Source organism: Eleutherodactylus coqui, chromosome 8, assembly GCF_035609145.1.
Source record: "Eleutherodactylus coqui strain aEleCoq1 chromosome 8, aEleCoq1.hap1, whole genome shotgun sequence".
NCBI lineage: Eukaryota > Metazoa > Chordata > Amphibia > Anura > Eleutherodactylidae > Eleutherodactylus > Eleutherodactylus coqui.
Window position 1 is genome coordinate 200,837,425 of NC_089844.1, and position 72,089 is coordinate 200,909,513.

Consider the following 72,089-nt stretch of genomic DNA (forward strand, 5'->3'; position numbering starts at 1 on the left):
ACTGAGACTACTTTTGCGAGTAACGGCTTGGGTACCCCGCAGCGAAGACCAAATGCCCCTTTGAGGTGCAAGAGGTGAAAACCGGGGTATCCCAAGTGCAGCCTCCAGATTTAGCCCAAAGCCAAATCAGTTTGTGGCAAAGCGGGTCCACATCCGCTTGCTGACCTAACGGTGCCCAGTTGTAGGTTTTAGGCACCGACCACAATAATGTGAGCCATTACCTGTGAACGGTGAGGAACTTGCTGTTTTGTTTGAAAATGTAATATTAGTTTAAGGATTAGGGTAAAAGTTGTCAACTTGGCCGGTCTGCATATGTGATATTGAGGAGCTCTACTAGATGGTCCTTCTATTTCTCCTAGATAGTCAGCAGATTGAAAGAACATTTTTTTCTACCTACCTTTAATGGTAGAAAGCACACCACGTTTGGAGATGGAAAGGTGGGCTAGAGGGGATATGGAGGAGGCCTATGCGTTTTAGTATAAATTTTTTGCTAGGTGTGCATTCATCTGTTTGCTGGCAATCTAGGAAAAATAGCTACAAAGTGTCGGGCCAAAGGTGTAATTGTAGTGGGTGGAAAGTTTGTGTTTTACTTGGGCCTTTGGACCTTAGGGATCCCTTCATAATAATAATAAAATAATAAACCTTATTTGTGTAGCGCCATGGGTGGCTTGCTCTTCAGCACTGAGATGCGTCACGGTGGCCTGTTCTTTGGGGCTGAGGAGGGAGTGGACTGTATCGAAAAGTCGTTTGGGGTGTGGGATAGTGAGGAGACTTATGAGCAGATCAGCAGTATAGATCATTTTAATTGAAGGCCTTGTCAGAAACTTTGTATAGTTGTCCAATAGATAAAAGTTAGAACTTTACGTAAATGTATTGCACGTTGCTCTTAGGAAGCATAGTAATGGCTCACAATGTAATCCTTTTTTTTGCAACAGGCTTCATCTGAGGTGAGTATAGCATTAATAGGTTTTGCACCTTGGTCTTATGTTAGTGTCAGCTGCCACATAACTGAGACTACTTTTGCGAGTAACGGCTTGGGTACCCCGCAGCGATGACCAAATGCCCCTTTGAGGTGCAAGAGGTGAAAACCGGGGTATCCCAAGTGCAGCCTCCAGATTTAGCCCAAAGCCAAATCAGTTTGTGGCAAAGCGGGTCCACATCCGCTTGCTGACCTAACGGTGCCCAGTTGTAGGTTTTAGGCACCGACCACAATAATGTGAGCCATTACCTGTGAACGGTGAGGAACTTGCTGTTTTGTTTGAAAATGTAATATTAGTTTAAGGATTAGGGTAAAAGTTGTAAACTTGGCCGGTCTGCATATGTGATATTGAGGAGCTCTACTAGATGGTCGTCTATTTCTCCTAGATAGTCAGCAGATTGAAAGAACATTTTTTTCTACCTACCTTTAATGGTAGAAAGCACACCACGTTTGGAGATGGAAAGGTGGGCTAGAGGGGATATGGAGGAGGCCTATGCGTTTTAGTTTAAATTTTTTGCTAGGTGTGCATTCATCTGTTTGCTGGCAATCTAGGAAAAATAGCTACAAAGTGTCGGGCCAAAGGTGTAATTGTAGTGGGTGGAAAGTTTGTGTTTTACTTGGGCCTTTGGACCTTAGGGATCCCTTCATAATAATAATAAAATAATAAACCTTATTTGTGTAGCGCCATGGGTGGCTTGCTCTTCAGCACTGAGATGCGTCACGGTGGCCTGTTCTTTGGGGCTGAGGAGGGAGTGGACTGTATCGAAAAGTCGTTTGGGGTGTGGGATAGTGAGGAGACTTATGAGCAGATCAGCAGTATAGATCATTTTAATTGAAGGCCTTGTCAGAAACTTTGTATAGTTGGCCAATAGATAAAAGTTAGAACTTTACGTAAATGTATTGCACGTTGCTCTTAGGAAGCATAGTAATGGCTCACAATGTAATCCTTTTTTTTGCAACAGGCTTCATCTGAGGTGAGTATAGCATTAATAGGTTTTGCACCTTGGTCTTATGTTAGTGTCAGCTGCCACATAACTGAGACTACTTTTGCGAGTAACGGCTTGGGTACCCCGCAGCGAAGACCAAATGCCCCTTTGAGGTGCAAGAGGTGAAAACCGGGGTATCCCAAGTGCAGCCTCCAGATTTAGCCCAAAGCCAAATCAGTTTGTGGCAAAGCGGGTCCACATCCGCTTGCTGACCTAACGGTGCCCAGTTGTAGGTTTTAGGCACCGACCACAATAATGTGAGCCATTACCTGTGAACGGTGAGGAACTTGCTGTTTTGTTTGAAAATGTAATATTAGTTTAAGGATTAGGGTAAAAGTTGTAAACTTGTCCGGTCTGCATATGTGATATTGATGAGCTCTACTAGATGGTCCTTCTATTTCTCCTAGATAGTCAGCAGATTGAAAGAACATTTTTTTCTACCTACCTTTAATGGTAGAAAGCACACCACGTTTGGAGATGGAAAGGTGGGCTAGAGGGGATATGGAGGAGGCCTATGCGTTTTAGTTTAAATTTTTTGCTAGGTGTGCATTCATCTGTTTGCTGGCAATCTAGGAAAAATAGCTACAAAGTGTCGGGCCAAAGGTGTAATTGTAGTGGGTGGAAAGTTTGTGTTTTACTTGGGCCTTTGGACCTTAGGGATACCTTCATAATAATAATAAAATAATAATAATCCTTATTTGTGTAGCGCCATGGGTGGCTTGCTCTTCAGCATTGCGATGCGTCACGGTGGCATGTTCTTTGGGGCTGAGGAGGGAGTGGACTGTATCGAAAAGTGGTTTGGGGTGTGGGATAGTGAGGAGACTTATGAGCAGATCAGCAGTATAGATCATTTTAATTGAAGGCCTTGTCAGAAACTTTGTATAGTTGGCCAATAGATAAAAGTTAGAACTTTACGTAATTGTAATGCACGTTGCTCTTAGGAAGCATAGTAATGGCTCACAATGTAATCCTTTTTTTTGCAACAGGCTTCGTCTGAGGTGAGTATAGCATTAATAGGTTTTGCACCTTGGTCTTATGTTAGTGTCAGCTGCCACATAACTGAGACTACTTTTGCGAGGACCGGCTTGGGTACCCCGCAGCGAAGACCAAATGCCCCTTTGAGGTGCAGGAGGTGAAAACCGGGGTATCCCAAGTGCAGCCTCCAGATTTAGCCCAAAGCCAAATCAGTTTGTGGCAAAGCGGGTCCACATCCGCTTGCTGACCTAACGGTGCCCAGTTGTAGGTTTTAGGCACCGACCACAATAATGTGAGCCATTACCTGTGAACGGTGAGGAACTTGCTGTTTTGTTTGAAAATGTAATATTAGTTTAAGGATTAGGGTAAAAGTTGTAAACTTGGCCGGTCTGCTTATGTGATATTGAGGAGCTCTTCTAGATGGTCCTTCTATTTCTCCTAGATAGTCAGCAGATTGAAAGAACATTTTTTTCTACCTACCTTTAATGGTAGAAAGCACACCACGTTTGGAGATGGAAAGGTGGGCTAGAGGGGATATGGAGGAGGCCTATGCGTTTTAGTTTACATTTTTTGCTAGGTGTGCATTCATCTGTTTGCTGGCAATCTAGGAAAAATAGCTACAAAGTGTCGGGCCAAAGGTGTAATTGTAGTGGGTGGAAAGTTTGTGTTTTACTTGGGCCTTTGGACCTTAGGGATCCCTTCATAATAATAATAAAATAATAGTAATCCTTATTTGTGTAGCGCCATGGGTGGCTTGCTCTTCAGCACTGAGATGCGTCACGGTGGCATGTTCTTTGGGGCTGAGGAGGGAGTGGACTGTATCGAAAAGTGGTTTGGGGTGTGGGATAGTGAGGAGACTTATGAGCAGATCAGCAGTATAGATCATTTTAATTGAAGGCCTTGTCAGAAACTTTGTATAGTTGGCCAATAGATAAAAGTTAGAACTTTACGTAAATGTATTGCACGTTGCTCTTAGGAAGCATAGTAATGGCTCACAATGTAATCCTTTTTTTTGCAACAGGCTTCATCTGAGGTGAGTATAGCATTAATAGGTTTTGCACCTTGGTCTTATGTTAGTGTCAGCTGCCACATAACTGAGACTACTTTTGCGAGTAACGGCTTGGGTACCCCGCAGCGATGACCAAATGCCCCTTTGAGGTGCAAGAGGTGAAAACCGGGGTATCCCAAGTGCAGCCTCCAGATTTAGCCCAAAGCCAAATCAGTTTGTGGCAAAGCGGGTCCACATCCGCTTGCTGACCTAACGGTGCCCAGTTGTAGGTTTTAGGCACCGACCACAATAATGTGAGCCATTACCTGTGAACGGTGAGGAACTTGCTGTTTTGTTTGAAAATGTAATATTAGTTTAAGGATTAGGGTAAAAGTTGTAAACTTGTCCGGTCTGCATATGTGATATTGATGAGCTCTACTAGATGGTCCTTCTATTTCTCCTAGATAGTCAGCAGATTGAAAGAACATTTTTTTCTACCTACCTTTAATGGTAGAAAGCACACCACGTTTGGAGATGGAAAGGTGGGCTAGAGGGGATATGGAGGAGGCCTATGCGTTTTCGTTTAAATTTTTTGCTAGGTGTGCATTCATCTGTTTGCTGGCAATCTAGGAAAAATAGCTACAAAGTGTCGGGCCAAAGGTGTAATTGTAGTGGGTGGAAAGTTTGTGTTTTACTTGGGCCTTTGGACCTTAGGGATACCTTCATAATAATAATAAAATAATAAACCTTATTTGTGTAGCGCCATGGGTGGCTTGCTCTTCAGCACTGAGATGCGTCACAGTGGCATGTTCTTTGGGGCTGAGGAGGGAGTGGACTGTATCGAAAAGTGGTTTGGGGTGTGGGATAGTGAGGAGACTTATGAGCAGATCAGCAGTATAGATCACTTTAATTGAAGGCCTTGTCAGAAACTTTGTATAGTTGTCCAATAGATAAAAGTTAGAACTTTACGTAAATGTATTGCACGTTGCTCTTAGGAAGCATAGTAATGGCTCACAATGTAATCCTTTTTTTTGCAACAGGCTTCATCTGAGGTGAGTATAGCATTAATAGGTTTTGCACCTTGGTCTTATGTTAGTGTCAGCTGCCACATAACTGAGACTACTTTTGCGAGTAACGGCTTGGGTACCCCGCAGCGAAGACCAAATGCCCCTTTGAGGTGCAAGAGGTGAAAACCGGGGTATCCCAAGTGCAGCCTCCAGATTTAGCCCAAAGCCAAATCAGTTTGTGGCAAAGCGGGTCCACATCCGCTTGCTGACCTAACGGTGCCCAGTTGTAGGTTTTAGGCACCGACCACAATAATGTGAGCCATTACCTGTGAACGGTGAGGAACTTGCTGTTTTGTTTGAAAATGTAATATTAGTTTAAGGATTAGGGTAAAAGTTGTAAACTTGTCCGGTCTGCATATGTGATATTGATGAGCTCTACTAGATGGTCCTTCTATTTCTCCTAGATAGTCAGCAGATTGAAAGAACATTTTTTTCTACCTACCTTTAATGGTAGAAAGCACACCACGTTTGGAGATGGAAAGGTGGGCTAGAGGGGATATGGAGGAGGCCTATGCGTTTTAGTATAAATTTTTTGCTAGGTGTGCATTCATCTGTTTGCTGGCAATCTAGGAAAAATAGCTACAAAGTGTCGGGCCAAAGGTGTAATTGTAGTGGGTGGAAAGTTTGTGTTTTACTTGGGCCTTTGGACCTTAGGGATCCCTTCATAATAATAATAAAATAATAAACCTTATTTGTGTAGCGCCATGGGTGGCTTGCTCTTCAGCACTGAGATGCGTCACGGTGGCCTGTTCTTTGGGGCTGAGGAGGGAGTGGACTGTATCGAAAAGTCGTTTGGGGTGTGGGATAGTGAGGAGACTTATGAGCAGATCAGCAGTATAGATCATTTTAATTGAAGGCCTTGTCAGAAACTTTGTATAGTTGTCCAATAGATAAAAGTTAGAACTTTACGTAAATGTATTGCACGTTGCTCTTAGGAAGCATAGTAATGGCTCACAATGTAATCCTTTTTTTTGCAACAGGCTTCATCTGAGGTGAGTATAGCATTAATAGGTTTTGCACCTTGGTCTTATGTTAGTGTCAGCTGCCACATAACTGAGACTACTTTTGCGAGTAACGGCTTGGGTACCCCGCAGCGATGACCAAATGCCCCTTTGAGGTGCAAGAGGTGAAAACCGGGGTATCCCAAGTGCAGCCTCCAGATTTAGCCCAAAGCCAAATCAGTTTGTGGCAAAGCGGGTCCACATCCGCTTGCTGACCTAACGGTGCCCAGTTGTAGGTTTTAGGCACCGACCACAATAATGTGAGCCATTACCTGTGAACGGTGAGGAACTTGCTGTTTTGTTTGAAAATGTAATATTAGTTTAAGGATTAGGGTAAAAGTTGTAAACTTGTCCGGTCTGCATATGTGATATTGATGAGCTCTACTAGATGGTCCTTCTATTTCTCCTAGATAGTCAGCAGATTGAAAGAACATTTTTTTCTACCTACCTTTAATGGTAGAAAGCACACCACGTTTGGAGATGGAAAGGTGGGCTAGAGGGGATATGGAGGAGGCCTATGCGTTTTCGTTTAAATTTTTTGCTAGGTGTGCATTCATCTGTTTGCTAGCAATCTAGGAAAAATAGCTACAAAGTGTCGGGCCAAAGGTGTAATTGTAGTGGGTGGAAAGTTTGTGTTTTACTTGGGCCTTTGGACCTTAGGGATACCTTCATAATAATAATAAAATAATAAACCTTATTTGTGTAGCGCCATGGGTGGCTTGCTCTTCAGCACTGAGATGCGTCACGGTGGCCTGTTCTTTGGGGCTGAGGAGGGAGTGGACTGTATCGAAAAGTGGTTTGGGGTGTGGGATAGTGAGGAGACTTATGAGCAGATCAGCAGTATAGATCACTTTAATTGAAGGCCTTGTCAGAAACTTTGTATAGTTGTCCAATAGATAAAAGTTAGAACTTTACGTAAATGTATTGCACGTTGCTCTTAGGAAGCATAGTAATGGCTCACAATGTAATCCTTTTTTTTGCAACAGGCTTCATCTGAGGTGAGTATAGCATTAATAGGTTTTGCACCTTGGTCTTATGTTAGTGTCAGCTGCCACATAACTGAGACTACTTTTGCGAGTAACGGCTTGGGTACCCCGCAGCGAAGACCAAATGCCCCTTTGAGGTGCAAGAGGTGAAAACCGGGGTATCCCAAGTGCAGCCTCCAGATTTAGCCCAAAGCCAAATCAGTTTGTGGCAAAGCGGGTCCACATCCGCTTGCTGACCTAACGGTGCCCAGTTGTAGGTTTTAGGCACCGACCACAATAATGTGAGCCATTACCTGTGAACGGTGAGGAACTTGCTGTTTTGTTTGAAAATGTAATATTAGTTTAAGGATTAGGGTAAAAGTTGTAAACTTGTCCGGTCTGCATATGTGATATTGATGAGCTCTACTAGATGGTCCTTCTATTTCTCCTAGATAGTCAGCAGATTGAAAGAACATTTTTTTCTACCTACCTTTAATGGTAGAAAGCACACCACGTTTGGAGATGGAAAGGTGGGCTAGAGGGGATATGGAGGAGGCCTATGCGTTTTAGTATAAATTTTTTGCTAGGTGTGCATTCATCTGTTTGCTGGCAATCTAGGAAAAATAGCTACAAAGTGTCGGGCCAAAGGTGTAATTGTAGTGGGTGGAAAGTTTGTGTTTTACTTGGGCCTTTGGACCTTAGGGATCCCTTCATAATAATAATAAAATAATAAACCTTATTTGTGTAGCGCCATGGGTGGCTTGCTCTTCAGCACTGAGATGCGTCACGGTGGCCTGTTCTTTGGGGCTGAGGAGGGAGTGGACTGTATCGAAAAGTCGTTTGGGGTGTGGGATAGTGAGGAGACTTATGAGCAGATCAGCAGTATAGATCATTTTAATTGAAGGCCTTGTCAGAAACTTTGTATAGTTGTCCAATAGATAAAAGTTAGAACTTTACGTAAATGTATTGCACGTTGCTCTTAGGAAGCATAGTAATGGCTCACAATGTAATCCTTTTTTTTGCAACAGGCTTCATCTGAGGTGAGTATAGCATTAATAGGTTTTGCACCTTGGTCTTATGTTAGTGTCAGCTGCCACATAACTGAGACTACTTTTGCGAGTAACGGCTTGGGTACCCCGCAGCGAAGACCAAATGCCCCTTTGAGGTGCAGGAGGTGAAAACCGGGGTATCCCAAGTGCAGCCTCCAGATTTAGCCCAAAGCCAAATCAGTTTGTGGCAAAGCGGGTCCACATCCGCTTGCTGACCTAACGGTGCCCAGTTGTAGGTTTTAGGCACCGACCACAATAATGTGAGCCATTACCTGTGAACGGTGAGGAACTTGCTGTTTTGTTTGAAAATGTAATATTAGTTTAAGGATTAGGGTAAAAGTTGTAAACTTGGCCGGTCTGCATATGTGATATTGAGGAGCTCTACTAGATGGTCCTTCTATTTCTCCTAGATAGTCAGCAGATTGAAAGAACATTTTTTTCTACCTACCTTTAATGGTAGAAAGCACACCACGTTTGGAGATGGAAAGGTGGGCTAGAGGGGATATGGAGGAGGCCTATGCGTTTTAGTTTAAATTTTTTGCTAGGTGTGCATTCATCTGTTTGCTGGCAATCTAGGAAAAATAGCTACAAAGTGTCGGGCCAAAGGTCTAATTGTAGTGGGTGGAAAGTTTGTGTTTTACTTGGGCCTTTGGACCTTAGGGATCCCTTCATAATAATAATAAAATAATAAACCTTATTTGTGTAGCGCCATGGGTGGCTTGCTCTTCAGCACTGAGATGCGTCACGGTGGCATGTTCTTTGGGGCTGAGGAGGGAGTGGACTGTATCGAAAAGTGGTTAGGGGTGTGGGATAGTGAGGAGACTTATGAGCAGATCAGCAGTATAGATCATTTTAATTGAAGGCCTTGTCAGAAACTTTGTATAGTTGTCCAATAGATAAAAGTTAGAACTTTACGTAAATGTATTGCACGTTGCTCTTAGGAAGCATAGTAATGGCTCACAATGTAATCCTTTTTTTTTGCAACAGGCTTCATCTGAGGTGAGTATAGCATTAATAGGTTTTGCACCTTGGTCTTATTTTAGTGTCAGCTGCCACATAACTGAGACTACTTTTGCGAGTAACGGCTTGGGTACCCCGCAGCGAAGACCAAATGCCCCTTTGAGGTGCAAGAGGTGAAAACCGGGGTATCCCAAGTGCAGCCTCCAGATTTAGCCCAAAGCCAAATCAGTTTGTGGCAAAGCGGGTCCACATCCGCTTGCTGACCTAACGGTGCCCAGTTGTAGGTTTTAGGCACCGACCACAATAATGTGAGCCATTACCTGTGAACGGTGAGGAACTTGCTGTTTTCTTTGAAAATGTAATATTAGTTTAAGGATTAGGGTAAAAGTTGTCAACTTGGCCGGTCTGCATATGTGATATTGAGGAGCTCTACTAGATGGTCCTTCTATTTCTCCTAGATAGTCAGCAAATTGAAAGAACATTTTTTTCTACCTACGTTTAATGGTAGAAAGCACACCACGTTTGGAGATGGAAAGGTGGGCTAGAGGGGATATGGAGGAGGCCTATGCGTTTTAATTTAAATTTTTTGCTAGGTGTGCATTCCTCTGTTTGCTGGCAATCTAGGAAAAATAGCTACAAAGTGTCGGGCCAAAGGTGTAATTGTAGTGGGTGGAAAGTTTGTGTTTTACTTGGGCCTTTGGGCCTTAGGGATCCCTTCATAATAATAATAAAATAATAGTAATCCTTATTTGTGTAGCGCCATGGGCGGCTTGCTCTTCAGCACTGCGATCTGTCACGGGGGCCAGTTCTTTGGGGCTTAGGAGGGAGTGGACTGTATCGAAAAGTGGTTTGGGGTGTGGGATAGTGAGGAGACTTATGAGCAGATCAGCAGTATAGATCATTTTAATTGAAGGCCTTGTCAGAAACTTTGTATAGTTGTCCAATAGATAAAAGTTAGAACTTTACGTAAATGTATTGCACGTTGCTCTTAGGAAGCATAGTAATGGCTCACAATGTAATCCTTTTTTTTGCAACAGGCTTCATCTGAGGTGAGTATAGCATTAATAGGTTTTGCACCTTGGTCTTATTTTAGTGTCAGCTGCCACATAACTGAGACTACTTTTGCGAGTAACGGCTTGGGTACCCCGCAGCGAAGACCAAATGCCCCTTTGAGGTGCAAGAGGTGAAAACCGGGGTATCCCAAGTGCAGCCTCCAGATTTAGCCCAAAGCCAAATCAGTTTGTGGCAAAGCGGGTCCACATCCGCTTGCTGACCTAACGGTGCCCAGTTGTAGGTTTTAGGCACCGACCACAATAATGTGAGCCATTACCTGTGAACGGTGAGGAACTTGCTGTTTTCTTTGAAAATGTAATATTAGTTTAAGGATTAGGGTAAAAGTTGTCAACTTGGCCGGTCTGCATATGTGATATTGAGGAGCTCTACTAGATGGCCCTTCTATTTCTCCTAGATAGTCAGCAAATTGAAAGAACATTTTTTTCTACCTACCTTTAATGGTAGAAAGCACACCACGTTTGGAGATGGAAAGGTGGGCTAGAGGGGATATGGAGGAGGCCTATGCGTTTTAATTTAAATTTTTTGCTAGTTGTGCATTCCTCTGTTTGCTGGCAATCTAGGAAAAATAGCTACAAAGTGTCGGGCCAAAGGTGTAATTGTAGTGGGTGGAAAGTTTGTGTTTTACTTGGGCCTTTGGACCTTAGGGATCCCTTCATAATAATAATAAAATAATAGTAATCCTTATTTGTGTAGCGCCATGGGTGGCTTGCTCTTCAGCACTGAGATGCGTCACGGTGGCATGTTCTTTGGGGCTGAGGAGGGAGTGGACTGTATCGAAAAGTGGTTTGGGGTGTGGGATAGTGAGGAGACTTATGAGCAGATCAGCAGTATAGATCATTTTAATTGAAGGCCTTGTCAGAAGCTTTGTATAGTTGGCCAATAGATAAAAGTTAGAACTTTACGTAAATGTATTGCACGTTGCTCTTAGGAAGCATAGTAATGGCTCACAATGTAATCCTTTTTTTTGCAACAGGCTTCATCTGAGGTGAGTATAGCATTAATAGGTTTTGCACCTTGGTCTTATGTTAGTGTCAGCTGCCACATAACTGAGACTACTTTTGCGAGTAACGGCTTGGGTACCCCGCAGCGAAGACCAAATGCCCCTTTAAGGTGCAAGAGGTGAAAACCGGGGTATCCCAAGTGCAGCCTCCAGATTTAGCCCAAAGCCAAATCAGTTTGTGGCAAAGCGGGTCCACATCCGCTTGCTGACCTAACGGTGCCCAGTTGTAGGTTTTAGGCACCGACCACAATAATGTGAGCCATTACCTGTGAACGGTGAGGAACTTGCTGTTTTGTTTGAAAATGTAATATTAGTTTAAGGATTAGGGTAAAAGTTGTAAACTTGTCCGGTCTGCATATGTGATATTGATGAGCTCTACTAGATGGTCCTTCTATTTCTCCTAGATAGTCAGCAGATTGAAAGAACATTTTTTTCCACCTACCTTTAATGGTAGAAAGCACACCACATTTGGAGATGGAAAGGTGGGCTAGAGGGGATATGGAGGAGGCCTATGCGTTTTAGTTTACATTTTTTGCTAGGTGTGCATTCATCTGTTTGCTGGCAATCTAGGAAAAATAGCTACAAAGTGTCGGGCCAAAGGTGTAATTGTAGTGGGTGGAAAGTTTGTGTTTTACTTGGGCCTTTGGACCTTAGGGATCCCTTCATAATAATAATAAAATAATAGTAATCCTTATTTGTGTAGCGCCATGGGTGGCTTGCTCTTCAGCACTGAGATGTGTCACGGTGGCATGTTCTTTGGGGCTGAGGAGGGAGTGGACTGTATCGAAAAGTGGTTTGGGGTGTGGGATAGTGAGGAGACTTATGAGCAGATCAGCAGTATAGATCATTTTAATTGAAGGCCTTGTCAGAAACTTTGTATAGTTGGCCAATAGATAAAAGTTAGAACTTTACGTAAATGTATTGCACGTTGCTCTTAGGAAGCATAGTAATGGCTCACAATGTAATCCTTTTTTTTGCAACAGGCTTCATCTGAGGTGAGTATAGCATTAATAGGTTTTGCACCTTGGTCTTATGTTAGTGTCAGCTGCCACATAACTGAGACTACTTTTGCGAGTAACGGCTTGGGTACCCCGCAGCGATGACCAAATGCCCCTTTGAGGTGCAAGAGGTGAAAACCGGGGTATCCCAAGTGCAGCCTCCAGATTTAGCCCAAAGCCAAATCAGTTTGTGGCAAAGCGGGTCCACATCCGCTTGCTGACCTAACGGTGCCCAGTTGTAGGTTTTAGGCACCGACCACAATAATGTGAGCCATTACCTGTGAACGGTGAGGAACTTGCTGTTTTGTTTGAAAATGTAATATTAGTTTAAGGATTAGGGTAAAAGTTGTAAACTTGTCCGGTCTGCATATGTGATATTGATGAGCTCTACTAGATGGTCCTTCTATTTCTCCTAGATAGTCAGCAGATTGAAAGAACATTTTTTTCTACCTACCTTTAATGGTAGAAAGCACACCACGTTTGGAGATGGAAAGGTGGGCTAGAGGGGATATGGAGGAGGCCTATGCGTTTTCGTTTAAATTTTTTGCTAGGTGTGCATTCATCTGTTTGCTGGCAATCTAGGAAAAATAGCTACAAAGTGTCGGGCCAAAGGTGTAATTGTAGTGGGTGGAAAGTTTGTGTTTTACTTGGGCCTTTGGACCTTAGGGATACCTTCATAATAATAATAAAATAATAAACCTTATTTGTGTAGCGCCATGGGTGGCTTGCTCTTCAGCACTGAGATGCGTCACAGTGGCATGTTCTTTGGGGCTGAGGAGGGAGTGGACTGTATCGAAAAGTGGTTTGGGGTGTGGGATAGTGAGGAGACTTATGAGCAGATCAGCAGTATAGATCACTTTAATTGAAGGCCTTGTCAGAAACTTTGTATAGTTGTCCAATAGATAAAAGTTAGAACTTTACGTAAATGTATTGCACGTTGCTCTTAGGAAGCATAGTAATGGCTCACAATGTAATCCTTTTTTTTGCAACAGGCTTCATCTGAGGTGAGTATAGCATTAATAGGTTTTGCACCTTGGTCTTATGTTAGTGTCAGCTGCCACATAACTGAGACTACTTTTGCGAGTAACGGCTTGGGTACCCCGCAGCGAAGACCAAATGCCCCTTTGAGGTGCAAGAGGTGAAAACCGGGGTATCCCAAGTGCAGCCTCCAGATTTAGCCCAAAGCCAAATCAGTTTGTGGCAAAGCGGGTCCACATCCGCTTGCTGACCTAACGGTGCCCAGTTGTAGGTTTTAGGCACCGACCACAATAATGTGAGCCATTACCTGTGAACGGTGAGGAACTTGCTGTTTTGTTTGAAAATGTAATATTAGTTTAAGGATTAGGGTAAAAGTTGTAAACTTGTCCGGTCTGCATATGTGATATTGATGAGCTCTACTAGATGGTCCTTCTATTTCTCCTAGATAGTCAGCAGATTGAAAGAACATTTTTTTCTACCTACCTTTAATGGTAGAAAGCACACCACGTTTGGAGATGGAAAGGTGGGCTAGAGGGGATATGGAGGAGGCCTATGCGTTTTAGTATAAATTTTTTGCTAGGTGTGCATTCATCTGTTTGCTGGCAATCTAGGAAAAATAGCTACAAAGTGTCGGGCCAAAGGTGTAATTGTAGTGGGTGGAAAGTTTGTGTTTTACTTGGGCCTTTGGACCTTAGGGATCCCTTCATAATAATAATAAAATAATAAACCTTATTTGTGTAGCGCCATGGGTGGCTTGCTCTTCAGCACTGAGATGCGTCACGGTGGCCTGTTCTTTGGGGCTGAGGAGGGAGTGGACTGTATCGAAAAGTCGTTTGGGGTGTGGGATAGTGAGGAGACTTATGAGCAGATCAGCAGTATAGATCATTTTAATTGAAGGCCTTGTCAGAAACTTTGTATAGTTGTCCAATAGATAAAAGTTAGAACTTTACGTAAATGTATTGCACGTTGCTCTTAGGAAGCATAGTAATGGCTCACAATGTAATCCTTTTTTTTGCAACAGGCTTCATCTGAGGTGAGTATAGCATTAATAGGTTTTGCACCTTGGTCTTATGTTAGTGTCAGCTGCCACATAACTGAGACTACTTTTGCGAGTAACGGCTTGGGTACCCCGCAGCGAAGACCAAATGCCCCTTTGAGGTGCAGGAGGTGAAAACCGGGGTATCCCAAGTGCAGCCTCCAGATTTAGCCCAAAGCCAAATCAGTTTGTGGCAAAGCGGGTCCACATCCGCTTGCTGACCTAACGGTGCCCAGTTGTAGGTTTTAGGCACCGACCACAATAATGTGAGCCATTACCTGTGAACGGTGAGGAACTTGCTGTTTTGTTTGAAAATGTAATATTAGTTTAAGGATTAGGGTAAAAGTTGTAAACTTGGCCGGTCTGCATATGTGATATTGAGGAGCTCTACTAGATGGTCCTTCTATTTCTCCTAGATAGTCAGCAGATTGAAAGAACATTTTTTTCCACCTACCTTTAATGGTAGAAAGCACACCACGTTTGGAGATGGAAAGGTGGGCTAGAGGGGATATGGAGGAGGCCTATGCGTTTTAGTTTACATTTTTTGCTAGGTGTGCATTCATCTGTTTGCTGGCAATCTAGGAAAAATAGCTACAAAGTGTCGGGCCAAAGGTGTAATTGTAGTGGGTGGAAAGTTTGTGTTTTACTTGGGCCTTTGGACCTTAGGGATCCCTTCATAATAATAATAAAATAATAGTAATCCTTATTTGTGTAGCGCCATGGGTGGCTTGCTCTTCAGCACTGAGATGCGTCACGGTGGCATGTTCTTTGGGGCTGAGGAGGGAGTGGACTGTATCGAAAAGTGGTTTGGGGTGTGGGATAGTGAGGAGACTTATGAGCAGATCAGCAGTATAGATCATTTTAATTGAAGGCCTTGTCAGAAACTTTGTATAGTTGGCCAATAGATAAAAGTTAGAACTTTACGTAAATGTATTGCACGTTGCTCTTAGGAAGCATAGTAATGGCTCACAATGTAATCCTTTTTTTTGCAACAGGCTTCATCTGAGGTGAGTATAGCATTAATAGGTTTTGCACCTTGGTCTTATGTTAGTGTCAGCTGCCACATAACTGAGACTACTTTTGCGAGTAACGGCTTGGGTACCCCGCAGCGAAGACCAAATGCCCCTTTGAGGTGCAGGAGGTGAAAACCGGGGTATCCCAAGTGCAGCCTCCAGATTTAGCCCAAAGCCAAATCAGTTTGTGGCAAAGCGGGTCCACATCCGCTTGCTGACCTAACGGTGCCCAGTTGTAGGTTTTAGGCACCGACCACAATAATGTGAGCCATTACCTGTGAACGGTGAGGAACTTGCTGTTTTGTTTGAAAATGTAATATTAGTTTAAGGATTAGGGTAAAAGTTGTCAACTTGGCCGGTCTGCATATGTGATATTGAGGAGCTCTACTAGATGGTCCTTCTATTTCTCCTAGATAGTCAGCAAATTGAAAGAACATTTTTTTCTACCTACCTTTAATGGTAGAAAGCACACCACGTTTGGAGATGGAAAGGTGGGCTAGAGGGGATATGGAGGAGGCCTATGCGTTTTAGTTTACATTTTTTGCTAGGTGTGCATTCATCTGTTTGCTGGCAATCTAGGAAAAATAGCTACAAAGTGTCGGGCCAAAGGTGTAATTGTAGTGGGTGGAAAGTTTGTGTTTTACTTGGGCCTTTGGACCTTAGGGATTCCTTCATAATAATAATAAAATAATCAACCTTATTTGTGTAGCGCCATGGGTGGCTTGCTCTTCAGCACTGCGATCTGTCACGGGGGCCAGTTCTTTGGGGCTTAGGAGGGAGTGGACTGTATCGAAAAGTGGTTTGGGGTGTGGGATAGTGAGGAGACTTATGAGCAGATCAGCAGTATAGATCATTTTAATTGAAGGCCTTGTCAGAAACTTTGTATAGTTGGCCAATAGATAAAAGTTAGAACTTTACGTAATTGTAATGCACGTTGCTCTTAGGAAGCATAGTAATGGCTCACAATGTAATCCTTTTTTTTGCAACAGGCTTCATCTGAGGTGAGTATAGCATTAATAGGTTTTGCACCTTGGTCTTATGTTAGTGTCAGCTGCCACATAACTGAGACTACTTTTGCGAGTAACGGCTTGGGTACCCCGCAGCGAAGACCAAATGCCCCTTTGAGGTGCAAGAAGTGAAAACCGGGGTATCCCAAGGGCAGCCTCCAGATTTAGCCCAAAGCCAAATCAGTTTGTGGCAAAGCGGGTCCACATCCGCTTGCTGACCTAACGGTGCCCAGTTGTAGGTTTTAGGCACCGACCACAATAATGTGAGCCATTACCTGTGAACGGTGAGGAACTTGCTGTTTTGTTTGAAAATGTAATATTAGTTTAAGGATTAGGGTAAAAGTTGTAAACTTGGCCGGTCTGCATATGTGATATTGAGGAGCTCTACTAGATGGTCCTTCTATTTCTCCTACATAGTCAGCAGATTGAAAGAACATTTTTTTCTACCTACCTTTAATGGTAGAAAGCACACCACGTTTGGAGATGGAAAGGTGGGCTAGAGGGGATATGGAGGAGGCCTATGCGTTTTAGTTTAAATTTTTTGCTAGGTGTGCATTCATCTGTTTGCTGGCAATCTAGGAAAAATAGCTACAAAGTGTCGGGCCAAAGGTGTAATTGTAGTGGGTGGAAAGTTTGTGTTTTACTTGGGCCTTTGGACCTTAGGGATCCCTTCATAATAATAATAAAATAATAAACCTTATTTGTGTAGCGCCATGGGCGGCTTGCTCTTCAGCACTGAGATGCGTCACGGTGGCATGTTCTTTGGGGCTGAGTAGGGAGTGGACTGTATCGAAAAGTGGTTTGGGGTGTGGGATAGTGAGGAGACTTATGAGCAGATCAGCAGTATAGATCATTTTAATTGAAGGCCTTGTCAGAAACTTTGTATAGTTGTCCAATAGATAAAAGTTAGAACTTTACGTAAATGTATTGCACGTTGCTCTTAGGAAGCATAGTAATGGCTCACAATGTAATCCTTTTTTTTGCAACAGGCTTCATCTGAGGTGAGTATAGCATTAATAGGTTTTGCACCTTGGTCTTATGTTAGTGTCAGCTGCCACATAACTGAGACTACTTTTGCGAGTAACGGCTTGGGTACCCCGCAGCGAAGACCAAATGCCCCTTTGAGGTGCAGGAGGTGAAAACCGGGGTATCCCAAGTGCAGCCTCCAGATTTAGCCCAAAGCCAAATCAGTTTGTGGCAAAGCGGGTCCACATCCGCTTGCTGACCTAACGGTGCCCAGTTGTAGGTTTTAGGCACCGACCACAATAATGTGAGCCATTACCTGTGAACGGTGAGGAACTTGCTGTTTTGTTTGAAAATGTAATATTAGTTTAAGGATTAGGGTAAAAGTTGTAAACTTGGCCGGTCTGCATATGTGATATTGATGAGCTCTACTAGATGGTCCTTCTATTTCTCCTAGATAGTCAGCAGATTGAAAGAACATTTTTTTCTACCTACCTTTAATGGTAGAAAGCACACCACGTTTGGAGATGGAAAGGTGGGCTAGAGGGGATATGGAGGAGGCCTATGCGTTTTAGTTTAAATTTTTTGCTAGGTGTGCATTCATCTGTTTGCTGGCAATCTAGGAAAAATAGCTACAAAGTGTCGGGCCAAAGGTGTAATTGTAGTGGGTGGAAAGTTTGTGTTTTACTTGGGCCTTTGGACCTTAGGGATACCTTCATAATAATAATAAAATAATAGTAATCCTTATTTGTGTAGCGCCATGGGCGGCTTGCTCTTCAGCACTGCGATCTGTCACGGGGGCCAGTTCTTTGGGGCTTAGGAGGGAGTGGACTGTATCGAAAAGTGGTTAGGGGTGTGGGATAGTGAGGAGACTTATGAGCAGATCAGCAGTATAGATCATTTTAATTGAAGGCCTTGTCAGAAACTTTGTATAGTTGTCCAATAGATAAAAGTTAGAACTTTACGTAATTGTAATGCACGTTGCTCTTAGGAAGCATAGTAATGGCTCACAATGTAATCCTTTTTTTTGCAACAGGCTTCATCTGAGGTGAGTATAGCATTAATAGGTTTTGCACCTTGGTCTTATGTTAGTGTCAGCTGCCAAATAACTGAGACTACTTTTGCGAGTAACGGCTTGGGTACCCCGCAGCGAAGACCAAATGCCCCTTTGAGGTGCAAGAGGTGAAAACCGGGGTATCCCAAGTGCAGCCTCCAGATTTAGCCCAAAGCCAAATCAGTTTGTGGCAAAGCGGGTCCACATCCGCTTGCTGACCTAACGGTGCCCAGTTGTAGGTTTTAGGCACCGACCACAATAATGTGAGCCATTACCTGTGAACGGTGAGGAACTTGCTGTTTTGTTTGAAAATGTAATATTAGTTTAAGGATTAGGGTAAAAGTTGTAAACTTGGCCGGTCTGCATATGTGATATTGAGGAGCTCTACTAGATGGTCCTTCTATTTCTCCTAGATAGTCAGCAGATTGAAAGAACATTTTTTTCTACCTACCTTTAATGGTAGAAAGCACACCACGTTTGGAGATGGAAAGGTGGGCTAGAGGGGATATGGAGGAGGCCTATGCGTTTTAGTTTAAATTTTTTGCTAGGTGTGCATTCATCTGTTTGCTGGCAATCTAGGAAAAATAGCTACAAAGTGTCGGGCCAAAGGTGTAATTGTAGTGGGTGGAAAGTTTGTGTTTTACTTGGGCCTTTGGACCTTAGGGATCCCTTCATAATAATAATAAAATAATAATCCTTATTTGTGTAGCGCCATGGGTGGCTTGCTCTTCAGCACTGAGATGCGTCACGGTGGCATGTTCTTTGGGGCTGAGGAGGGAGTGGACTGTATCGAAAAGTGGCTTGGGGTGTGGGATAGTGAGGAGACTTATGAGCAGATCAGCAGTATAGATCATTTTAATTGAAGGCCTTGTCAGAAACTTTGTATAGTTGTCCAATAGATAAAAGTTAGAACTTTATGTAATTGTAATGCACGTTGCTCTTAGGAAGCATAGTAATGGCTCACAATGTAATCCTTTTTTTTGCAACAGGCTTCATCTGAGGTGAGTATAGCATTAATAGGTTTTGCACCTTGGTCTTATGTTAGTGTCAGCTGCCACATAACTGAGACTACTTTTGCGAGTAACGGCTTGGGTACCCCGCAGCGATGACCAAATGCCCCTTTGAGGTGCAAGAGGTGAAAACCGGGGTATCCCAAGTGCAGCCTCCAGATTTAGCCCAAAGCCAAATCAGTTTGTGGCAAAGCGGGTCCACATCCGCTTGCTGACCTAACGGTGCCCAGTTGTAGGTTTTAGGCACCGACCACAATAATGTGAGCCATTACCTGTGAACGGTGAGGAACTTACTGTTTTGTTTGAAAATGTAATATTAGTTTAAGGATTAGGGTAAAAGTTGTCAACTTGGCCGGTCTGCATATGTGATATTGAGGAGCTCTACTAGATGGTCCTTCTATTTCTCCTAGATAGTCAGCAAATTGAAAGAACATTTTTTTCTACCTACCTTTAATGGTAGAAAGCACACCACGTTTGGAGATGGAAAGGTGGGCTAGAGGGGATATGGAGGAGGCCTATGCGTTTTAGTTTAAATTTTTTGCTAGGTGTGCATTCATCTGTTTGCTGGCAATCTAGGAAAAATAGCTACAAAGTGTCGGGCCAAAGGTGTAATTGTAGTGGGTGGAAAGTTTGTGTTTTACTTGGGCCTTTGGACCTTAGGGATCCCTTCATAATAATAATAAAATAATAGTAATCCTTATTTGTGTAGCGCCATGGGCGTCTTGCTCATCAGCACTGAGATGTGTCACGGTGGCATGTTCTTTGGGGCTGAGGAGGGAGTGGACTGTATCGAAAAGTGGTTAGGGGTGTGGGATAGTGAGGAGACTTATGAGCAGATCAGCAGTATAGATCATTTTAATTGAAGGCCTTGTCAGAAACTTTGTATAGTTGTGCAATAGATAAAAGTTAGAACTTTACGTAAATGTATTGCACGTTGCTCTTAGGAAGCATAGTAATGGCTCACAATGTAATCTTTTTTTTGCAACAGGCTTCATCTGAGGTGAGTATAGCATTAATAGGTTTTGCACCTTGGTCTTATGTTAGTGTCAGCTGCCACATAACTGAGACTACTTTTGCGAGTAACGGCTTGGGTACCCCGCAGCGAAGACCAAATGCCCCTTTGAGGTGCAGGAGGTGAAAACCGGGGTATCCCAAGTGCAGCCTCCAGATTTAGCCCAAAGCCAAATCAGTTTGTGGCAAAGCGGGTCCACATCCGCTTGCTGACCTAACGGTGCCCAGTTGTAGGTTTTAGGCACCGACCACAATAATGTGAGCCATTACCTGTGAACGGTGAGGAACTTGCTGTTTTGTTTGAAAATGTAATATTAGTTTAAGGATTAGGGTAAAAGTTGTAAACTTGGCCGGTCTGCATATGTGATATTGAGGAGCTCTACTAGATGGTCCTTCTATTTCTCCTAGATAGTCAGCAGATTGAAAGAACATTTTTTTCTACCTACCTTTAATGGTAGAAAGCACACCACGTTTGGAGATGGAAAGGTGGGCTAGAGGGGATATGGAGGAGGCCTATGCGTTTTAGTTTAAATTTTTTGCTAGGTGTGCATTCATCTGTTTGCTGGCAATCTAGGAAAAATAGCTACAAAGTGTCGGGCCAAAGGTGTAATTGTAGTGGGTGGAAAGTTTGTGTTTTACTTGGGCCTTTGGACCTTAGGGATCCCTTCATAATAATAATAAAATAATAGTAATCCTTATTTGTGTAGCGCCATGGGCGTCTTGCTCATCAGCACTGAGATGTGTCACGGTGGCATGTTCTTTGGGGCTGAGGAGGGAGTGGACTGTATCGAAAAGTGGTTAGGGGTGTGGGATAGTGAGGAGACTTATGAGCAGATCAGCAGTATAGATCATTTTAATTGAAGGCCTTGTCAGAAACTTTGTATAGTTGTGCAATAGATAAAAGTTAGAACTTTACGTAAATGTATTGCACGTTGCTCTTAGGAAGCATAGTAATGGCTCACAATGTAATCCTTTTTTTTGCAACAGGCTTCATCTGAGGTGAGTATAGCATTAATAGGTTTTGCACCTTGGTCTTATGTTAGTGTCAGCTGCCACATAACTGAGACTACTTTTGCGAGTAACGGCTTGGGTACCCCGCAGCGAAGACCAAATGCCCCTTTGAGGTGCAGGAGGTGAAAACCGGGGTATCCCAAGTGCAGCCTCCAGATTTAGCCCAAAGCCAAATCAGTTTGTGGCAAAGCGGGTCCACATCCGCTTGCTGACCTAACGGTGCCCAGTTGTAGGTTTTAGGCACCGACCACAATAATGTGAGCCATTACCTGTGAACGGTGAGGAACTTGCTGTTTTGTTTGAAAATGTAATATTAGTTTAAGGATTAGGGTAAAAGTTGTAAACTTGGCCGGTCTGCATATGTGATATTGAGGAGCTCTACTAGATGGTCCTTCTATTTCTCCTAGATAGTCAGCAGATTGAAAGAACATTTTTTTCTACCTACCTTTAATGGTAGAAAGCACACCACGTTTGGAGATGGAAAGGTGGGCTAGAGGGGATATGGAGGAGGCCTATGCGTTTTAGTTTAAATTTTTTGCTAGGTGTGCATTCATCTGTTTGCTGGCAATCTAGGAAAAATAGCTACAAAGTGTCGGGCCAAAGGTGTAATTGTAGTGGGTGGAAAGTTTGTGTTTTACTTGGGCCTTTGGACCTTAGGGATACCTTCATAATAATAATAAATTAATAGTAATCCTTATTTGTGTAGCGCCATGGGCGTCTTGCTCATCAGCACTGAGATGTGTCACGGTGGCATGTTCTTTGGGGCTGAGGAGGGAGTGGACTGTATCGAAAAGTGGTTTGGGGTGTGGGATAGTGAGGAGACTTATGAGCAGATCAGCAGTATAGATCATTTTAATTGAAGGCCTTGTCAGAAACTTTGTATAGTTGTCCAATAGATAAAAGTTAGAACTTTACGTAATTGTATTGCACGTTGCTCTTAGGAAGCATAGTAATGGCTCACAATGTAATCCTTTTTTTTGCAACAGGCTTCATCTGAGGTGAGTATAGCATTAATAGGTTTTGCACCTTGGTCTTATGTTAGTGTCAGCTGCCACATAACTGAGACTACTTTTGCGAGTAACGGCTTGGGTACCCCGCAGCGAAGACCAAATGCCCCTTTGAGGTGCAAGAGGTGAAAACCGGGGTATCCCAAGTGCAGCCTCCAGATTTAGCCCAAAGCCAAATCAGTTTGTGGCAAAGCGGGTCCACATCCGCTTGCTGACCTAACGGTGCCCAGTTGTAGGTTTTAGGCACCGACCACAATAATGTGAGCCATTACCTGTGAACGGTGAGGAACTTGCTGTTTTGTTTGAAAATGTAATATTAGTTTAAGGATTAGGGTAAAAGTTGTAAACTTGGCCGGTCTGCATATGTGATATTGAGGAGCTATAGTAGATGGTCCTTCTATTTCTCCTAGATAGTCAGCAGATTGAAAGAACATTTTTTTCTACCTACCTTTAATGGTAGAAAGCACACCACGTTTGGAGATGGAAAGGTGGGCTAGAGGGGATATGGAGGAGGCCTATGCGTTTTAGTTTACATTTTTTGCTAGGTGTGCATTCATCTGTTTGCTGGCAATCTAGGAAAAAAAACTACAAAGTGTCGGGCCAAAGGTGTAATTGTAGTGGATGGAAAGTTTGTGTTTTACTTGGGCCTTTGGACCTTAGGGATCCCTTCATAATAATAATAAAATAATAATAATCCTTATTTGTGTAGCGCCATGGGCGGCTTGCTCTTCAGCACTGAGATGCGTCACGGTGGCCAGTTCTTTGGGGCTGAGGAGGGAGTGGACTATATAGAAAAGTGGTTTGGGGTGTGGGATAGTGAGGAGACTTATGAGCAGATCAGCAGTATAGATCATTTTAATTGAAGGCCTTGTCAGAAACTTTGTATAGTTGTCCAATAGATAAAAGTTAGAACTTTACGTAAATGTATTGCACATTGCTCTTAGGAAGCATAGTAATGGCTCACAATGTAATCCTTTTTTTTGCAACAGGCTTCATCTGAGGTGAGTATAGCATTAATAGGTTTTGCACCTTGGTCTTATGTTAGTGTCAGCTGCCACATAACTGAGACTACTTTTGCGAGTAACGGCTTGGGTACCCCGCAGCGAAGACCAAATGCCCCTTTGAGGTGCAAGAGGTGAAAACCGGGGTATCCCAAGTGCAGCCTCCAGATTTAGCCCAAAGCCAAATCAGTTTGTGGCAAAGCGGGTCCACATCCGCTTGCTGACCTAACGGTGCCCAGTTGTAGGTTTTAGGCACCGACCACAATAATGTGAGCCATTACCTGTGAACGGTGAGGAACTTGCTGTTTTGTTTGAAAATGTAATATTAGTTTAAGGATTAGGGTAAAAGTTGTAAACTTGGCCGGTCTGCATATGTGATATTGAGGAGCTCTACTAGATGGTCCTTCTATTTCTCCTAGATAGTCAGCAGATTGAAAGAACATTTTTTTCTACCTACCTTTAATAGTAGAAAGCACACCACGTTTGGAGATGGAAAGGTGGGCTAGAGGGGATATGGAGGAGGCCAATGCGTTTTAGTTTAAATTTTTTGCTAGGTGTGCATTCATCTGTTTGCTGGCAATCTAGGAAAAATAGCTACAAAGTGTCGGGCCAAAGGTGTAATTGTAGTGGGTGGAAAGTTTGTGTTTTACTTGGGCCTTTGGACCTTAGGGATCCCTTCATAATAATAATAAAATAATAATAATCCTTATTTGTGTAGCGCCATGGGTGGCTTGCTCTTCAGCACTGAGATGCGTCACGGTGGCCAGTTCTTTGGGGCTGAGGAGGGAGTGGACTATATAGAAAAGTGGTTTGGGGTGTGGGATAGTGAGGAGACTTATGAGCAGATCAGCAGTATAGATCATTTTAATTGAAGGCCTTGTCAGAAACTTTGTATAGTTGTCCAATAGATAAAAGTTAGAACTTTACGTAAATGTATTGCACGTTGCTCTTAGGAAGCATAGTAATGGCTCACAATGTAATCCTTTTTTTTGCAACAGGCTTCATCTGAGGTGAGTATAGCATTAATAGGTTTTGCACCTTGGTCTTATGTTAGTGTCAGCTGCCACATAACTGAGACTACTTTTGCGAGTAACGGCTTGGGTACCCCGCAGCGAAGACCAAATGCCCCTTTGAGGTGCAGGAGGTGAAAACCGGGGTATCCCAAGTGCAGCCTCCAGATTTAGCCCAAAGCCAAATCAGTTTGTGGCAAAGCGGGTCCACATCCGCTTGCTGACCTAACGGTGCCCAGTTGTAGGTTTTAGGCACCGACCACAATAATGTGAGCCATTACCTGTGAACGGTGAGGAACTTGCTGTTTTGTTTGAAAATGTAATATTAGTTTAAGGATTAGGGTAAAAGTTGTAAACTTGGCCGGTCTGCATATGTGATATTGAGGAGCTATACTAGATGGTCCTTCTATTTCTCCTAGATAGTCAGCAGATTGAAAGAACATTTTTTTCTACCTACCTTTAATGGTAGAAAGCACACCACGTTTGGAGATGGAAAGGTGGGCTAGAGGGGATATGGAGGAGGCCTATTCGTTTTAGTTTAAATTTTTTGCTAGGTGTGCATTCATCTGTTTGCTGGCAATCTAGGAAAAATAGCTACAAAGTGTCGGGCCAAAGGTGTAATTGTAGTGGGTGGAAAGTTTGTGTTTTACTTGGGCCTTTGGACCTTAGGGATTCCTTCATAATACTAATAAAATAATAAACCTTATTTGTGTAGCGCCATGGGTGGCTTGCTCTTCAGCACTGAGATGCGTCACGGTGGCATGTTCTTTGGGGCTGAGGAGGGACTGGACTGTATCGAAAAGTGGTTTGGGGTGTGGGATAGTGAGGAGACTTATGAGCAGATCAGCAGTATAGATCATTTTAATTGAAGGCCTTGTCAGAAACTTTGTATAGTTGTGCAATAGATAAAAGTTAGAACTTTACGTAAATGTATTGCACGTTGCTCTTAGGAAGCATAGTAATGGCTCACAATGTAATCCTTTTTTTTGCAACAGGCTTCATCTGAGGTGAGTATAGCATTAATAGGTTTTGCACCTTGGTCTTATGTTAGTGTCAGCTGCCACATAACTGAGACTACTTTTGCGAGTAACGGCTTGGGTACCCCGCAGCGAAGACCAAATGCCCCTTTGAGGTGCAGGAGGTGAAAACCGGGGTATCCCAAGTGCAGCCTCCAGATTTAGCCCAAAGCCAAATCAGTTTGTGGCAAAGCGGGTCCACATCCGCTTGCTGACCTAACGGTGCCCAGTTGTAGGTTTTAGGCACCGACCACAATAATGTGAGCCATTACCTGTGAACGGTGAGGAACTTGCTGTTTTGTTTGAAAATGTAATATTAGTTTAAGGATTAGGGTAAAAGTTGTAAACTTGTCCGGTCTGCATATGTGATATTGATGAGCTCTACTAGATGGTCCTTCTATTTCTCCTAGATAGTCAGCAGATTGAAAGAACATTTTTTTCTACCTACCTTTAATGGTAGAAAGCACACCACGTTTGGAGATGGAAAGGTGGGCTAGAGGGGATATGGAGGAGGCCTATGCGTTTTAGTTTAAATTTTTTGCTAGGTGTGCATTCATCTGTTTGCTGGCAATCTAGGAAAAATAGCTACAAAGTGTCGGGCCAAAGGTGTAATTGTAGTGGGTGGAAAGTTTGTGTTTTACTTGGGCCTTTGGACCTTAGGGATCCCTTCATAATAATAATAGAATAATAGTAATCCTTATTTGTGTAGCGCCATGGGCGTCTTGCTCATCAGCACTGAGATGTGTCACTGTGGCATGTTCTTTGGGGCTGAGGAGGGAGTGGACTGTATCGAAAAGTGGTTAGGGGTGTGGGATAGTGAGGAGACTTATGAGCAGATCAGCAGTATAGATCATTTTAATTGAAGGCCTTGTCAGAAACTTTGTATAGTTGTGCAATAGATAAAAGTTAGAACTTTACGTAAATGTATTGCACGTTGCTCTTAGGAAGCATAGTAATGGCTCACAATGTAATCCTTTTTTTTGCAACAGGCTTCATCTGAGGTGAGTATAGCATTAATAGGTTTTGCACCTTGGTCTTATGTTAGTGTCAGCTGCCACATAACTGAGACTACTTTTGCGAGTAACGCTTGGGTACCCCGCAGCGAAGACCAAATGCCCCTTTGAGGTGCAGGAGGTGAAAACCGGGGTATCCCAAGTGCAGCCTCCAGATTTAGCCCAAAGCCAAATCAGTTTGTGGCAAAGCGGGTCCACATCCGCTTGCTGACCTAACGGTGCCCAGTTGTAGGTTTTAGGCACCGACCACAATAATGTGAGCCATTACCTGTGAAAGGTGAGGAACTTGCTGTTTTGTTTGAAAATGTAATATTAGTTTAAGGATTAGGGTAAAAGTTGTCAACTTGGCTGGTCTGCATATGTGATATTGAGGAGCTCTACTAGATGGTCCTTCTATTTCTCCTAGATAGTCAGCAGATTGAAAGAACATTTTTTTCTACCTACCTTTAATGGTAGAAAGCACACCACGTTTGGAGATGGAAAGGTGGGCTAGAGGGGATATGGAGGAGGCCTATGCGTTTTAGTTTAAATTTTTTGCTAGGTGTGCATTCATCTGTTTGCTGGCAATCTAGGAAAAATAGCTACAAAGTGTCGGGCCAAAGGTGTAATTGTAGTGGGTGGAAAGTTTGTGTTTTACTTGGGCCTTTGGACCTTAGGGATCCCTTCATAATAATAATAAAATAATAGTAATCCTTATTTGTGTAGCGCCATGGGCGGCTTGCTCTTCAGCACTGAGATGCGTCACGGTGGCATGTTCTTTGGGGCTGAGGAGGGAGTGGACTGTATCGAAAAGTGGCTTGGGGTGTGGGATAGTGAGGAGACTTATGAGCAGATCAGCAGTATAGATCATTTTAATTGAAGGCCTTGTCAGAAACTTTGTATAGTTGTCCAATAGATAAAAGTTAGAACTTTATGTAATTGTAATGCACGTTGCTCTTAGGAAGCATAGTAATGGCTCACAATGTAATCCTTTTTTTTGCAACAGGCTTCATCTGAGGTGAGTATAGCATTAATAGGTTTTGCACCTTGGTCTTATGTTAGTGTCAGCTGCCACATAACTGAGACTACTTTTGCGAGTAACGGCTTGGGTACCCCGCAGCGAAGACCAAATGCCCCTTTGAGGTGCAGGAGGTGAAAACCGGGGTATCCCAAGTGCAGCCTCCAGATTTAGCCCAAAGCCAAATCAGTTTGTGGCAAAGCGGGTCCACATCCGCTTGCTGACCTAACGGTGCCCAGTTGTAGGTTTTAGGCACCGACCACAATAATGTGAGCCATTACCTGTGAACGGTGAGGAACTTGCTGTTTTGTTTGAAAATGTAATATTAGTTTAAGGATTAGGGTAAAAGTTGTAAACTTGTCCGGTCTGCATATGTGATATTGATGAGCTCTACTAGATGGTCCTTCTATTTCTCCTAGATAGTCAGCAGATTGAAAGAACATTTTTTTCTACCTACCTTTAATGGTAGAAAGCACACCACGTTTGGAGATGGAAAGGTGGGCTAGAGGGGATATGGAGGAGGCCTATGCGTTTTAGTTTAAATTTTTTGCTAGGTGTGCATTCATCTGTTTGCTGGCAATCTAGGAAAAATAGCTACAAAGTGTCGGGCCAAAGGTGTAATTGTAGTGGGTGGAAAGTTTGTGTTTTACTTGGGCCTTTGGACCTTAGGGATCCCTTCATAATAATAATAAAATAATAGTAATCCTTATTTGTGTAGCGCCATGGGCGGCTTGCTCATCAGCACTGAGATGTGTCACGGTGGCATGTTCTTTGGGGCTTAGGAGGGAGTGGACTGTATCGAAAAGTGGTTTGGGGTGTGGGATAGTGAGGAGACTTATGAGCAGATCAGCAGTATAGATCATTTTAATTGAAGGCCTTGTCAGAAACTTTGTATAGTTGTCCAATAGATAAAAGTTAGAACTTTACATAAATGTATTGCACGTTGCTCTTAGGAAGCATAGTAATGGCTCACAATGTAATCCTTTTTTTTGCAACAGGCTTCATCTGAGGTGAGTATAGCATTAATAGGTTTTGCACCTTGGTCTTATGTTAGTGTCAGCTGCCACATAACTGAGACTACTTTTGCGAGTAACGGCTTGGGTACCCCGCAGCGAAGACCAAATGCCCCTTTGAGGTGCAAGAGGTGAAAACCGGGGTATCCCAAGTGCAGCCTCCAGATTTAGCCCAAAGCCAAATCAGTTTGTGGCAAAGCGGGTCCACATCCGCTTGCTGACCTAACGGTGCCCAGTTGTAGGTTTTAGGCACCGACCACAATAATGTGAGCCATTACCTGTGAACGGTGAGGAACTTGCTGTTTTGTTTGAAAATGTAATATTAGTTTAAGGATTAGGGTAAAAGTTGTCAACTTGGCCGGTCTGCATATGTGATATTGAGGAGCTCTACTAGATGGTCCTTCTTTTTCTCCTAGATAGTCAGCAAATTGAAAGAACATTTTTTTCTACCTACCTTTAATGGTAGAAAGCACACCACGTTTGGAGATGGAAAGGTGGGCTAGAGGGGATATGGAGGAGGCCTATGCGTTTTAGTTTAAATTTTTTGCTAGGTGTGCATTCATCTGTTTGCTGGCAATCTAGGAAAAATAGCTACAAAGTGTCGGGCCAAAGGTGTAATTGTAGTGGGTGGAAAGTTTGTGTTTTACTTGGGCCTTTGGACCTTAGGGATTCCTTCATAATACTAATAAAATAATAGTAATCCTTATTTGTGTAGCGCCATGGGCGGCTTGCTCTTCAGCACTGCGATCTGTCACAGGGGCCAGTTCTATGGGGCTTAGGAGGGAGTGGACTGTATCGAAAAGTGGTTTGGGGTGTGGGATAGTGAGGAGACTTATGAGCAGATCAGCAGTATAGATCATTTTAATTGAAGGCCTTGTCAGAAACTTTGTATAGTTGGCCAATAGATAAAAGTTAGAACTTTACGTAATTGTAATGCACGTTGCTCTTAGGAAGCATAGTAATGGCTCACAATGTAATCCTTTTTTTTGCAACAGGCTTCGTCTGAGGTGAGTATAGCATTAATAGGTTTTGCACCTTGGTCTTATGTTAGTGTCAGCTGCCACATAACTGAGACTACTTTTGCGAGTAACGGCTTGGGTACCCCGCAGCGAAGACCAAATGCCCCTTTGAGGTGCAGGAGGTGAAAACCGGGGTATCCCAAGTGCAGCCTCCAGATTTAGCCCAAAGCCAAATCAGTTTGTGGCAAAGCGGGTCCACATCCGCTTGCTGACCTAACGGTGCCCAGTTGTAGGTTTTAGGCACCGACCACAATAATGTGAGCCATTACCTGTGAACGGTGAGGAACTTGCTGTTTTGTTTGAAAATGTAATATTAGTTTAGGATTAGGGTAAAAGTTGTCAACTTGGCCGGTCTGCATATGTGATATTGAGGAGCTCTACTAGATGGTCCTTCTATTTCTCCTACATAGTCAGCAGATTGAAAGAACATTTTTTTCTACCTACCTTTAATGGTAGAAATCACACCACGTTTGGAGATGGAAAGGTGGGCTAGAGGGGATATGGAGGAGGCCTATGCGTTTTAGTTTAAATTTTTTGCTAGGTGTGCATTCATCTGTTTGCTGGCAATCTAGGAAAAATAGCTACAAAGTGTCGGGCCAAAGGTGTAATTGTAGTGGGTGGAAAGTTTGTGTTTTACTTGGGCCTTTGGACCTTAGGGATACCTTCATAATAATAATAATAAAATAATAGTAATCCTTATTTGTGTAGCGCCATGGGTGGCTTGCTCTTCAGCACTGAGATGCGTCACGGTGGCATGTTCTTTGGGGCTGAGGAGGGAGTGGACTGTATCGAAAAGTGGTTTGGGGTGTGGGATAGTGAGGAGACTTATGAGCAGATCAGCAGTATAGATCATTTTAATTGAAGGCCTTGTCAGAAACTTTGTATAGTTGGCCAATAGATAAAAGTTAGAACTTTACGTAAATGTATTGCACGTTGCTCTTAGGAAGCATAGTAATGGCTCACAATGTAATCCTTTTTTTATGCAACAGGCTTCATCTGAGGTGAGTATAGCATTAATAGGTTTTGCACCTTGGTCTTATGTTAGTGTCAGCTGCCACATAACTGAGACTACTTTTGCGAGTAACGGCTTGGGTACCCCGCAGCGAAGACCAAATGCCCCTTTGAGGTGCAAGAGGTGAAAACCGGGGTATCCCAAGTGCAGCCTCCAGATTTAGCCCAAAGCCAAATCAGTTTGTGGCAAAGCGGGTCCACATCCGCTTGCTGACCTAACGGTGCCCAGTTGTAGGTTTTAGGCACCGACCACAATAATGTGAGCCATTACCTGTGAACGGTGAGGAACTTGCTGTTTTGTTTGAAAATGTAATATTAGTTTAAGGATTAGGGTAAAAGTTGTAAACTTGTCCGGTCTGCATATGTGATATTGATGAGCTCTACTAGATGGTCCTTCTAGTTCTCCTAGATAGTCAGCAGATTGAAAGAACATTTTTTTCTACCTACCTTTAATGGTAGAAAGCACACCACGTTTGGAGATGGAAAGGTGGGCTAGAGGGGATATGGAGGAGGCCTATGCGTTTTAGTTTAAATTTTTTGCTAGGTGTGCATTCATCTGTTTGCTGGCAATCTAGGAAAAATAGCTACAAAGTGTCGGGCCAAAGGTGTAATTGTAGTGGGTGGAAAGTTTGTGTTTTACTTGGGCCTTTGGACCTTAGGGATCCCTTCATAATACTAATAAAATAATAGTAATCCTTATTTGTGTAGCGCCATGGGCGGCTTGCTCTTCAGCACTGCGATCTGTCACGGGGGCCAATTCTTTGGGGCTGAGGAGGGAGTGGACTGTATCGAAAAGTGGTTTGGGGTGTGGGATAGTGAGGAGACTTATGAGCAGATCAGCAGTATAGATCATTTTAATTGAAGGCCTTGTCAGAAACTTTGTATAGTTGGCCAATAGATAAAAGTTAGAACTTTACGTAATTGTATTGCACGTTGCTCTTAGGAAGCATAGTAATGGCTCACAATGTAATCCTTTTTTTTGCAACAGGCTTCATCTGAGGTGAGTATAGCATTAATAGGTTTTGCACCTTGGTCTTATGTTAGTGTCAGCTGCCATATAACTGAGACTACTTTTGCGAGTAACGGCTTGGGTACCCCGCAGCGAAGACCAAATGCCCCTTTGAGGTGCAAGAGGTGAAAACCGGGGTATCCCAAGTGCAGCCTCCAGATTTAGCCCAAAGCCAAATCAGTTTGTGGCAAAGCGGGTCCACATCCGCTTGCTGACCTAACGGTGCCCAGTTGTAGGTTTTAGGCACCGACCACAATAATGTGAGCCATTACCTGTGAACGGTGAGGAACTTGCTGTTTTGTTTGAAAATGTAATATTAGTTTAAGGATTAGGGTAAAAGTTGTAAACTTGTCCGGTCTGCATATGTGATATTGATGAGCTCTACTAGATGGTCCTTCTATTTCTCCTAGATAGTCAGCAGATTGAAAGAACATTTTTTTCTACCTACCTTTAATGGTAGAAAGCACACCACGTTTGGAGATGGAAAGGTGGGCTAGAGGGGATATGGAGGAGGCCTATGCGTTTTAGTTTAAATTTTTTGCTAGGTGTGCATTCATCTGTTTGCTGGCAATCTAGGAAAAATAGCTACAAAGTGTCGGGCCAAAGGTGTAATTGTAGTGGGTGGAAAGTTTGTGTTTTACTTGGGCCTTTGGACCTTAGGGATCCCTTCATAATAATAAAATAATAGTAATCCTTATTTGTGTAGCGCCATGGGCGGCTTGCTCATCAGCACTGAGATGTGTCACGGTGGCATGTTCTTTGGGGCTTAGGAGGGAGTGGACTGTATCGAAAAGTGGTTTGGGGTGTGGGATAGTGAGGAGACTTATGAGCAGATCAGCAGTATAGATCATTTTAATTGAAGGCCTTGTCAGAAACTTTGTATAGTTGTCCAATAGATAAAAGTTAGAACTTTACGTAATTGTAATGCACGTTGCTCTTAGGAAGCATAGTAATGGCTCACAATGTAATCCTTTTTTTTGCAACAGGCTTCGTCTGAGGTGAGTATAGCATTAATAGGTTTTGCACCTTGGTCTTATGTTAGTGTCAGCTGCCACATAACTGAGACTACTTTTGCGAGTAACGGCTTGGGTACCCCGCAGCGAAGACCACATGCCCCTTTGAGGTGCAAGAGGTGAAAACCGGGGTATCCCAAGTGCAGCCTCCAGATTTAGCCCAAAGCCAAATCAGTTTGTGGCAAAGCGGGTCCACATCCGCTTGCTGACCTAACGGTGCCCAGTTGTAGGTTTTAGGCACCGACCACAATAATGTGAGCCATTACCTGTGAACGGTGAGGAACTTGCTGTTTTGTTTGAAAATGTAATATTAGTTTAAAGATTAGAGTAAAAGTTGTGAACTTGGCCGGTCTGCATATGTGATATTGAGGAGCTCTACTAGATGGTCCTTCTATTTCTCCTACATAGTCAGCAGATTGAAAGAACATTTTTTTCTACCTACCTTTAATGGTAGAAAGCACACCACGTTTGGAGATGGAAAGGTGGGCTAGAGGGGATATGGAGGAGGCCTATGCGTTTTAGTTTAAATTTTTTGCTAGGTGTGCATTCATCTGTTTGCTGGCAATCTAGGAAAAATAGCTACAAAGTGTCGGGCCAAAGGTCTAATTGTAGTGGGTGCAAAGTTTGTGTTTTACTTGGGCCTTTGGACCTTAGGGATCCCTTCATAATAATAATAAAATAATAGTAATCCTTATTTGTGTAGCGCCATGGGCGTCTTGCTCATCAGCACTGAGATGTGTCACGGTGGCATGTTCTTTGGAGCTGAGGAGGGAGTGGACTAGATCGAAAAGTGGTTAGGGGTGTGGGATAGTGAGGAGACTTATGAGCAGATCAGCAGTATAGATCATTTTAATTGAAGGCCTTGTCAGAAACTTTGTATAGTTGTCCAATAGATAAAAGTTAGAACTTTACGTAATTGTATTGCACGTTGCTCTTAGGAAGCATAGTAATGGCTCACAATGTAATCCTTTTTTTGCAACAGGCTTCATCTGAGGTGAGTATAGCATTAATAGGTTTTGCACCTTGGTCTTATGTTAGTGTCAGCTGCCACATAACTGAGACTACTTTTGCGAGTAACGGCTTGGGTACCCCGCAGCGAAGACCAAATGCCCCTTTGAGGTGCAGGAGGTGAAAACCGGGGTATCCCAAGTGCAGCCTCCAGATTTAGCCCAAAGCCAAATCAGTTTGTGGCAAAGCGGGTCCACATCCGCTTGCTGACCTAACGGTGCCCAGTTGTAGGTTTTAGGCACCGACCACAATAATGTGAGCCATTACCTGTGAACGGTGAGGAACTTGCTGTTTTGTTTGAAAATGTAATATTAGTTTAAGGATTAGGGTAAAAGTTGTCAACTTGGCCGGTCTGCATATGTGATATTGAGGAGCTCTACTAGATGGTCCTTCTATTTCTCCTAGATAGTCAGCAGATTGAAAGAACATTTTTTTCTACCTACCTTTAATGGTAGAAAGCACACCACGTTTGGAGATGGAAAGGTGGGCTAGAGGGGATATGGAGGAGGCCTATGCGTTTTAGTTTAAATTTTTTGCTAGGTGTGCATTCATCTGTTTGCTGGCAATCTAGGAAAAATAGCTACAAAGTGTCGGGCCAAAGGTGTAATTGTAGTGGGTGGAAAGTTTGTGTTTTACTTGGGCCTTTGGACCTTAGGGATCCCTTCATAATAATAATAAAATAATAGTAATCCTTATTTGTGTAGCGCCATGGGCGGCTTGCTCATCAGCACTGAGATGTGTCACGGTGGCATGTTCTTTGGGGCTTAGGAGGGAGTGGACTGTATCGAAAAGTGGTTTGGGGTGTGGGATAGTGAGGAGACTTATGAGCAGATCAGCAGTATAGATCATTTTAATTGAAGGCCTTGTCAGAAACTTTGTATAGTTGGCCAATAGATAAAAGTTAGAACTTTACGTAAATGTATTGCACGTTGCTCTTAGGAAGCATAGTAATGGCTCACAATGTAATCCTTTTTTTTGCAACAGGCTTCATCTGAGGTGAGTATAGCATTAATAGGTTTTGCACCTTGGTCTTATGTTAGTGTCAGCTGCCACATAACTGAGACTACTTTTGCGAGTAACGGCTTGGGTACCCCGCAGCGAAGACCAAATGCCCCTTTGAGGTGCAAGAGGTGAAAACCGGGGTATCCCAAGTGCAGCCTCCAGATTTAGCCCAAAGCCAAATCAGTTTGTGGCAAAGCGGGTCCACATCCGCTTGCTGACCTAACGGTGCCCAGTTGTAGGTTTTAGGCACCGACCACAATAATGTGAGCCATTACCTGTGAACGGTGAGGAACTTGCTGTTTTGTTTGAAAATGTAATATTAGTTTAAGGATTAGGGTAAAAGTTGTAAACTTGTCCGGTCTGCATATGTGATATTGATGAGCTCTACTAGATGGTCCTTCTATTTCTCCTAGATAGTCAGCAGATTGAAAGAACATTTTTTTCTACCTACCTTTAATGGTAGAAAGCACACCACGTTTGGAGATGGAAAGGTGGGCTAGAGGGGATATGGAGGAGGCCTATGCGTTTTAGTTTAAATTTTTTGCTAGGTGTGCATTCATCTGTTTGCTGGCAATCTAGGAAAAATAGCTACAAAGTGTCGGGCCAAAGGTGTAATTGTAGTGGGTGGAAAGTTTGTGTTTTACTTGGGCCTTTGGACCTTAGGGATCCCTTCATAATAATAATAAAATAATAGTAATCCTTATTTGTGTAGCGCCATGGGCGGCTTGCTCATCAGCACTGAGATGTGTCACGGTGGCATGTTCTTTGGGGCTTAGGAGGGAGTGGACTGTATCGAAAAGTGGTTTGGGGTGTGGGATAGTGAGGAGACTTATGAGCAGATCAGCAGTATAGATCATTTTAATTGAAGGCCTTGTCAGAAACTTTGTATAGTTGTCCAATAGATAAAAGTTAGAACTTTACATAAATGTATTGCACGTTGCTCTTAGGAAGCATAGTAATGGCTCACAATGTAATCCTTTTTTTTGCAACAGGCTTCATCTGAGGTGAGTATAGCATTAATAGGTTTTGCACCTTGGTCTTATGTTAGTGTCAGCTGCCACATAACTGAGACTACTTTTGCGAGTAACGGCTTGGGTACCCCGCAGCGAAGACCAAATGCCCCTTTGAGGTGCAAGAGGTGAAAACCGGGGTATCCCAAGTGCAGCCTCCAGATTTAGCCCAAAGCCAAATCAGTTTGTGGCAAAGCGGGTCCACATCCGCTTGCTGACCTAACGGTGCCCAGTTGTAGGTTTTAGGCACCGACCACAATAATGTGAGCCATTACCTGTGAACGGTGAGGAACTTGCTGTTTTGTTTGAAAATGTAATATTAGTTTAAGGATTAGGGTAAAAGTTGTAAACTTGTCCGGTCTGCATATGTGATATTGATGAGCTCTACTAGATGGTCCTTCTATTTCTCCTAGATAGTCAGCAGATTGAAAGAACATTTTTTTCTACCTACCTTTAATGGTAGAAAGCACACCACGTTTGGAGATGGAAAGGTGGGCTAGAGGGGATATGGAGGAGGCCTATGCGTTTTAGTTTAAATTTTTTGCTAGGTGTGCATTCATCTGTTTGCTGGCAATCTAGGAAAAATAGCTACAAAGTGTCGGGCCAAAGGTGTAATTGTAGTGGGTGGAAAGTTTGTGTTTTACTTGGGCCTTTGGACCTTAGGGATACCTTCATAATAATAATAATAAAATAATAGTAATCCTTATTTGTGTAGCGCCATGGGTGGCTTGCTCTTCAGCACTGAGATGCGTCACGGTGGCATGTTCTTTGGGGCTGAGGAGGGAGTGGACTCTATCGAAAAGTGGTTTGGGGTGTGGGATAGTGAGGAGACTTATGAGCAGATCAGCAGTATAGATCATTTTAATTGAAGGCCTTGTCAGAAACTTTGTATAGTTGGCCAATAGATAAAAGTTAGAACTTTACGTAAATGTATTGCACGTTGCTCTTAGGAAGCATAGTAATGGCTCACAATGTAATCCTTTTTTTTGCAACAGGCTTCATCTGAGGTGAGTATAGCATTAATAGGTTTTGCACCTTGGTCTTATGTTAGTGTCAGCTGCCACATAACTGAGACTACTTTTGCGAGTAACGGCTTGGGTACCCCGCAGCGAAGACCAAATGCCCCTTTGAGGTGCAAGAGGTGAAAACCGGGGTATCCCAAGTGCAGCCTCCAGATTTAGCCCAAAGCCAAATCAGTTTGTGGCAAAGCGGGTCCACATCCGCTTGCTGACCTAACGGTGCCCAGTTGTAGGTTTTAGGCACCGACCACAATAATGTGAGCCATTACCTGTGAACGGTGAGGAACTTGCTGTTTTGTTTGAAAATGTAATATTAGTTTAAGGATTAGGGTAAAAGTTGTCAACTTGGCCGGTCTGCATATGTGATATTGAGGAGCTCTACTAGATGGTCCTTCTATTTCTCCTAGATAGTCAGCAGATTAAAAGAACATTTTTTTCTACCTACCTTTAATGGTAGAAAGCACACCACGTTTGGAGATGGAAAGGTGGGCTAGAGGGGATATGGAGGAGGCCTATGCGTTTTAGTTTAAATTTTTTGCTAGGTGTGCATTCATCTGTTTGCTGGCAATCTAGGAAAAATAGCTACAAAGTGTCGGGCCAAAGGTCTAATTGTAGTGGGTGGAAAGTTTGTGTTTTACTTGGGCCTTTGGACCTTAGGGATCCCTTCATAATAATAATAAAATAATAGTAATCCTTATTTGTGTAGCGCCATGGGCGGCTTGCTCTTCAGCACTGCGATCTGTCACGGGGGCCAGTTCTTTGGGGCTTAGGAGGGAGTGGACTGTATCGAAAAGTGGTTTGGGGTGTGGGATAGTGAGGAGACTTATGAGCAGATCAGCAGTATAGATCATTTTAATTGAAGGCCTTGTCAGAAACTTTGTATAGTTGGCCAATAGATAAAAGTTAGAACTTTACGTAAATGTATTGCACGTTGCTCTTAGGAAGCATAGTAATGGCTCACAATGTAATCCTTTTTTTTGCAACAGGCTTCATCTGAGGTGAGTATAGCATTAATAGGTTTTGCACCTTGGTCTTATGTTAGTGTCAGCTGCCACATAACTGAGACTACTTTTGCGAGTAACGGCTTGGGTACCCCGCAGCGAAGACCAAATGCCCCTTTGAGGTGCAAGAGGTGAAAACCGGGGTATCCCAAGTGCAGCCTCCAGATTTAGCCCAAAGCCAAATCAGTTTGTGGCAAAGCGGGTCCACATCCGCTTGCTGACCTAACGGTGCCCAGTTGTAGGTTTTAGGCACCGACCACAATAATGTGAGCCATTACCTGTGAACGGTGAGGAACTTGCTGTTTTGTTTGAAAATGTAATATTAGTTTAAGGATTAGGGTAAAAGTTGTAAACTTGTCCGGTCTGCATATGTGATATTGATGAGCTCTACTAGATGGTCCTTCTATTTCTCCTAGATAGTCAGCAGATTGAAAGAACATTTTTTTCTACCTACCTTTAATGGTAGAAAGCACACCACGTTTGGAGATGGAAAGGTGGGCTAGAGGGGATATGGAGGAGGCCTATGCGTTTTAGTTTAAATTTTTTGCTAGGTGTGCATTCATCTGTTTGCTGGCAATCTAGGAAAAATAGCTACAAAGTGTCGGGCCAAAGGTGTAATTGTAGTGGGTGGAAAGTTTGTGTTTTACTTGGGCCTTTGGACCTTAGGGATCCCTTCATAATACTAATAAAATAATAGTAATCCTTATTTGTGTAGCGCCATGGGCGGCTTGCTCTTCAGCACTGCGATCTGTCACGGGGGCCAATTCTTTGGGGCTGAGGAGGGAGTGGACTGTATCGAAAAGTGGTTTGGGGTGTGGGATAGTGAGGAGACTTATGAGCAGATCAGCAGTATAGATCATTTTAATTGAAGGCCTTGTCAGAAACTTTGTATAGTTGGCCAATAGATAAAAGTTAGAACTTTACGTAATTGTATTGCACGTTGCTCTTAGGAAGCATAGTAATGGCTCACAATGTAATCCTTTTTTTTGCAACAGGCTTCATCTGAGGTGAGTATAGCATTAATAGGTTTTGCACCTTGGTCTTATGTTAGTGTCAGCTGCCATATAACTGAGACTACTTTTGCGAGTAACGGCTTGGGTACCCCGCAGCGAAGACCAAATGCCCCTTTGAGGTGCAAGAGGTGAAAACCGGGGTATCCCAAGTGCAGCCTCCAGATTTAGCCCAAAGCCAAATCAGTTTGTGGCAAAGCGGGTCCACATCCGCTTGCTGACCTAACGGTGCCCAGTTGTAGGTTTTAGGCACCGACCACAATAATGTGAGCCATTACCTGTGAACGGTGAGGAACTTGCTGTTTTGTTTGAAAATGTAATATTAGTTTAAGGATTAGGGTAAAAGTTGTAAACTTGTCCGGTCTGCATATGTGATATTGATGAGCTCTACTAGATGGTCCTTCTATTTCTCCTAGATAGTCAGCAGATTGAAAGAACATTTTTTTCTACCTACCTTTAATGGTAGAAAGCACACCACGTTTGGAGATGGAAAGGTGGGCTAGAGGGGATATGGAGGAGGCCTATGCGTTTTAGTTTAAATTTTTTGCTAGGTGTGCATTCATCTGTTTGCTGGCAATCTAGGAAAAATAGCTACAAAGTGTCGGGCCAAAGGTGTAATTGTAGTGGGTGGAAAGTTTGTGTTTTACTTGGGCCTTTGGACCTTAGGGATCCCTTCATAATAATAAAATAATAGTAATCCTTATTTGTGTAGCGCCATGGGCGGCTTGCTCATCAGCACTGAGATGTGTCACGGTGGCATGTTCTTTGGGGCTGAGGAGGGAGTGGACTGTATCGAAAAGTGGTTAGGGGTGTGGGATAGTGAGGAGACTTAGGAGCAGATCAGCAGTATAGATAATTTTAATTGAAGGCCTTGTCAGAAATTTTGTATAGTTGTCCAATAGATAAAAGTTAGAAGTTTACGTAAATGTATTGCACGTTGCTCTTAGGAAGCATAGTAATGGCTCACAATGTAATCCTTTTTTTTTGCAACAGGCTTCATCTGAGGTGAGTATAGCATTAATAGGTTTTGCACCTTGGTCTTATGTTAGTGTCAGCTGCCACATAACTGAGACTACTTTTGCGAGTAACGGCTTGGGTACCCCGCAGCGAAGACCAAATGCCCCTTTGAGGTGCAAGAGGTGAAAACCGGGGTATCCCAAGTGCAGCCTCCAGATTTAGCCCAAAGCCAAATCAGTTTGTGGCAAAGCGGGTCCACATCCGCTTGCTGACCTAACGGTGCCCAGTTGTAGGTTTTAGGCACCGACCACAATAATGTGAGCCATTACCTGTGAACGGTGAGGAACTTGCTGTTTTGTTTGAAAATGTAATATTAGTTTAAGGATTAGGGTAAAAGTTGTCAACTTGGCCGGTCTGCATATGTGATATTGAGGAGCTCTACTAGATGGTCCTTCTATTTCTCCTAGATAGTCAGCAGATTGAAAGAACATTTTTTTCTACCTACCTTTAATGGTAGAAAGCACACCACGTTTGGAGATGGAAAGGTGGGCTAGAGGGGATATGGAGGAGGCCTATGCGTTTTAGTTTAAATTTTTTGCTAGGTGTGCATTCATCTGTTTGCTGGCAATCTAGGAAAAATAGCTACAAAGTGTCGGGCCAAAGGTGTAATTGTAGTGGGTGGAAAGTTTGTGTTTTACTTGGGCCTTTGGACCTTAGGGATACCTTCATAATAATAATAAAATAATAGTAATCCTTATTTGTGTAGCGCCATGGGTGGCTTGCTCTTCAGCACTGAGATGCGTCACGGTGGCATGTTCTTTGGGGCTGAGGAGGGAGTGGACTGTATCGAAAAGTGGTTTGGGGTGTGGGATAGTGAGGAGACTTATGAGCAGATCAGCAGTATAGATCATTTTAATTGAAGGCCTTGTCAGAAACTTTGTATAGTTGGCCAATAGATAAAAGTTAGAACTTTACGTAATTGTATTGCACGTTGATCTTAGGAAGCATAGTAATGGCTCACAATGTAATCCTTTTTTTTGCAACAGGCTTCATCTGAGGTGAGTATAGCATTAATAGGTTTTGCACCTTGGTCTTATGTTAGTGTCAGCTGCCATATAACTGAGACTACTTTTGCGAGTAACGGCTTGGGTACCCCGCAGCGAAGACCAAATGCCCCTTTGAGGTGCAAGAGGTGAAAACCGGGGTATCCCAAGTGCAGCCTCCAGATTTAGCCCAAAGCCAAATCAGTTTGTGGCAAAGCGGGTCCACATCCGCTTGCTGACCTAACGGTGCCCAGTTGTAGGTTTTAGGCACCGACCACAATAATGTGAGCCATTACCTGTGAACGGTGAGGAACTTGCTGTTTTGTTTGAAAATGTAATATTAGTTTAAGGATTAGGGTAAAAGTTGTAAACTTGTCCGATCTGCATATGTGATATTGATGAGCTCTACTAGATGGTCCTTCTATTTCTCCTAGATAGTCAGCAGATTGAAAGAACATTTTTTTCTACCTACCTTTAATGGTAGAAAGCACACCACGTTTGGAGATGGAAAGGTGGGCTAGAGGGGATATGGAGGAGGCCTATGCGTTTTAGTTTAAATTTTTTGCTAGGTGTGCATTCATCTGTTTGCTGGCAATCTAGGAAAAATAGCTACAAAGTGTCGGGCCAAAGGTGTAATTGTAGTGGGTGGAAAGTTTGTGTTTTACTTGGGCCTTTGGACCTTAGGGATCTCTTCATAATAATAATAAAATAATAGTAATCCTTATTTGTGTAGCGCCATGGGCGGCTTGCTCATCAGCACTGAGATGTGTCACGGTGGCATGTTCTTTGGGGCTTAGGAGGGAGTGGACTGTATCGAAAAGTGGTTTGGGGTGTGGGATAGTGAGGAGACTTATGAGCAGATCAGCAGTATAGATCATTTTAATTGAAGGCCTTGTCAGAAACTTTGTATAGTTGTCCAATAGATAAAAGTTAGAACTTTACGTAATTGTAATGCACGTTGCTCTTAGGAAGCATAGTAATGGCTCACAATGTAATCCTTTTTTTTGCAACAGGCTTCGTCTGAGGTGAGTATAGCATTAATAGGTTTTGCACCTTGGTCTTATGTTAGTGTCAGCTGCCACATAACTGACACTACTTTTGCGAGTAACGGCTTGGGTACCCCGCAGCGAAGACCACATGCCCCTTTGAGGAGCAAGAGGTGAAAACCGGGGTATCCCAAGTGCAGCCTCCAGATTTAGCCCAAAGCCAAATCAGTTTGTGGCAAAGCGGGTCCACATCCGCTTGCTGACCTAACGGTGCCCAGTTGTAGGTTTTAGGCACCGACCACAATAATGTGAGCCATTACCTGTGAACGGTGAGGAACTTGCTGTTTTGTTTGAAAATGTAATATTAGTTTAAAGATTAGAGTAAAAGTTGTAAACTTGGCCGGTCTGCATATGTGATATTGAGGAGCTCTACTAGATGGTCCTTCTATTTCTCCTACATAGTCAGCAGATTGAAAGAACATTTTTTTCTACCTACCTTTAATGGTAGAAAGCACACCACGTTTGGAGATGGAAAGGTGGGCTAGAGGGGATATGGAGGAGGCCTATGCGTTTTAGTTTAAATTTTTTGCTAGGTGTGCATTCATCTGTTTGCTGGCAATCTAGGAAAAATAGCTACAAAGTGTCGGGCCAAAGGTCTAATTGTAGTGGGTGCAAAGTTTGTGTTTTACTTGGGCCTTTGGACCTTAGGGATCCCTTCATAATAATAATAAAATAATAGTAATCCTTATTTGTGTAGCGCCATGGGTGGCTTGCTCTTCAGCACTGAGATGCGTCACGGTGGCATGTTCTTTGGGGCTGAGGAGGGAGTGGACTGTATCGAAAAGTGGTTTGGGGTGTGGGATAGTGAGGAGACTTATGAGCAGATCAGCAGTATAGATCATTTTAATTGAAGGCCTTGTCAGAAACTTTGTATAGTTGGCCAATAGATAAAAGTTAGAACTTTACGTAAATGTATTGCACGTTGCTCTTAGGAAGCATAGTAATGGCTCAAAATGTAATCCTTTTTTTTGCAACAGGCTTCATCTGAGGTGAGTATAGCATTAATAGGTTTTGCACCTTGGTCTTATGTTAGTGTCAGCTGCCACATAACTGAGACTACTTTTGCGAGTAACGGCTTGGGTACCCCGCAGCGAAGACCAAATGCCCCTTTGAGGTGCAAGAGGTGAAAACCGGGGTATCCCAAGTGCAGCCTCCAGATTTAGCCCAAAGCCAAATCAGTTTGTGGCAAAGCGGGTCCACATCCGCTTGCTGACCTAACGGTGCCCAGTTGTAGGTTTTAGGCACCGACCACAATAATGTGAGCCATTACCTGTGAACGGTGAGGAACTTGCTGTTTTGTTTGAAAATGTAATATTAGTTTAAGGATTAGGGTAAAAGTTGTAAACTTGTCCGGTCTGCATATGTGATATTGATGAGCTCTACTAGATGGTCCTTCTATTTCTCCTAGATAGTCAGCAGATTGAAAGAACATTTTTTTCTACCTACCTTTAATGGTAGAAAGCACACCACGTTTGGAGATGGAAAGGTGGGCTAGAGGGGATATGGAGGAGGCCTATGCGTTTTAGTTTAAATTTTTTGCTAGGTGTGCATTCATCTGTTTGCTGGCAATCTAGGAAAAATAGCTACAAAGTGTCGGGCCAAAGGTGTAATTGTAGTGGGTGGAAAGTTTGTGTTTTACTTGGGCCTTTGGACCTTAGGGATCCCTTCATAATACTAATAAAATAATAGTAATCCTTATTTGTGTAGCGCCATGGGCGGCTTGCTCTTCAGCACTGCGATCTGTCACGGGGGCCAGTTCTTTGGGGCTTAGGAGGGAGTGGACTGTATCGAAAAGTGGTTTGGGGTGTGGGATAGTGAGGAGACTTATGAGCAGATCAGCAGTATAGATCATTTTAATTGAAGGCCTTGTCAGAAACTTTGTATAGTTGGCCAATAGATAAAAGTTAGAACTTTACGTAATTGTAATGCACGTTGCTCTTAGGAAGCATAGTAATGGCTCACAATGTAATCCTTTTTTTTGCAACAGGCTTCGTCTGAGGTGAGTATAGCATTAATAGGTTTTGCACCTTGGTCTTATGTTAGTGTCAGCTGCCACATAACTGAGACTACTTTTGCGAGTAACGGCTTGGGTACCCAGCAGCGAAGACCAAATGCCCCTTTAGGGTGCAAGAGGTGAAAACCGGGGTATCCCAAGTGCAGCCTCCAGATTTAGCCCAAAGCCAAATCAGTTTGTGGCAAAGCGGGTCCACATCCGCTTGCTGACCTAACGGTGCCCAGTTGTAGGTTTTAGGCACCGACCACAATAATGTGAGCCATTACCTGTGAACGGTGAGGAACTTGCTGTTTTGTTTGAAAATGTAATATTAGTTTAAGGATTAGGGTAAAAGTTGTCAACTTGGCCGGTCTGCATATGTGATATTGAGGAGCTCTACTAGATGGTCCTTCTATTTCTCCTACATAGTCAGCAGATTGAAAGAACATTTTTTTCTACCTACCTTTAATGGTAGAAAGCACACCACGTTTGGAGATGGAAAGGTGGGCTAGAGGGGATATGGAGGAGGCCTATGCGTTTTAGTTTAAATTTTTTGCTAGGTGTGCATTCATCTGTTTGCTGGCAATCTAGGAAAAATAGCTACAAAGTGTCGGGCCAAAGGTGTAATTGTAGTGGGTGGAAAGTTTGTGTTTTACTTGGGCCTTTGGACCTTAGGGATACCTTCATAATAATAATAAAATAATAGTAATCCTTATTTGTGTAGCGCCATGGGTGGCTTGCTCTTCAGCACTGAGATGCGTCACGGTGGCATGTTCTTTGGGGCTGAGGAGGGACTGGACTGTATCGAAAAGTGGTTTGGGGTGTGGGATAGTGAGGAGACTTATGAGCAGATCAGCAGTATAGATCATTTTAATTGAAGGCCTTGTCAGAAACTTTGTATAGTTGGCCAATAGATAAAAGTTAGAACTTTACGTAATTGTATTGCACGTTGCTCTTAGGAAGCATAGTAATGGCTCACAATGTAATCCTTTTTTTTGCAACAGGCTTCATCTGAGGTGAGTATAGCATTAATAGGTTTTGCACCTTGGTCTTATGTTAGTGTCAGCTGCCACATAACTGAGACTACTTTTGCGAGTAACGGCTTGGGTACCCCGCAGCGAAGACCAAATGCCCCTTTGAGGTGCAAGAGGTGAAAACCGGGGTATCCCAAGTGCAGCCTCCAGATTTAGCCCAAAGCCAAATCAGTTTGTGGCAAAGCGGGTCCACATCCGCTTGCTGACCTAACGGTGCCCAGTTGTAGGTTTTAGGCACCGACCACAATAATGTGAGCCATTACCTGTGAACGGTGAGGAACTTGCTGTTTTGTTTGAAAATGTAATATTAGTTTAAGGATTAGGGTAAAAGTTGTAAACTTGTCCGGTCTGCATATGTGATATTGATGAGCTCTACTAGATGGTCCTTCTATTTCTCCTACATAGTCAGCAGATTGAAAGAACATTTTTTTCTACCTACCTTTAATGGTAGAAAGCACACCACGTTTGGAGATGGAAAGGTGGGCTAGAGGGGATATGGAGGAGGCCTATGCGTTTTAGTTTAAATTTTTTGCTAGGTGTGCATTCATCTGTTTGCTGGCAATCTAGGAAAAATAGCTACAAAGTGTCGGGCCAAAGGTCTAATTGTAGTGGGTGGAAAGTTTGTGTTTTACTTGGGCCTTTGGACCTTAGGGATACCTTCATAATAATAATAAAATAATAGTAATCCTTATTTGTGTAGCGCCATGGGTGGCTTGCTCTTCAGCACTGAGATGCGTCACGGTGGCATGTTCTTTGGGGCTGAGGAGGGAGTGGACTGTATCGAAAAGTGGTTTGGGGTGTGGGATAGTGAGGAGACTTATGAGCAGATCAGCAGTATAGATCATTTTAATTGAAGGCCTTGTCAGAAACTTTGTATAGTTGGCCAATAGATAAAAGTTAGAACTTTACGTAAATGTATTGCACGTTGATCTTAGGAAGCATAGTAATGGCTCACAATGTAATCCTTTTTTTTGCAACAGGCTTCATCTGAGGTGAGTATAGCATTAATAGGTTTTGCACCTTGGTCTTATGTTAGTGTCAGCTGCCATATAACTGAGACTACTTTTGCGAGTAACGGCTTGGGTACCCCGCAGCGAAGACCAAATGCCCCTTTGAGGTGCAAGAGGTGAAAACCGGGGTATCCCAAGTGCAGCCTCCAGATTTAGCCCAAAGCCAAATCAGTTTGTGGCAAAGCGGGTCCACATCCGCTTGCTGACCTAACGGTGCCCAGTTGTAGGTTTTAGGCACCGACCACAATAATGTGAGCCATTACCTGTGAACGGTGAGGAACTTGCTGTTTTGTTTGAAAATGTAATATTAGTTTAAGGATTAGGGTAAAAGTTGTAAACTTGTCCGGTCTGCATATGTGATATTGATGAGCTCTACTAGATGGTCCTTCTATTTCTCCTACATAGTCAGCAGATTGAAAGAACATTTTTTTCTACCTACCTTTAATGGTAGAAAGCACACCACGTTTGGAGATGGAAAGGTGGGCTAGAGGGGATATGGAGGAGGCCTATGCGTTTTAGTTTAAATTTTTTGCTAGGTGTGCATTCATCTGTTTGCTGGCAATCTAGGAAAAATAGCTACAAAGTGTCGGGCCAAAGGTCTAATTGTAGTGGGTGGAAAGTTTGTGTTTTACTTGGGCCTTTGGACCTTAGGGATACCTTCATAATAATAATAAAATAATAGTAATCCTTATTTGTGTAGCGCCATGGGTGGCTTGCTCTTCAGCACTGAGATGCGTCACGGTGGCATGTTCTTTGGGGCTGAGGAGGGAGTGGACTGTATCGAAAAGTGGTTTGGGGTGTGGGATAGTGAGGAGACTTATGAGCAGATCAGCAGTATAGATCATTTTAATTGAAGGCCTTGTCAGAAACTTTGTATAGTTGGCCAATAGATAAAAGTTAGAACTTTACGTAATTGTATTGCACGTTGATCTTAGGAAGCATAGTAATGGCTCACAATGTAATCCTTTTTTTTGCAACAGGCTTCATCTGAGGTGAGTATAGCATTAATAGGTTTTGCACCTTGGTCTTATGTTAGTGTCAGCTGCCATATAACTGAGACTACTTTTGCGAGTAACGGCTTGGGTACCCCGCAGCGAAGACCAAATGCCCCTTTGAGGTGCAAGAGGTGAAAACCGGGGTATCCCAAGTGCAGCCTCCAGATTTAGCCCAAAGCCAAATCAGTTTGTGGCAAAGCGGGTCCACATCCGCTTGCTGACCTAACGGTGCCCAGTTGTAGGTTTTAGGCACCGACCACAATAATGTGAGCCATTACCTGTGAACGGTGAGGAACTTGCTGTTTTGTTTGAAAATGTAATATTAGTTTAAGGATTAGGGTAAAAGTTGTAAACTTGTCCGGTCTGCATATGTGATATTGATGAGCTCTACTAGATGGTCCTTCTATTTCTCCTAGATAGTCAGCAGATTGAAAGAACATTTTTTTCTACCTACCTTTAATAGTAGAAAGCACACCACGTTTGGAGATGGAAAGGTGGGCTAGAGGGGATATGGAGGAGGCCTATGCGTTTTAGTTTAAATTTTTTGCTAGGTGTGCATTCATCTGTTTGCTGGCAATCTAGGAAAAATAGCTACAAAGTGTCGGGCCAAAGGTGTAATTGTAGTGGGTGGAAAGTTTGTGTTTTACTTGGGCCTTTGGACCTTAGGGATACCTTCATAATAATAATAAAATAATAGTAATCCTTATTTGTGTAGCGCCATGGGTGGCTTGCTCTTCAGCACTGAGATGCGTCACGGTGGCATGTTCTTTGGGGCTGAGGAGGGAGTGGACTGTATCGAAAAGTGGTTTGGGGTGTGGGATAGTGAGGAGACTTATGAGCAGATCAGCAGTATAGATCATTTTAATTGAAGGCCTTGTCAGAAACTTTGTATAGTTGGCCAATAGATAAAAGTTAGAACTTTACGTAATTGTAATGCACGTTGATCTTAGGAAGCATAGTAATGGCTCACAATGTAATCCTTTTTTTTGCAACAGGCTTCATCTGAGGTGAGTATAGCATTAATAGGTTTTGCACCTTGGTCTTATGTTAGTGTCAGCTGCCATATAACTGAGACTACTTTTGCGAGTAACGGCTTGGGTACCCCGCAGCGAAGACCAAATGCCCCTTTGAGGTGCAAGAGGTGAAAACCGGGGTATCCCAAGTGCAGCCTCCAGATTTAGCCCAAAGCCAAATCAGTTTGTGGCAAAGCGGGTCCACATCCGCTTGCTGACCTAACGGTGCCCAGTTGTAGGTTTTAGGCACCGACCACAATAATGTGAGCCATTACCTGTGAACGGTGAGGAACTTGCTGTTTTGTTTGAAAATGTAATATTAGTTTAAGGATTAGGGTAAAAGTTGTAAACTTGTCCGGTCTGCATATGTGATATTGATGAGCTCTACTAGATGGTCCTTCTATTTCTCCTAGATAGTCAGCAGATTGAAAGAACATTTTTTTCTACCTACCTTTAATAGTAGAAAGCACACCACGTTTGGAGATGGAAAGGTGGGCTAGAGGGGATATGGAGGAGGCCTATGCGTTTTAGTTTAAATTTTTTGCTAGGTGTGCATTCATCTGTTTGCTGGCAATCTAGGAAAAATAGCTACAAAGTGTCGGGCCAAAGGTGTAATTGTAGTGGGTGGAAAGTTTGTGTTTTACTTGGGCCTTTGGACCTTAGGGATCTCTTTATAATAATAATAAAATAATAGTAATCCTTATTTGTGTAGCGCCATGGGCGGCTTGCTCATCAGCACTGAGATGTGTCACGGTGGCATGTTCTTTGGGGCTTAGGAGGGAGTGGACTGTATCGAAAAGTGGTTTGGGGTGTGGGATAGTGAGGAGACTTATGAGCAGATCAGCAGTATAGATCATTTTAATTGAAGGCCTTGTCAGAAACTTTGTATAGTTGTCCAATAGATAAAAGTTAGAACTTTACGTAATTGTAATGCACGTTGCTCTTAGGAAGCATAGTAATGGCTCACAATGTAATCCTTTTTTTTGCAACAGGCTTCGTCTGAGGTGAGTATAGCATTAATAGGTTTTGCACCTTGGTCTTATGTTAGTGTCAGCTGCCACATAACTGAGACTACTTTTGCGAGTAACGGCTTGGGTACCCCGCAGCGAAGACCAAATGCCCCTTTGAGGTGCAAGAGGTGAAAACCGGGGTATCCCAAGTGCAGCCTCCAGATTTAGCCCAAAGCCAAATCAGTTTGTGGCAAAGCGGGTCCACATCCGCTTGCTGACCTAACGGTGCCCAGTTGTAGGTTTTAGGCACCGACCACAATAATGTGAGCCATTACCTGTGAACGGTGAGGAACTTGCTGTTTTGTTTGAAAATGTAATATTAGTTTAAGGATTAGGGTAAAAGTTGTAAACTTGTCCGTTCTGCATATGTGATATTGAGGAGCTCTACTAGATGGTCCTTCTATTTCTCCTAGATAGTCAGCAGATTGAAAGAACATTTTTTTCTACCTACCTTTAATGGTAGAAAGCACACCACGTTTGGAGATGGAAAGGTGGGCTAGAGGGGATATGGAGGAGGCCTATGCGTTTTAGTTTAAATTTTTTGCTAGGTGTGCATTCATCTGTTTGCTGGCAATCTAGGAAAAATAGCTACAAAGTGTCGGGCCAAAGGTGTAATTGTAGTGGGTGGAAAGTTTGTGTTTTACTTGGGCCTTTGGACCTTAGGGATACCTTCATAATAATAATAAAATAATAGTAATCCTTATTTGTGTAGCGCCATGGGTGGCTTGCTCTTCAGCACTGAGATGCGTCACGGTGGCATGTTCTTTGGGGCTGAGGAGGGAGTGGACTGTATCGAAAAGTGGTTTGGGGTGTGGGATAGTGAGGAGACTTATGAGCAGATCAGCAGTATAGATCATTTTAATTGAAGGCCTTGTCAGAAACTTTGTATAGTTGGCCAATAGATAAAAGTTAGAACTTTACGTAAATGTATTGCACGTTGCTCTTAGGAAGCATAGTAATGGCTCAAAATGTAATCCTTTTTTTTGCAACAGGCTTCATCTGAGGTGAGTATAGCATTAATAGGTTTTGCACCTTGGTCTTATGTTAGTGTCAGCTGCCACATAACTGAGACTACTTTTGCGAGTAACGGCTTGGGTACCCCGCAGCGAAGACCAAATGCCCCTTTGAGGTGCAAGAGGTGAAAACCGGGGTATCCCAAGTGCAGCCTCCAGATTTAGCCCAAAGCCAAATCAGTTTGTGGCAAAGCGGGTCCACATCCGCTTGCTGACCTAACGGTGCCCAGTTGTAGGTTTTAGGCACCGACCACAATAATGTGAGCCATTACCTGTGAACGGTGAGGAACTTGCTGTTTTGTTTGAAAATGTAATATTAGTTTAAGGATTAGGGTAAAAGTTGTAAACTTGTCCGGTCTGCATATGTGATATTGATGAGCTCTACTAGATGGTCCTTCTATTTCTCCTAGATAGTCAGCAGATTGAAAGAACATTTTTTTCTACCTACCTTTAATGGTAGAAAGCACACCACGTTTGGAGATGGAAAGGTGGGCTAGAGGGGATATGGAGGAGGCCTATGCGTTTTAGTTTAAATTTTTTGCTAGGTGTGCATTCATCTGTTTGCTGGCAATCTAGGAAAAATAGCTACAAAGTGTCGGGCCAAAGGTGTAATTGTAGTGGGTGGAAAGTTTGTGTTTTACTTGGGCCTTTGGACCTTAGGGATCCCTTCATAATACTAATAAAATAATAGTAATCCTTATTTGTGTAGCGCCATGGGCGGCTTGCTCTTCAGCACTGCGATCTGTCACGGGGGCCAGTTCTTTGGGGCTTAGGAGGGAGTGGACTGTATCGAAAAGTGGTTTGGGGTGTGGGATAGTGAGGAGACTTATGAGCAGATCAGCAGTATAGATCATTTTAATTGAAGGCCTTGTCAGAAACTTTGTATAGTTGGCCAATAGATAAAAGTTAGAACTTTACGTAATTGTAATGCACGTTGCTCTTAGGAAGCATAGTAATGGCTCACAATGTAATCCTTTTTTTTGCAACAGGCTTCGTCTGAGGTGAGTATAGCATTAATAGGTTTTGCACCTTGGTCTTATGTTAGTGTCAGCTGCCACATAACTGAGACTACTTTTGCGAGTAACGGCTTGGGTACCCAGCAGCGAAGACCAAATGCCCCTTTAGGGTGCAAGAGGTGAAAACCGGGGTATCCCAAGTGCAGCCTCCAGATTTAGCCCAAAGCCAAATCAGTTTGTGGCAAAGCGGGTCCACATCCGCTTGCTGACCTAACGGTGCCCAGTTGTAGGTTTTAGGCACCGACCACAATAATGTGAGCCATTACCTGTGAACGGTGAGGAACTTGCTGTTTTGTTTGAAAATGTAATATTAGTTTAAGGATTAGGGTAAAAGTTGTCAACTTGGCCGGTCTGCATATGTGATATTGAGGAGCTCTACTAGATGGTCCTTCTATTTCTCCTACATAGTCAGCAGATTGAAAGAACATTTTTTTCTACCTACCTTTAATGGTAGAAAGCACACCACGTTTGGAGATGGAAAGGTGGGCTAGAGGGGATATGGAGGAGGCCTATGCGTTTTAGTTTACATTTTTTGCTAGGTGTGCATTCATCTGTTTGCTGGCAATCTAGGAAAAATAGCTACAAAGTGTCGGGCCAAAGGTGTAATTGTAGTGGGTGGAAAGTTTGTGTTTTACTTGGGCCTTTGGACCTTAGGGATACCTTCATAATAATAATAAAATAATAGTAATCCTTATTTGTGTAGCGCCATGGGTGGCTTGCTCTTCAGCACTGAGATGCGTCACGGTGGCATGTTCTTTGGGGCTGAGGAGGGAGTGGACTGTATCGAAAAGTGGTTTGGGGTGTGGGATAGTGAGGAGACTTATGAGCAGATCAGCAGTATAGATCATTTTAATTGAAGGCCTTGTCAGAAACTTTGTATAGTTGGCCAATAGATAAAAGTTAGAACTTTACGTAATTGTATTGCACGTTGCTCTTAGGAAGCATAGTAATGGCTCACAATGTAATCCTTTTTTTTGCAACAGGCTTCATCTGAGGTGAGTATAGCATTAATAGGTTTTGCACCTTGGTCTTATGTTAGTGTCAGCTGCCATATAACTGAGACTACTTTTGCGAGTAACGGCTTGGGTACCCCGCAGCGAAGACCAAATGCCCCTTTGAGGTGCAAGAGGTGAAAACCGGGGTATCCCAAGTGCAGCCTCCAGATTTAGCCCAAAGCCAAATCAGTTTGTGGCAAAGCGGGTCCACATCCGCTTGCTGACCTAACGGTGCCCAGTTGTAGGTTTTAGGCACCGACCACAATAATGTGAGCCATTACCTGTGAACGGTGAGGAACTTGCTGTTTTGTTTGAAAATGTAATATTAGTTTAAGGATTAGGGTAAAAGTTGTAAACTTGGCCGGTCTGCATATGTGATATTGAGGAGCTCTACTAGATGGTCCTTCTATTTCTCCTAGATAGTCAGCAGATTGAAAGAACATTTTTTTCTACCTACCTTTAATGGTAGAAAGCACACCACGTTTGGAGATGGAAAGGTGGGCTAGAGGGGATATGGAGGAGGCCTATGCGTTTTAGTTTAAATTTTTTGCTAGGTGTGCATTCATCTGTTTGCTGGCAATCTAGGAAAAATAGCTACAAAGTGTCGGGCCAAAGGTGTAATTGTAGTGGGTGGAAAGTTTGTGTTTTACTTGGGCCTTTGGACCTTAGGGATCCCTTCATAATAATAATAAAATAATAGTAATCCTTATTTGTGTAGCGCCATGGGCGGCTTGCTCATCAGCACTGAGATGTGTCACGGTGGCATGTTCTTTGGGGCTTAGGAGGGAGTGGACTGTATCGAAAAGTGGTTTGGGGTGTGGGATAGTGAGGAGACTTATGAGCAGATCAGCAGTATAGATCATTTTAATTGAAGGCCTTGTCAGAAACTTTGTATAGTTGTCCAATAGATAAAAGTTAGAACTTTACATAAATGTATTGCACGTTGCTCTTAGGAAGCATAGTAATGGCTCACAATGTAATCCTTTTTTTTGCAACAGGCTTCATCTGAGGTGAGTATAGCATTAATAGGTTTTGCACCTTGGTCTTATGTTAGTGTCAGCTGCCACATAACTGAGACTACTTTTGCGAGTAACGGCTTGGGTACCCAGCAGCGAAGACCAAATGCCCCTTTGAGGTGCAAGAGGTGAAAACCGGGGTATCCCAAGTGCAGCCTCCAGATTTAGCCCAAAGCCAAATCAGTTTGTGGCAAAGCGGGTCCACATCCGCTTGCTGACCTAACGGTGCCCAGTTGTAGGTTTTAGGCACCTACCACAATAATGTGAGCCATTACCTGTGAACGGTGAGGAACTTGCTGTTTTGTTTGAAAATGTAATATTAGTTTAAGGATTAGGGTAAAAGTTGTCAACTTGGCCGGTCTGCATATGTGATATTGAGGAGCTCTACTAGATGGTCCTTCTATTTCTCCTACATAGTCAGCAGATTGAAAGAACATTTTTTTCTACCTACCTTTAATGGTAGAAAGCACACCACGTTTGGAGATGGAAAGGTGGGCTAGAGGGGATATGGAGGAGGCCTATGCGTTTTAGTTTAAATTTTTTGCTAGGTGTGCATTCATCTGTTTGCTGGCAATCTAGGAAAAATAGCTACAAAGTGTCGGGCCAAAGGTCTAATTGTAGTGGGTGGAAAGTTTGTGTTTTACTTGGGCCTTTGGACCTTAGGGATCCCTTCATAATAATAATAAAATAATAGTAATCCTTATTTGTGTAGCGCCATGGGCGTCTTGCTCATCAGCACTGAGATGTGTCACGGTGGCATGTTCTTTGGGGCTGAGGAGGGAGTGGACTGTATCGAAAAGTGGTTAGGGGTGTGGGATAGTGAGGAGACTTATGAGCAGATCAGCAGTATAGATCATTTTAATTGAAGGCCTTGTCAGAAACTTTGTATAGTTGGCCAATAGATAAAAGTTAGAACTTTACGTAATTGTATTGCACGTTGCTCTTAGGAAGCATAGTAATGGCTCACAATGTAATCCTTTTTTTTGCAACAGGCTTCATCTGAGGTGAGTATAGCATTAATAGGTTTTGCACCTTGGTCTTATGTTAGTGTCAGCTGCCATATAACTGAGACTACTTTTGCGAGTAACGGCTTGGGTACCCCGCAGCGAAGACCAAATGCCCCTTTGAGGTGCAGGAGGTGAAAACCGGGGTATCCCAAGTGCAGCCTCCAGATTTAGCCCAAAGCCAAATCAGTTTGTGGCAAAGCGGGTCCACATCCGCTTGCTGACCTAACGGTGCCCAGTTGTAGGTTTTAGGCACCGACCACAATAATGTGAGCCATTACCTGTGAACGGTGAGGAACTTGCTGTTTTGTTTGAAAATGTAATATTAGTTTAAGGATTAGGGTAAAAGTTGTCAACTTGGCCGGTCTGCATATGTGATATTGAAGAGCTCTACTAGATGGTCCTTCTATTTCTCCTACATAGTCAGCAGATTGAAAGAACATTTTTTTCTACCTACCTTTAATGGTAGAAAGCACACCACGTTTGGAGATGGAAAGGTGGGCTAGAGGGGATATGGAGGAGGCCTATGCGTTTTAGTTTAAATTTTTTGCTAGGTGTGCATTCATCTGTTTGCTGGCAATCTAGGAAAAATAGCTACAAAGTGTCGGGCCAAAGGTGTAATTGTAGTGGGTGGAAAGTTTGTGTTTTACTTGGGCCTTTGGACCTTAGGGATACCTTCATAATAATAATAATAAAATAATAGTAATCCTTATTTGTGTAGCGCCATGGGTGGCTTGCTCTTCAGCACTGAGATGCGTCACGGTGGCATGTTCTTTGGGGCTGAGGAGGGAGTGGACTCTATCGAAAAGTGGTTTGGGGTGTGGGATAGTGAGGAGACTTATGAGCAGATCAGCAGTATAGATCATTTTAATTGAAGGCCTTGTCAGAAACTTTGTATAGTTGGCCAATAGATAAAAGTTAGAACTTTACGTAAATGTATTGCACGTTGCTCTTAGGAAGCATAGTAATGGCTCACAATGTAATCCTTTTTTTTGCAACAGGCTTCATCTGAGGTGAGTATAGCATTAATAGGTTTTGCACCTTGGTCTTATGTTAGTGTCAGCTGCCACATAACTGAGACTACTTTTGCGAGTAACGGCTTGGGTACCCCGCAGCGAAGACCAAATGCCCCTTTGAGGTGCAAGAGGTGAAAACCGGGGTATCCCAAGTGCAGCCTCCAGATTTAGCCCAAAGCCAAATCAGTTTGTGGCAAAGCGGTTCCACATCCGCTTGCTGACCTAACGGTGCCCAGTTGTAGGTTTTAGGCACCGACCACAATAATGTGAGCCATTACCTGTGAACGGTGAGGAACTTGCTGTTTTGTTTGAAAATGTAATATTAGTTTAAGGATTAGGGTAAAAGTTGTCAACTTGGCCGGTCTGCATATGTGATATTGAGGAGCTCTACTAGATGGTCCTTCTATTTCTCCTAGATAGTCAGCAGATTGAAAGAACATTTTTTTCTACCTACCTTTAATGGTAGAAAGCACACCACGTTTGGAGATGGAAAGGTGGGCTAGAGGGGATATGGAGGAGGCCTATGCGTTTTAGTTTAAATTTTTTGCTAGGTGTGCATTCATCTGTTTGCTGGCAATCTAGGAAAAATAGCTACAAAGTGTCGGGCCAAAGGTGTAATTGTAGTGGGTGGAAAGTTTGTGTTTTACTTGGGCCTTTGGACCTTAGGGATCCCTTCATAATAATAATAAAATAATAGTAATCCTTATTTGTGTAGCGCCATGGGCGGCTTGCTCATCAGCACTGAGATGTGTCACGGTGGCATGTTCTTTGGGGCTTAGGAGGGAGTGGACTGTATCGAAAAGTGGTTTGGGGTGTGGGATAGTGAGGAGACTTATGAGCAGATCAGCAGTATAGATCATTTTAATTGAAGGCCTTGTCAGAAACTTTGTATAGTTGGCCAATAGATAAAAGTTAGAACTTTACGTAAATGTATTGCACGTTGCTCTTAGGAAGCATAGTAATGGCTCACAATGTAATCCTTTTTTTTGCAACAGGCTTCATCTGAGGTGAGTATAGCATTAATAGGTTTTGCACCTTGGTCTTATGTTAGTGTCAGCTGCCACATAACTGAGACTACTTTTGCGAGTAACGGCTTGGGTACCCCGCAGCGAAGACCAAATGCCCCTTTGAGGTGCAAGAGGTGAAAACCGGGGTATCCCAAGTGCAGCCTCCAGATTTAGCCCAAAGCCAAATCAGTTTGTGGCAAAGCGGGTCCACATCCGCTTGCTGACCTAACGGTGCCCAGTTGTAGGTTTTAGGCACCGACCACAATAATGTGAGCCATTACCTGTGAACGGTGAGGAACTTGCTGTTTTGTTTGAAAATGTAATATTAGTTTAAGGATTAGGGTAAAAGTTGTAAACTTGGCCGGTCTGCATATGTGATATTGATGAGCTCTACTAGATGGTCCTTCTATTTCTCCTAGATAGTCAGCAGATTGAAAGAACATTTTTTTCTACCTACCTTTAATGGTAGAAAGCACACCACGTTTGGAGATGGAAAGGTGGGCTAGAGGGGATATGGAGGAGGCCTATGCGTTTTAGTTTAAATTTTTTGCTAGGTGTGCATTCATCTGTTTGCTGGCAATCTAGGAAAAATAGCTACAAAGTGTCGGGCCAAAGGTGTAATTGTAGTGGGTGGAAAGTTTGTGTTTTACTTGGGCCTTTGGACCTTAGGGATCCCTTCATAATAATAATAAAATAATAGTAATCCTTATTTGTGTAGCGCCATGGGCGGCTTGCTCATCAGCACTGAGATGTGTCACGGTGGCATGTTCTTTGGGGCTTAGGAGGGAGTGGACTGTATCGAAAAGTGGTTTGGGGTGTGGGATAGTGAGGAGACTTATGAGCAGATCAGCAGTATAGATCATTTTAATTGAAGGCCTTGTCAGAAACTTTGTATAGTTGTCCAATAGATAAAAGTTAGAACTTTACATAAATGTATTGCACGTTGCTCTTAGGAAGCATAGTAATGGCTCACAATGTAATCCTTTTTTTTGCAACAGGCTTCATCTGAGGTGAGTATAGCATTAATAGGTTTTGCACCTTGGTCTTATGTTAGTGTCAGCTGCCACATAACTGAGACTACTTTTGCGAGTAACGGCTTGGGTACCCCGCAGCGAAGACCAAATGCCCCTTTGAGGTGCAAGAGGTGAAAACCGGGGTATCCCAAGTGCAGCCTCCAGATTTAGCCCAAAGCCAAATCAGTTTGTGGCAAAGCGGGTCCACATCCGCTTGCTGACCTAACGGTGCCCAGTTGTAGGTTTTAGGCACCGACCACAATAATGTGAGCCATTACCTGTGAACGGTGAGGAACTTGCTGTTTTGTTTGAAAATGTAATATTAGTTTAAGGATTAGGGTAAAAGTTGTCAACTTGGCCGGTCTGCATATGTGATATTGAGGAGCTCTACTAGATGGTCCTTCTTTTTCTCCTAGATAGTCAGCAAATTGAAAGAACATTTTTTTCTACCTACCTTTAATGGTAGAAAGCACACCACGTTTGGAGATGGAAAGGTGGGCTAGAGGGGATATGGAGGAGGCCTATGCGTTTTCGTTTAAATTTTTTGCTAGGTGTGCATTCATCTGTTTGCTGGCAATCTAGGAAAAATAGCTACAAAGTGTCGGGCCAAAGGTGTAATTGTAGTGGGTGGAAAGTTTGTGTTTTACTTGGGCCTTTGGACCTTAGGGATCCCTTCATAATACTAATAAAATAATAGTAATCCTTATTTGTGTAGCGCCATGGGCGGCTTGCTCTTCAGCACTGCGATCTGTCACGGGGGCCAATTCTTTGGGGCTGAGGAGGGAGTGGACTGTATCGAAAAGTGGTTTGGGGTGTGGGATAGTGAGGAGACTTATGAGCAGATCAGCAGTATAGATCATTTTAATTGAAGGCCTTGTCAGAAACTTTGTATAGTTGGCCAATAGATAAAAGTTAGAACTTTACGTAATTGTATTGCACGTTGCTCTTAGGAAGCATAGTAATGGCTCACAATGTAATCCTTTTTTTTGCAACAGGCTTCATCTGAGTTGAGTATAGCATTAATAGGTTTTGCACCTTGGTCTTATGTTAGTGTCAGCTGCCACATAACTGAGACTACTTTTGCGAGTAACGGCTTGGGTACCCCGCAGCGAAGACCAAATGCCCCTTTGAGGTGCAAGAGGTGAAAACCGGGGTATCCCAAGTGCAGCCTCCAGATTTAGCCCAAAGCCAAATCAGTTTGTGGCAAAGCGGGTCCACATCCGCTTGCTGACCTAACGGTGCCCAGTTGTAGGTTTTAGGCACCGACCACAATAATGTGAGCCATTACCTGTGAACGGTGAGGAACTTGCTGTTTTGTTTGAAAATGTAATATTAGTTTAAGGATTAGGGTAAAAGTTGTAAACTTGTCCGGTCTGCATATGTGATATTGATGAGCTCTACTAGATGGTCCTTCTATTTCTCCTAGATAGTCAGCAGATTGAAAGAACATTTTTTTCTACCTACCTTTAATGGTAGAAAGCACACCACGTTTGGAGATGGAAAGGTGGGCTAGAGGGGATATGGAGGAGGCCTATGCGTTTTAGTTTACATTTTTTGCTAGGTGTGCATTCATCTGTTTGCTGGCAATCTAGGAAAAATAGCTACAAAGTGTCGGGCCAAAGGTGTAATTGTAGTGGGTGGAAAGTTTGTGTTTTACTTGGGCCTTTGGACCTTAGGGATCCCTTCATAATAATAAAATAATAGTAATCCTTATTTGTGTAGCGCCATGGGCGGCTTGCTCATCAGCACTGAGATGTGTCACGGTGGCATGTTCTTTGGGGCTGAGGAGGGAGTGGACTGTATCGAAAAGTGGTTAGGGGTGTGGGATAGTGAGGAGACTTAGGAGCAGATCAGCAGTATAGATAATTTTAATTGAAGGCCTTGTCAGAAATTTTGTATAGTTGTCCAATAGATAAAAGTTAGAAGTTTACGTAAATGTATTGCACGTTGCTCTTAGGAAGCATAGTAATGGCTCACAATGTAATCCTTTTTTTTTGCAACAGGCTTCATCTGAGGTGAGTATAGCATTAATAGGTTTTGCACCTTGGTCTTATGTTAGTGTCAGCTGCCACATAACTGAGACTACTTTTGCGAGTAACGGCTTGGGTACCCCGCAGCGAAGACCAAATGCCCCTTTGAGGTGCAAGAGGTGAAAACCGGGGTATCCCAAGTGCAGCCTCCAGATTTAGCCCAAAGCCAAATCAGTTTGTGGCAAAGCGGGTCCACATCCGCTTGCTGACCTAACGGTGCCCAGTTGTAGGTTTTAGGCACCGACCACAATAATGTGAGCCATTACCTGTGAACGGTGAGGAACTTGCTGTTTTGTTTGAAAATGTAATATTAGTTTAAGGATTAGGGTAAAAGTTGTCAACTTGGCCGGTCTGCATATGTGATATTGAGGAGCTCTACTAGATGGTCCTTCTATTTCTCCTACATAGTCAGCAGATTGAAAGAACATTTTTTTCTACCTACCTTTAATGGTAGAAAGCACACCACGTTTGGAGATGGAAAGGTGGGCTAGAGGGGATATGGAGGAGGCCTATGCGTTTTAGTTTAAATTTTTTGCTAGGTGTGCATTCATCTGTTTGCTGGCAATCTAGGAAAAATAGCTACAAAGTGTCGGGCCAAAGGTGTAATTGTAGTGGGTGGAAAGTTTGTGTTTTACTTGGGCCTTTGGACCTTAGGGATACCTTCATAATAATAATAAAATAATAGTAATCCTTATTTGTGTAGCGCCATGGGTGGCTTGCTCTTCAGCACTGAGATGCGTCACGGTGGCATGTTCTTTGGGGCTGAGGAGGGAGTGGACTGTATCGAAAAGTGGTTTGGGGTGTGGGATAGTGAGGAGACTTATGAGCAGATCAGCAGTATAGATCATTTTAATTGAAGGCCTTGTCAGAAACTTTGTATAGTTGGCCAATAGATAAAAGTTAGAACTTTACGTAATTGTATTGCACGTTGATCTTAGGAAGCATAGTAATGGCTCACAATGTAATCCTTTTTTTTGCAACAGGCTTCATCTGAGGTGAGTATAGCATTAATAGGTTTTGCACCTTGGTCTTATGTTAGTGTCAGCTGCCATATAACTGAGACTACTTTTGCGAGTAACGGCTTGGGTACCCCGCAGCGAAGACCAAATGCCCCTTTGAGGTGCAAGAGGTGAAAACCGGGGTATCCCAAGTGCAGCCTCCAGATTTAGCCCAAAGCCAAATCAGTTTGTGGCAAAGCGGGTCCACATCCGCTTGCTGACCTAACGGTGCCCAGTTGTAGGTTTTAGGCACCGACCACAATAATGTGAGCCATTACCTGTGAACGGTGAGGAACTTGCTGTTTTGTTTGAAAATGTAATATTAGTTTAAGGATTAGGGTAAAAGTTGTAAACTTGTCCGGTCTGCATATGTGATATTGATGAGCTCTACTAGATGGTCCTTCTATTTCTCCTAGATAGTCAGCAGATTGAAAGAACATTTTTTTCTACCTACCTTTAATAGTAGAAAGCACACCACGTTTGGAGATGGAAAGGTGGGCTAGAGGGGATATGGAGGAGGCCTATGCGTTTTAGTTTAAATTTTTTGCTAGGTGTGCATTCATCTGTTTGCTGGCAATCTAGGAAAAATAGCTACAAAGTGTCGGGCCAAAGGTGTAATTGTAGTGGGTGGAAAGTTTGTGTTTTACTTGGGCCTTTGGACCTTAGGGATCTCTTCATAATAATAATAAAATAATAGTAATCCTTATTTGTGTAGCGCCATGGGCGGCTTGCTCATCAGCACTGAGATGCGTCACAGTGGCATGTTCTTTGGGGCTTAGGAGGGAGTGGACTGTATCGAAAAGTGGTTTGGGGTGTGGGATAGTGAGGAGACTTATGAGCAGATCAGCAGTATAGATCATTTTAATTGAAGGCCTTGTCAGAAACTTTGTATAGTTGTCCAATAGATAAAAGTTAGAACTTTACGTAATTGTAATGCACGTTGCTCTTAGGAAGCATAGTAATGGCTCACAATGTAATCCTTTTTTTTGCAACAGGCTTCGTCTGAGGTGAGTATAGCATTAATAGGTTTTGCACCTTGGTCTTATGTTAGTGTCAGCTGCCACATAACTGAGACTACTTTTGCGAGTAACGGCTTGGGTACCCCGCAGCGAAGACCAAATGCCCCTTTGAGGTGCAAGAGGTGAAAACCGGGGTATCCCAAGTGCAGCCTCCAGATTTAGCCCAAAGCCAAATCAGTTTGTGGCAAAGCGGGTCCACATCCGCTTGCTGACCTAACGGTGCCCAGTTGTAGGTTTTAGGCACCGACCACAATAATGTGAGCCATTACCTGTGAACGGTGAGGAACTTGCTGTTTTGTTTGAAAATGTAATATTAGTTTAAAGATTAGAGTAAAAGTTGTAAACTTGGCCGGTCTGCATATGTCATATTGATGAGCTCTACTAGATGGTCCTTCTATTTCTCCTACATAGTCAGCAGATTGAAAGAACATTTTTTTCTACCTACCTTTAATGGTAGAAAGCACACCACGTTTGGAGATGGAAAGGTGGGCTAGAGGGGATATGGAGGAGGCCTATGCGTTTTAGTTTAAATTTTTTGCTAGGTGTGCATTCATCTGTTTGCTGGCAATCTAGGAAAAATAGCTACAAAGTGTCGGGCCAAAGGTGTAATTGTAGTGGGTGGAAAGTTTGTGTTTTACTTGGGCCTTTGGACCTTAGGGATCCCTTCATAATACTAATAAAATAATAGTAATCCTTATTTGTGTAGCGCCATGGGCGGCTTGCTCTTCAGCACTGCGATCTGTCACGGGGGCCAGTTCTTTGGGGCTTAGGAGGGAGTGGACTGTATCGAAAAGTGGTTTGGGGTGTGGGATAGTGAGGAGACTTATGAGCAGATCAGCAGTATAGATCATTTTAATTGAAGGCCTTGTCAGAAACTTTGTATAGTTGGCCAATAGATAAAAGTTAGAACTTTACGTAATTGTAATGCACGTTGCTCTTAGGAAGCATAGTAATGGCTCACAATGTAATCCTTTTTTTTGCAACAGGCTTCGTCTGAGGTGAGTATAGCATTAATAGGTTTTGCACCTTGGTCTTATGTTAGTGTCAGCTGCCACATAACTGAGACTACTTTTGCGAGTAACGGCTTGGGTACCCAGCAGCGAAGACCAAATGCCCCTTTAGGGTGCAAGAGGTGAAAACCGGGGTATCCCAAGTGCAGCCTCCAGATTTAGCCCAAAGCCAAATCAGTTTGTGGCAAAGCGGGTCCACATCCGCTTGCTGACCTAACGGTGCCCAGTTGTAGGTTTTAGGCACCGACCACAATAATGTGAGCCATTACCTGTGAACGGTGAGGAACTTGCTGTTTTGTTTGAAAATGTAATATTAGTTTAAGGATTAGGGTAAAAGTTGTCAACTTGGCCGGTCTGCATATGTGATATTGAGGAGCTCTACTAGATGGTCCTTCTATTTCTCCTACATAGTCAGCAGATTGAAAGAACATTTTTTTCTACCTACCTTTAATGGTAGAAAGCACACCACGTTTGGAGATGGAAAGGTGGGCTAGAGGGGATATGGAGGAGGCCTATGCGTTTTAGTTTAAATTTTTTGCTAGGTGTGCATTCATCTGTTTGCTGGCAATCTAGGAAAAATAGCTACAAAGTGTCGGGCCAAAGGTGTAATTGTAGTGGGTGGAAAGTTTGTGTTTTACTTGGGCCTTTGGACCTTAGGGATACCTTCATAATAATAATAAAATAATAGTAATCCTTATTTGTGTAGCGCCATGGGTGGCTTGCTCTTCAGCACTGAGATGCGTCACGGTGGCATGTTCTTTGGGGCTGAGGAGGGAGTGGACTGTATCGAAAAGTGGTTTGGGGTGTGGGATAGTGAGGAGACTTATGAGCAGATCAGCAGTATAGATCATTTTAATTGAAGGCCTTGTCAGAAACTTTGTATAGTTGGCCAATAGATAAAAGTTAGAACTTTACGTAATTGTATTGCACGTTGATCTTAGGAAGCATAGTAATGGCTCACAATGTAATCCTTTTTTTTGCAACAGGCTTCATCTGAGGTGAGTATAGCATTAATAGGTTTTGCACCTTGGTCTTATGTTAGTGTCAGCTGCCATATAACTGAGACTACTTTTGCGAGTAACGGCTTGGGTACCCCGCAGCGAAGACCAAATGCCCCTTTGAGGTGCAAGAGGTGAAAACCGGGGTATCCCAAGTGCAGCCTCCAGATTTAGCCCAAAGCCAAATCAGTTTGTGGCAAAGCGGGTCCACATCCGCTTGCTGACCTAACGGTGCCCAGTTGTAGGTTTTAGGCACCGACCACAATAATGTGAGCCATTACCTGTGAACGGTGAGGAACTTGCTGTTTTGTTTGAAAATGTAATATTAGTTTAAGGATTAGGGTAAAAGTTGTAAACTTGTCCGGTCTGCATATGTGATATTGATGAGCTCTACTAGATGGTCCTTCTATTTCTCCTAGATAGTCAGCAGATTGAAAGAACATTTTTTTCTACCTACCTTTAATAGTAGAAAGCACACCACGTTTGGAGATGGAAAGGTGGGCTAGAGGGGATATGGAGGAGGCCTATGCGTTTTAGTTTAAATTTTTTGCTAGGTGTGCATTCATCTGTTTGCTGGCAATCTAGGAAAAATAGCTACAAAGTGTCGGGCCAAAGGTCTAATTGTAGTGGGTGCAAAGTTTGTGTTTTACTTGGGCCTTTGGACCTTAGGGATCCCTTCATAATAATAATAAAATAATAGTAATCCTTATTTGTGTAGCGCCATGGGCGTCTTGCTCATCAGCACTGAGATGCGTCACGGTGGCATGTTCTTTGGGGCTGAGGAGGGAGTGGACTGTATCGAAAAGTGGTTAGGGGTGTGGGATAGTGAGGAGACTTATGAGCAGATCAGCAGTATAGATCATTTTAATTGAAGGCCTTGTCAGAAACTTTGTATAGTTGTGCAATAGATAAAAGTTAGAACTTTACGTAAATGTATTGCACGTTGCTCTTAGGAAGCATAGTAATGGCTCACAATGTAATCCTTTTTTTTGCAACAGGCTTCGTCTGAGGTGAGTATAGCATTAATAGGTTTTGCACCTTGGTCTTATGTTAGTGTCAGCTGCCACATAACTGAGACTACTTTTGCGAGTAACGGCTTGGGTACCCAGCAGCGAAGACCAAATGCCCCTTTGAGGTGCAGGAGGTGAAAACCGGGGTATCCCAAGTGCAGCCTCCAGATTTAGCCCAAAGCCAAATCAGTTTGTGGCAAAGCGGGTCCACATCCGCTTGCTGACCTAACGGTGCCCAGTTGTAGGTTTTAGGCACCGACCACAATAATGTGAGCCATTACCTGTGAACGGTGAGGAACTTGCTGTTTTGTTTGAAAATGTAATATTAGTTTAAGGATTAGGGTAAAAGTTGTAAACTTGTCCGTTCTGCATATGTGATATTGAGGAGCTCTACTAGATGGTCCTTCTATTTCTCCTAGATAGTCAGCAGATTGAAAGAACATTTTTTTCTACCTACCTTTAATGGTAGAAAGCACACCACGTTTGGAGATGGAAAGGTGGGCTAGAGGGGATATGGAGGAGGCCTATGCGTTTTAGTTTAAATTTTTTGCTAGGTGTGCATTCATCTGTTTGCTGGCAATCTAGGAAAAATAGCTACAAAGTGTCGGGCCAAAGGTGTAATTGTAGTGGGTGGAAAGTTTGTGTTTTACTTGGGCCTTTGGACCTTAGGGATACCTTCATAATAATAATAAAATAATAGTAATCCTTATTTGTGTAGCGCCATGGGTGGCTTGCTCTTCAGCACTGAGATGCGTCACGGTGGCATGTTCTTTGGGGCTGAGGAGGGAGTGGACTGTATCGAAAAGTGGTTTGGGGTGTGGGATAGTGAGGAGACTTATGAGCAGATCAGCAGTATAGATCATTTTAATTGAAGGCCTTGTCAGAAACTTTGTATAGTTGGCCAATAGATAAAAGTTAGAACTTTACGTAAATGTATTGCACGTTGCTCTTAGGAAGCATAGTAATGGCTCAAAATGTAATCCTTTTTTTTGCAACAGGCTTCATCTGAGGTGAGTATAGCATTAATAGGTTTTGCACCTTGGTCTTATGTTAGTGTCAGCTGCCACATAACTGAGACTACTTTTGCGAGTAACGGCTTGGGTACCCCGCAGCGAAGACCAAATGCCCCTTTGAGGTGCAAGAGGTGAAAACCGGGGTATCCCAAGTGCAGCCTCCAGATTTAGCCCAAAGCCAAATCAGTTTGTGGCAAAGCGGGTCCACATCCGCTTGCTGACCTAACGGTGCCCAGTTGTAGGTTTTAGGCACCGACCACAATAATGTGAGCCATTACCTGTGAACGGTGAGGAACTTGCTGTTTTGTTTGAAAATGTAATATTAGTTTAAGGATTAGGGTAAAAGTTGTAAACTTGTCCGGTCTGCATATGTGATATTGATGAGCTCTACTAGATGGTCCTTCTATTTCTCCTAGATAGTCAGCAGATTGAAAGAACATTTTTTTCTACCTACCTTTAATGGTAGAAAGCACACCACGTTTGGAGATGGAAAGGTGGGCTAGAGGGGATATGGAGGAGGCCTATGCGTTTTAGTTTAAATTTTTTGCTAGGTGTGCATTCATCTGTTTGCTGGCAATCTAGGAAAAATAGCTACAAAGTGTCGGGCCAAAGGTGTAATTGTAGTGGGTGGAAAGTTTGTGTTTTACTTGGGCCTTTGGACCTTAGGGATACCTTCATAATAATAATAAAATAATAGTAATCCTTATTTGTGTAGCGCCATGGGTGGCTTGCTCTTCAGCACTGAGATGCGTCACGGTGGCATGTTCTTTGGGGCTGAGGAGGGACTGGACTGTATCGAAAAGTGGTTTGGGGTGTGGGATAGTGAGGAGACTTATGAGCAGATCAGCAGTATAGATCATTTTAATTGAAGGCCTTGTCAGAAACTTTGTATAGTTGGCCAATAGATAAAAGTTAGAACTTTACGTAATTGTATTGCACGTTGCTCTTAGGAAGCATAGTAATGGCTCACAATGTAATCCTTTTTTTTGCAACAGGCTTCATCTGAGGTGAGTATAGCATTAATAGGTTTTGCACCTTGGTCTTATGTTAGTGTCAGCTGCCATATAACTGAGACTACTTTTGCGAGTAACGGCTTGGGTACCCCGCAGCGAAGACCAAATGCCCCTTTGAGGTGCAAGAGGTGAAAACCGGGGTATCCCAAGTGCAGCCTCCAGATTTAGCCCAAAGCCAAATCAGTTTGTGGCAAAGCGGGTCCACATCCGCTTGCTGACCTAACGGTGCCCAGTTGTAGGTTTTAGGCACCGACCACAATAATGTGAGCCATTACCTGTGAACGGTGAGGAACTTGCTGTTTTGTTTGAAAATGTAATATTAGTTTAAGGATTAGGGTAAAAGTTGTAAACTTGTCCGGTCTGCATATGTGATATTGATGAGCTCTACTAGATGGTCCTTCTATTTCTCCTAGATAGTCAGCAGATTGAAAGAACATTTTTTTCTACCTACCTTTAATGGTAGAAAGCACACCACGTTTGGAGATGGAAAGGTGGGCTAGAGGGGATATGGAGGAGGCCTATGCGTTTTAGTTTAAATTTTTTGCTAGGTGTGCATTCATCTGTTTGCTGGCAATCTAGGAAAAATAGCTACAAAGTGTCGGGCCAAAGGTGTAATTGTAGTGGGTGGAAAGTTTGTGTTTTACTTGGGCCTTTGGACCTTAGGGATCCCTTCATAATAATAATAAAATAATAGTAATCCTTATTTGTGTAGCGCCATGGGCGGCTTGCTCATCAGCACTGAGATGTGTCACGGTGGCATGTTCTTTGGGGCTTAGGAGGGAGTGGACTGTATCGAAAAGTGGTTTGGGGTGTGGGATAGTGAGGAGACTTATGAGCAGATCAGCAGTATAGATCATTTTAATTGAAGGCCTTGTCAGAAACTTTGTATAGTTGTCCAATAGATAAAAGTTAGAACTTTACATAAATGTATTGCACGTTGCTCTTAGGAAGCATAGTAATGGCTCACAATGTAATCCTTTTTTTTGCAACAGGCTTCATCTGAGGTGAGTATAGCATTAATAGGTTTTGCACCTTGGTCTTATGTTAGTGTCAGCTGCCACATAACTGAGACTACTTTTGCGAGTAACGGCTTGGGTACCCCGCAGCGAAGACCAAATGCCCCTTTAAGGTGCAAGAGGTGAAAACCGGGGTATCCCAAGTGCAGCCTCCAGATTTAGCCCAAAGCCAAATCAGTTTGTGGCAAAGCGGGTCCACATCCGCTTGCTGACCTAACGGTGCCCAGTTGTAGGTTTTAGGCACCGACCACAATAATGTGAGCCATTACCTGTGAACGGTGAGGAACTTGCTGTTTTGTTTGAAAATGTAATATTAGTTTAAGGATTAGGGTAAAAGTTGTAAACTTGTCCGTTCTGCATATGTGATATTGAGGAGCTCTACTAGATGGTCCTTCTATTTCTCCTAGATAGTCAGCAGATTGAAAGAACATTTTTTTCTACCTACCTTTAATGGTAGAAAGCACACCACGTTTGGAGATGGAAAGGTGGGCTAGAGGGGATATGGAGGAGGCCTATGCGTTTTAGTTTAAATTTTTTGCTAGGTGTGCATTCATCTGTTTGCTGGCAATCTAGGAAAAATAGCTACAAAGTGTCGGGCCAAAGGTGTAATTGTAGTGGGTGGAAAGTTTGTGTTTTACTTGGGCCTTTGGACCTTAGGGATACCTTCATAATAATAATAAAATAATAGTAATCCTTATTTGTGTAGCGCCATGGGTGGCTTGCTCTTCAGCACTGAGATGCGTCACGGTGGCATGTTCTTTGGGGCTGAGGAGGGAGTGGACTGTATCGAAAAGTGGTTTGGGGTGTGGGATAGTGAGGAGACTTATGAGCAGATCAGCAGTATAGATCATTTTAATTGAAGGCCTTGTCAGAAACTTTGTATAGTTGGCCAATAGATAAAAGTTAGAACTTTACGTAAATGTATTGCACGTTGCTCTTAGGAAGCATAGTAATGGCTCAAAATGTAATCCTTTTTTTTGCAACAGGCTTCATCTGAGGTGAGTATAGCATTAATAGGTTTTGCACCTTGGTCTTATGTTAGTGTCAGCTGCCACATAACTGAGACTACTTTTGCGAGTAACGGCTTGGGTACCCCGCAGCGAAGACCAAATGCCCCTTTGAGGTGCAAGAGGTGAAAACCGGGGTATCCCAAGTGCAGCCTCCAGATTTAGCCCAAAGCCAAATCAGTTTGTGGCAAAGCGGGTCCACATCCGCTTGCTGACCTAACGGTGCCCAGTTGTAGGTTTTAGGCACCGACCACAATAATGTGAGCCATTACCTGTGAACGGTGAGGAACTTGCTGTTTTGTTTGAAAATGTAATATTAGTTTAAGGATTAGGGTAAAAGTTGTAAACTTGTCCGGTCTGCATATGTGATATTGATGAGCTCTACTAGATGGTCCTTCTATTTCTCCTAGATAGTCAGCAGATTGAAAGAACATTTTTTTCTACCTACCTTTAATGGTAGAAAGCACACCACGTTTGGAGATGGAAAGGTGGGCTAGAGGGGATATGGAGGAGGCCTATGCGTTTTAGTTTAAATTTTTTGCTAGGTGTGCATTCATCTGTTTGCTGGCAATCTAGGAAAAATAGCTACAAAGTGTCGGGCCAAAGGTGTAATTGTAGTGGGTGGAAAGTTTGTGTTTTACTTGGGCCTTTGGACCTTAGGGATACCTTCATAATAATAATAAAATAATAGTAATCCTTATTTGTGTAGCGCCATGGGTGGCTTGCTCTTCAGCACTGAGATGCGTCACGGTGGCATGTTCTTTGGGGCTGAGGAGGGACTGGACTGTATCGAAAAGTGGTTTGGGGTGTGGGATAGTGAGGAGACTTATGAGCAGATCAGCAGTATAGATCATTTTAATTGAAGGCCTTGTCAGAAACTTTGTATAGTTGGCCAATAGATAAAAGTTAGAACTTTACGTAATTGTATTGCACGTTGCTCTTAGGAAGCATAGTAATGGCTCACAATGTAATCCTTTTTTTTGCAACAGGCTTCATCTGAGGTGAGTATAGCATTAATAGGTTTTGCACCTTGGTCTTATGTTAGTGTCAGCTGCCATATAACTGAGACTACTTTTGCGAGTAACGGCTTGGGTACCCCGCAGCGAAGACCAAATGCCCCTTTGAGGTGCAAGAGGTGAAAACCGGGGTATCCCAAGTGCAGCCTCCAGATTTAGCCCAAAGCCAAATCAGTTTGTGGCAAAGCGGGTCCACATCCGCTTGCTGACCTAACGGTGCCCAGTTGTAGGTTTTAGGCACCGACCACAATAATGTGAGCCATTACCTGTGAACGGTGAGGAACTTGCTGTTTTGTTTGAAAATGTAATATTAGTTTAAGGATTAGGGTAAAAGTTGTAAACTTGTCCGGTCTGCATATGTGATATTGATGAGCTCTACTAGATGGTCCTTCTATTTCTCCTAGATAGTCAGCAGATTGAAAGAACATTTTTTTCTACCTACCTTTAATGGTAGAAAGCACACCACGTTTGGAGATGGAAAGGTGGGCTAGAGGGGATATGGAGGAGGCCTATGCGTTTTAGTTTAAATTTTTTGCTAGGTGTGCATTCATCTGTTTGCTGGCAATCTAGGAAAAATAGCTACAAAGTGTCGGGCCAAAGGTGTAATTGTAGTGGGTGGAAAGTTTGTGTTTTACTTGGGCCTTTGGACCTTAGGGATCCCTTCATAATAATAATAAAATAATAGTAATCCTTATTTGTGTAGCGCCATGGGCGGCTTGCTCATCAGCACTGAGATGTGTCACGGTGGCATGTTCTTTGGGGCTGAGGAGGGAGTGGACTGTATCGAAAAGTGGTTTGGGGTGTGGGATAGTGAGGAGACTTATGAGCAGATCAGCAGTATAGATCATTTTAATTGAAGGCCTTGTCAGAAACTTTGTATAGTTGTCCAATAGATAAAAGTTAGAACTTTACATAAATGTATTGCACGTTGCTCTTAGGAAGCATAGTAATGGCTCACAATGTAATCCTTTTTTTTGCAACAGGCTTCATCTGAGGTGAGTATAGCATTAATAGGTTTTGCACCTTGGTCTTATGTTAGTGTCAGCTGCCACATAACTGAGACTACTTTTGCGAGTAACGGCTTGGGTACCCAGCAGCGAAGACCAAATGCCCCTTTGAGGTGCAAGAGGTGAAAACCGGGGTATCCCAAGTGCAGCCTCCAGATTTAGCCCAAAGCCAAATCAGTTTGTGGCAAAGCGGGTCCACATCCGCTTGCTGACCTAACGGTGCCCAGTTGTAGGTTTTAGGCACCGACCACAATAATGTGAGCCATTACCTGTGAACGGTGAGGAACTTGCTGTTTTGTTTGAAAATGTAATATTAGTTTAAGGATTAGGGTAAAAGTTGTCAACTTGGCCGGTCTGCATATGTGATATTGAGGAGCTCTACTAGATGGTCCTTCTATTTCTCCTACATAGTCAGCAGATTGAAAGAACATTTTTTTCTACCTACCTTTAATGGTAGAAAGCACACCACGTTTGGAGATGGAAAGGTGGGCTAGAGGGGATATGGAGGAGGCCTATGCGTTTTAGTTTAAATTTTTTGCTAGGTGTGCATTCATCTGTTTGCTGGCAATCTAGGAAAAATAGCTACAAAGTGTCGGGCCAAAGGTCTAATTGTAGTGGGTGGAAAGTTTGTGTTTTACTTGGGCCTTTGGACCTTAGGGATCCCTTCATAATAATAATAAAATAATAGTAATCCTTATTTGTGTAGCGCCATGGGCGTCTTGCTCATCAGCACTGAGATGTGTCACGGTGGCATGTTCTTTGGGGCTGAGGAGGGAGTGGACTGTATCGAAAAGTGGTTAGGGGTGTGGGATAGTGAGGAGACTTATGAGCAGATCAGCAGTATAGATCATTTTAATTGAAGGCCTTGTCAGAAACTTTGTATAGTTGTCCAATAGAAAAAAATTAGAACTTTACGTAAATGTATTGCACGTTGCTCTTAGGAAGCATAGTAATGGCTCACAATGTAATCCTTTTTTTTGCAACAGGCTTCATCTGAGGTGAGTATAGCATTAATAGGTTTTGCACCTTGGTCTTATGTTAGTGTCAGCTGCCACATAACTGAGACTACTTTTGCGAGTAACGGCTTGGGTACCCCGCAGCGAAGACCAAATGCCCCTTTAAGGTGCAAGAGGTGAAAACCGGGGTATCCCAAGTGCAGCCTCCAGATTTAGCCCAAAGCCAAATCAGTTTGTGGCAAAGCGGGTCCACATCCGCTTGCTGACCTAACGGTGCCCAGTTGTAGGTTTTAGGCACCGACCACAATAATGTGAGCCATTACCTGTGAACGGTGAGGAACTTGCTGTTTTGTTTGAAAATGTAATATTAGTTTAAGGATTAGGGTAAAAGTTGTAAACTTGTCCGGTCTGCATATGTGATATTGATGAGCTCTACTAGATGGTCCTTCTATTTCTCCTAGATAGTCAGCAGATTGAAAGAACATTTTTTTCTACCTACCTTTAATGGTAGAAAGCACACCACGTTTGGAGATGGAAAGGTGGGCTAGAGGGGATATGGAGGAGGCCTATGCGTTTTAGTTTAAATTTTTTGCTAGGTGTGCATTCATCTGTTTGCTGGCAATCTAGGAAAAATAGCTACAAAGTGTCGGGCCAAAGGTGTAATTGTAGTGGGTGGAAAGTTTGTGTTTTACTTGGGCCTTTGGACCTTAGGGATCCCTTCATAATAATAATAAAATAATAGTAATCCTTATTTGTGTAGCGCCATGGGCGGCTTGCTCATCAGCACTGAGATGTGTCGCGGTGGCATGTTCTTTGGGGCTTAGGAGGGAGTGGACTGTATCGAAAAGTGGTTTGGGGTGTGGGATAGTGAGGAGACTTATGAGCAGATCAGCAGTATAGATCATTTTAATTGAAGGCCTTGTCAGAAACTTTGTATAGTTGTCCAATAGATAAAAGTTAGAACTTTACATAAATGTATTGCACGTTGCTCTTAGGAAGCATAGTAATGGCTCACAATGTAATCCTTTTTTTTGCAACAGGCTTCATCTGAGGTGAGTATAGCATTAATAGGTTTTGCACCTTGGTCTTATGTTAGTGTCAGCTGCCACATAACTGAGACTACTTTTGCGAGTAACGGCTTGGGTACCCAGCAGCGAAGACCAAATGCCCCTTTGAGGTGCAAGAGGTGAAAACCGGGGTATCCCAAGTGCAGCCTCCAGATTTAGCCCAAAGCCAAATCAGTTTGTGGCAAAGCGGGTCCACATCCGCTTGCTGACCTAACGGTGCCCAGTTGTAGGTTTTAGGCACCGACCACAATAATGTGAGCCATTACCTGTGAACGGTGAGGAACTTGCTGTTTTGTTTGAAAATGTAATATTAGTTTAAGGATTAGGGTAAAAGTTGTCAACTTGGCCGGTCTGCATATGTGATATTGAGGAGCTCTACTAGATGGTCCTTCTATTTCTCCTAGATAGTCAGCAGATTGAAAGAACATTTTTTTCTACCTACCTTTAATGGTAGAAAGCACACC